Raw genomic sequence first — 60,948 nt, forward strand, 5'->3', positions numbered from 1 at the left:
ATGTGGGTGTCCATGCAGGCGAGTTTCAACAATGGAAACAAATCACATATAAAATGGTCAATTATATTCGGACCACAGAAGAGTATTTGATCTATGATAAAAAGCTGTATTGTGGCATGCATGAATCCCCCCATCCAAGCTTCTACCAACAGCAGCACTCCCGTGGACTCATGACGGTTGCATAGTGCAGGGGCTTACAGTCACAGACTATCACAGTGAGAAGGATGATCCCTACACCACCAAAGAAATACTCTGCAAAGAGCTGGGTCATGCAGCCTTCGAGAGAAATGGTAATGTTCTCAGATAAAGAATCCACAATCATCTTAGGGGCAATGACAGAAGAGTAGGTGGCATCCATGAGAGACAAGGAAGGAAAAAGTACATAGATGACCTCAGACTCCGACTTGCAGCCAGAGTCACCACAATGAATAGATTTCCCAACACTGTGGTCACACACATGGTGAGAAACAAAGCAGAGAATATTTTCCTTAGTTCTGGATTTTTTGTAATGCCCAAAAGAATGAATTGTCTCATTATTTGAAGTCCCCATTTAAGACGGGCTGATGAAAGCATATTGTTCTGAGCTGAAAAATCTTCAAAATCAGTATTACTTTTAATTACTAATCAACAGGTATGTTGGGCATTTTTGATACTCTGTCTCACACCCTCTTAACCTACTTTTTTTCTTTAGTTGTTGCTACAGAAAACAGCTGCTAGGAATTAAAACCTTGCAGCAGCTTCGTCCTACTGATCCCCACAATGACGCCTCCTTTCACTGGTGCAGCTCTCTTGCGTTCTGTTGTGCTGCTTGCTGCTGTGACACATAGGAGACACTGCCTCATCATTCTGGTGCACACATCTGAAAATATGAAGGAAATAACACATTTGACCATCAGTAACTAGGAGCCAATTGATAAATGGTAATCACCTTAACACCATCTTGGGTTAACTTCTTTCCTTCCCTGTTCACTCTCCCCAATACCTTCATTCTGTTTTCTGAAATAAACTACTTATATACAAGATGTTCTCTTAGCCTTTGCTTTTGGGTAACTCCAAGCTAGGATGCTGACATTCATTTCATTAACACACCCAAGAAAATGTCATATAAATTTTCACTTATTTATTCCATACCTTTATTGAGCACCTAGAACATGCTAGCTGAGAGCTGGTTAAGAGTCTTGTAGGCTCTTGATGACATTGATACCGTGTCATCAAATTCACAGCACAGTTCACATGCCAAAGATTATTCACTTATTAACAACTATACTTTTTTATCTACATGTCTTTTTTTCCAAATTTGATTATCATTATTATTACATATTTCTGATATTCAGTTAGTCCCTACTATGTCTCAGTCAGTGGAATATCCTATGAGACACTCTTAGATATTCGATACTGAGGCTTAGAGAGGTGAAAAAAAGTGATGCAATTTCCCACAACTAGTAAACACTGAAGTAAACCTCAAATCCAGCTTTTCCTTACTCTAAAATTCATACTAACAACAATCTGTATTGCTTATTTTATAATATTGAATGCTGAAAATGGGACGAGATATTGTCCTTCATAATATAATTTCATTTTCATAACAATCCAGTAAGATAGATTTATGCTTCCTGGGATTATTTTATTCAACACTTCTGTAATAAAATCCAATGACGATCCCATAATTAAGAGCATATTCTCATTATATATATGTATATTGGAATATGTATGTTCCAATCCTGAAAGTAGAAGGTACGGTGATTAACTGAGTTTTCAAGTATTCTAATCATTGTCCAGATATGCTTATTAAAGCAAATTTAATCTGAAGCCTCTTTCTGTGCTCCAAGAAGATTCAGATCTACAACTTAACTGACACCATCCCTGCACATGAGTCTAAATCAGTCTAAATCATTCTGTGAATAATGTACATCCATATCACTCCTCCTTCATTACTCACTTTCTCACTTCCAATTTTCCTTATGAAAGGCTGCTACCAGATAAAGGATTCTAAAGAATAATCAAAATATCAATTCAAAACTTGTATTTTGTACTCACCATGTATCATCAATGAACTGCATCTGTTACATGCATAATTGCATTTATTTTTTGTATCCTACAAGATGTGTACTATAAAAGATCACATCTTCAGGATGAGGAAACTGAGGCTTGGAGATATTAAACATCTCATCTAAGATAAGTGGGAATTATGAATTTAGGTAATCTCATCTTGAAGCATAAGTTCTGTATCTTTATGCTGTATCTCTGAAGAAGTGAACAGCAGCCTCAGCTGGCTAAATGCAATTGCTAGCACAGCCAAATGACATGGTAAGGGAACTGATTCAGTAAGTAGCAAATTGATCTTTGTTAAAGACACTTAAATAGAGGTTGTGTGCCACTTGGTTTGAATGTATCAGAGACCATTGCTTTAAATGGAGATGTAAACTCTGTTTCCTAAGACTTTTCTAAACACCTAGAGGCCTATTCTTAGTATTCTACACTTTACTAAATAGACAGCTACCAAAAGGTTTTTTTGTAGATCAATAATAGGTACTAACCCCAGCCTCTCCCACCTGCAGCCCAAGAACTTCTAAAGTTCTTGAATAGTTCTAATGAAGTGGAGAGAACACAATCCTGGAAATCAGTGCAAATGGATTTCATTCTTTTGTTGTCCGTCTAACTCCTAGAACATGTTGTTACATTACTCACTTCTCTGGGTCTCAGTTTATATCCTCATCTGCAGTGTGGGCTGGGTGTAGTGGATGAGTGGAATGCTAGGAATTCAAAGAAGCTGTCTCAGGGACTTTGTCCTTTCCAAACTCAGCAGCTTACCTCTTATCTGTATTAAGCATTTACACTTTCAAGTAAGATTTTCTTTGAGCAATCTCAAGACCTAAAATATTTTTAAATGGTGTACACTATTCAATAATAATAATAATGCCCTTTTGCCTTAAAATCTATGAATCTATCATATTTTATTTGACTACTAATATATATCTCCACTTCTCAGCCTGACATCCAAGCCTCTTTCCCACAGTAATCAACCTCTTTTTTGTGGTCTTCCTCCACTGCAGTCAAACGCAACTCTTACTGCCAGAGCCTCAGCCAGTCTTGCACAGTGGAAAAGTTCGTAGATCCAGAGGGATCAGACTTAGCTCTCTGGCCCAATCTGCCACTTAGTGACAACAAAAACTTCAAACCTTGTGAAAATAAAACAATGCAATCATAATTAAAGTCAATGTACAAAGCACTCACTATTTCAGGGTACTGTGCGAAGATTTTCATGATTTTTTCTTTTAGTATCACAAAAGCCATATGAGATAGACACTATTGCTATCCTTACTTTCTGCTGCAGTGGATAGTTTTGGGTACCTAGTGAAACTGATTAAGCCTGTGGGTGAGTATGTCATCAAGTTCACAGCACAGGCCACTAACCTCTGTGCTCTACAATCTATCCAAGAATTTTGTGTCTGCCTCACAGCACTTTCACCGGAATTACAGGAAGTTACAAGCATAAGAATGTTTGGAGAGCACTTTTCAGATAGTCATCATTATTATTTTCCATTCACATAAGCTCACGACCTCCTCCTGCCTCTGCCCTCTGTTAACAGAGGGCCCTCTATTACCCCTTCTCCTTAATGCCTCACTTCCTCCCCAATGTCTGCCATCATCCTGGATATGTGTTACATGCACCTGTAGAGGTTGCATATTGACAATAATTAAATTGTCTTTTTTGTTAATATTTTTAATGTCATGTTGACTTTATCTTCTTCTGGGCGTGCTTAAGGGTGTCTAATTTATTCTCTTTCCACCACATTTCTAATGCTGTGCTGTGTACGTACTTAACGTTTAATTAAATTAGTTAAATCTATGCAATTGATTTCATCCAAGGAAAACCGCACTGAACCGTGGGGCCCAGGCAATGGCAGTGCCAGTCTCTGCCTCCAGGAGCGAAAGTGCTGTTGTCAGGGGTTAATTTTGATAGCTTGCCAAAAAGATTAAAGCAAAGCAAGCTACAAATTGTTGACAAAGTCTCTCCATTCTGAGATCTATATTTGCATATACAAATAAAACAAGCAAATTAATAGACATCTTAAGCATAATATAATAGTGCATCTAATTAAGTGATTCAATTATTTTAACAGTTTCAAAATAGTAGGTCAAATTAATAGGAATATGTTTAATGCTCAAATAAAAATTTAAGGCCATCACCAAGGTTCATTTGGTGTCTGGTGTCATCTCTGTGACTCCCAAAAGCCAGTTACCTGATGATCCCGCTAAGTAGAAGGCAGAGATTATGCAAGAAAACTTTCTTAAGATCATGTCAGAGAGACAGAAAGTCTGGCCCCATCCAGGACGTACTCATGTGAACTTTCTTGTACAGAAGAGCTAGGACCCATGACACAGTAGAGTGTCAAAGTAAGTCAGGACCCGGCCAAAAAATAAATCATCTCATCATTTAATGGAAAGTTGACAGGGCTAGAGTTTCTGGAGATTTTAAAGAAACATGTAAAATAGTTGCTCTAAGTGTCCAAGAACTTAAATGAAAAACAACTCTTGTGCTGGTTGGCGAAGAAGCTTAAATTTTATCTAAATAGGAAAAGTTACCAACAAAGGTAGCCAGCTAAGCTGTCTACAAAATCATTCATGGGACTACACTTGCCATTTCGCTGCACTTTGAGCTCAATTTGTAAAGAGCTTCCAATCCACATTTCAGAAGAAATATCATTAATAAGATGTCCATCTTTCGGTCCTAGGCCTGGGCTATAAGAGGGCAGAGTGCCACTCTGAAATAGCACAGAATTCCACAATGTGCAGACTTGCCTCATTCCAACCGCCTCCCTTTGAGGCTGTGTCTCTGTTGACTGAGAAGCTAATCACAGTACATCACCCCTGCAGTGACTGGGTTTTTCCAAGGGGCAGAGCTTCACTGGAGCCAAGCCAAGCTGATGCTTCACAAGCACAAAACTAGATCATGGTATTCCCCATTCAATGATTTTCTCCTCAGCTACCCTCTGTCCTTCAGTAACAGAATGGCCACACAATTATCCTGCCTGACAGCATAGATGAAGAAACGCGAGTACTACTTCTCTGGGCCACCTAGCAAGTATCAGGACATAATTTTTTAATACCTAGTCTGATGCTCTCTTCATGTTTTCAGACTATTCTTGAAATTGTGTCACATCTAACTGCAGGATAGCTGCCATTCTTAAGAATTTAAAAATGAACCTCAGCCAGAAAAACAATATGGGCTAAATTCCTTCTCACTCCATAACAGTTAGTATTCTTAAATAATATGGCTTTAATTTTCAAAATATTTGGAGTTATAGCCTTCATTCTTTTTTCTTTTCTGAGGCAGCATCCCACTCTGTACCCAGGCTGAAGTACAGTGGCAGGATCATGGCTCACTGCAGCCTCGACCTCCTGAAGCTCAAGCGATCCTCCTGCCTCAGCCTTCCGAGATGCTGGGACTACAGGCGGGCACCACCATGCCTGGCTAATTTTTCTGTTTTTAGCAGAGACAGGGTTTTGCCGTGTTGCCCAGGCTGGTCTCAAACTCTTGGGTTCAAGTGGTCTTCCCACCTTGGCCTCCCAAAGTGCTGGAATTACAGGTGTAAGCCCCACCGTGTCTGGCCTATAGCCTTCATTCTTTTTCTACCTTCAATAGTAGTAAAATTATTATTCTACATTTGCAATATATTTCACAGGTTACAACCGGTTCACTAACATATTTGACTGAATACCCTAGAAGTATCCTGCGAAGGGAGAGTCCCTCAATTTAACTGGATCTGAGCTCACAGGTGATGGGTCAACCTCTGCACTTGAATTATCTTTTCCATGAACCAAAGGTACTCTGTGTTCTTACCTAACCATGTAGACACGGATGAAAGTAATGATCTTCAACTTTTTTTCTTCCTTATTTTCCTTCTGAGGAGGCTTTTTAGATGTTTTGTTCTCCTAATGACCCTGCCTCTGAAATTGAACACCACAGATATACTATCCACCAATTTACGTGTTTTATTTTATCTGTATTAGTCCATTCTCACACCACTATAAAGAAATACCTGAGACTGGGTAATTTATAAAGAAAAAGAGACGTACTTGGCTCACGGTTCTGTAGGCTGTACAGGAAGCACAGCAGCTTCTGCCTGTGGTGGTGGGGACGGGGGTGGTCTCAGGAAGCTTCCAATCATGGCAGAAGGCAAAGTGTGTAAAAAACCTAACAATACGTATGCTTCATAGTCGGCCTTAACAATAATAAGCTCACTCCCCTTATCTAAATAATGCCTAGCATTTTACTGAATTGAATGTTTAGATTAAACCATAGCATCCTTATACATCAGATCCAAATATTATTTTTCTGCTTAATTTATAGGGGGAAATGTACATACTTACTTTTAGATCATTTTATTTTTAAGCACCAGAAATAATCAGATTGAAGTTGGTCCTCATGAGAGACTCTTGATGATGGGTACAAAGGGATATCTAACACTCTTTAAAATTCTTTATAAACCGGCAGGACTTCATCCACTGAGAATGCCAGGTTTACTTACATTTCTTCTTTTGGTTTTACACCTTCCAAGTTTGTTGTGAACAATTTATAATTTGTGTCTCACTAATCTTCTCACCCCACCACTGAGCACTTGGTGTAGCTCCTAAGACACAATCATTGACTTCAGTTTCCATCCTCAAACCTTTCTTTTTTTTTTTTTTTTTTTTTTTTTTTGAGACGGAGTCTCGCTCTGTCGCCCAGGCTGGAGTGCAGTGGCCAGATCTCAGCTCACTGCAAGCTCCGCCTCCCGGGTTCACGCCATTCTCCTGCCTCAGCCTCCCGAGTAGCTGGGACCACAGGCGCCGCCACCTCGCCCAGCTAATTTTTTGTGTTTTTAGTAGAGACGGGGTTTCGCCGTGTTAGCCAGGATGGTCTCGATCTCCTGACCTTGTGATCCACCCGTCTCGGCCTCCCAAAGTGCTGGGATTACAGGCTTGAGCCACCGCGCCCGGCCAAACCTTTCTTTTTGAGTTAGAATAGAAATAACATTTTCTCAACACTTTTCTCAACACTTTTCTTAACGCTTTCTCAACTATCCCTATCCCTGGCTCACACTCAACCATGCCCTCACAATCATGATACAAAGTGAACCACAAATTATTTCATCTAGATTCTGTTGAAATATTTAAATCTCACCAGTAATTGCAAATTTAATTATTTTTATTAGATTAAGTGCTTATTATATCATCTTTTGGGCCTAGGTTTTGTGAGAAAAAATCTATTTCTTATGAATTTGAAACTTTCATGCATAAGCTGAAACACACAGTCATTCCCCCACCCAAAATAACGGAAATTCCATGTTCTGGCATTACTGTATGCTCAAATCATGGAAGAAATAGGTCAAGATGACCAGTGAGCTTGAGAAAGATAATATTTGTGAAAAGAAACTGTGTTACAGTCAGAGAAACTTTGATTCATGAAATGTTTTATAGTAACATAGAATGGTCTGGTATTTTCCATTTGTATATAGGAACATTACTGCTGAAATATATTTCAGTAGTAATATATATTACATGTTATAAAAGGCTACAACAAATTTGGCATCATCTTTCTTGAAGGACAAAGTGAATCACTAAGATTACATATAAATTTCTTATCTATGGATATAAACGTACCATAAACAACTGTTTTATTTGAAGTAGGACTGAGATTTGGAAGACCTAGAGTCAAATTTTGTTGCTGAAACTCAGATGTGTGATCTGAGACAAGCAAATTTGTGTACCTATCCTAACTTTCATTTGTTTCTCTATAAAATGGGGGCAGTAATCTTGAAACTGGCAATTTAGTGTATGGTTTCAGTCACCTAACTGAAGTGAACGCGTCTGATAAATAATAAGACACTCATTTAATATAAATATATGTAGCATATCTGATGAGCAATAACTTTGGAAACTTAGCATATGCCTTTTTGAGATTAAATACAAGAATGTTTAATCTTGCTGCTTCAAATGGCTTCTCAAATCTTAGTGAAGAAAACAAAACAAAGTCCTTTATATTCAAGAAAAACTGTGAGCTATGAGGAGATTTAAGAAAATCAGAACAAACTAAGTGTAATCTCAGAATTTCCAGCTTATTTTTCATGACAAGGAAAAAATTTTTAAGATAGGTTATTAAGTATGGCTTTCTTTTTTGTGGGTATCTCTCTTTGCTTTCAGTAGATTCATGATGAGAGAGAGAGAAGAAAGGAGGAGGAAGGAAGGGAAGGGAAGAGAAGGGAAGGGAAGGGAAGGAAAAGGAAGGGGAGAGGAGGGGAGGGGAGAGGAGGGGAGAGGAGAGGAGGGGAGGAGGGAGGGAGGAAAGAAAGAGAAGAAGGAAGGAAGGAAGGAAGGAAAGAAAGAGAAAGAAAGAAAGAAAGAAAGAAAGAAAGAAAGAAAAGAAGAAAAGAGAGAAAGAAAGAGAAGGAAGGAAGGAAGGAAAAGAAAAAGAAAGAAGAAAGAAGCAAAGAGAAAGAAGAAAGAAAGAAAGAAAGAAAGAAAGAAAGAAAGAAAGAAAGAAAGAAAGAAAGAAAGAAAGAAAGAAAGAAAGAAAAGAAAAGAAAGAAAGAAGGAAAGGAGAGAGAAGGAAAGAGAGAGAGAGAGAAAGGGAGGGAAGGAACAAATTAGCAATGGAAGAAAATCACCAGTGGTTCTTTTGCTCCTCAATTGTCACCCTCCATCTACTCATGTCTAAGGATTTCTAGCTTCTTTATTTTGCTTTACCAAGAGCCAACCAAAATTTTTAAAAGTTCTGAGATCAAGATTCTATGCAAAAGCCAATTTCACATACGTAACATATGTATGAAGCAAACATATGTTAGCAAAGTACAGTGAGACTCTAGAAAAAAAACATACTCCAAAATTATAAAGCTAGGAATTTACAGTTGTTCTTTCCATTGCATATCCAGAATCAATGCACAGGAACATAAAATGTTGGTAAAGTATGTTAAAGGCTATCAAAATAGCTAGCAAAAAGACCTAGCCAATATTAAGTGCTCAATAAATGTTAGTTTCTGGGGTTCTTTTTAAATTGTTTGCTTCTTTGTTTTGTTTTTGTCAATGATCTGTACATTTGTGAATAGTCTCGCACAATTTACCACATATTTACCTCCCTATTTACACATATCATCACCTTCTTGCCATTATGCACAGATTAAGTTACTCTCTTCAACAAGCTCCTCATGGCATTTTTTACCTCTGTGTTTCTCACGGTGTAAATTACAGGATTTAACATGGGAGTGAGGATTGCAAAGAATACAGTCACCAACTTGTCCACAGAGTAGGTGACCACAGGACGCATGTAGGTGAATATGCAAGGCGCAAAAAAGAGTACAACCACAGCAAAGTGGGAACCACAGGTGGAGAGGGCTTTGCGCCGTCCTTCAGAGCTATGGGATTTCAGGGAGCTCAGGATAACTATGTAGGAGATGAGGAGCATGGAAAAGATGAGCAAGCACATGGCTCCACTGTTGGCTGCCACCATCATCCCAAGTCTGTAGGTGTCTCTGCAGGCAAGTTTCAACAATGGGAAGAGGTCACACATAAAGTGGTCAATGACATTGGGACCACAGAAGGGCAAGTTAGTCATGAAAAGAATCTGCACAGTGGCATGCAGGATGCCTCCAATCCAGGCTATCACCACCAGAAGGTGGCAGATCCCTTGTCGCATAATGGTTGTGTAGTGCAGGGGCTTGCAGATGGCCACATAGCGGTCATAGGCCATGACAATAAGGAGGATGATCTCTGAGCCTCCCAGCAAGTGCTCCACAAAGAGCTGAGTCAGGCAGCCAGCCAAGGAAATAGTTGTCCTCTGGTAGAGCAGGTCGGTGATCATTTTGGGGGTGGTGACAGAGGTGTAGGAGGCATCTATAAAGGATAAGTAAGTGAGAAAGAAGTACATGGGTGATGAAAGTGTGGGGCTGGAGGAGATGGTAATGACAATGAACAGGTTGGCAAGCACAGTAAATAGGAAAATAAATAAAAAGACAATAAAGAGTATTTTCTGCAAGTGTGGATTCTGTGTGAGCCCCAAGAGAGTGAATTCAGTCACGTTGTTGGGAGACTTGAGGTCATCCATTCAGAGAGTAATACTTTCCAGGGGTCTGAATTACCTACAAGAGATAAAGAAAGATTATCTATTAATCATTAAAGGATTACAGTCTGAATTTCACAGTATAGAGATAGGATAGTTAACTGTGGAGCATGTCATTGGCTTCCCTCACCCCACTAATTATTTAAATTATTCATTTTTACTTCCTCCATAATGCTTTCAGTCTCTTCAGATCCCTAGTCTTATCACCTGCAAAACATCTATAAGGCAACAGTTCCCATGTAGTTTGCTGAGAACATACTTGACTACACACATGAGATCTGGATTCTTCCTCTTGTTCCAACTCCATGTGACTTTGCTAAGTTGTTCCCATGTCCCATGCTTCTGAGCCATCCTCTACATCTGTGAGTTTACAAACTGTAGCTGTGAGATTGATTTTGTAAGCTATAAAGTGTTGCACACAGGTAAGGATTACTCTCTCTTCCCGTAAATTTACATTTGAACCCACAGCTCTAACTGGGAGAAAGATGTGGTCAAGAAATATCCATCATAAGTAGGCAGATTAGGGAAACGTAAGTTGTCAGAGACACACTCTCCCTAGCACCCGCCATAACAAATATGCTATTCATGTTGCTTTCTTCACTGCACCTATGCGGTGGTTGACAAAGTATCTTCAGTGCCTGGCAACTACCAGGCAATGAATACATGCTTGGTGAATTCCCCTACATTTTCCCTTCCTACATCTCCATGTGTAAAAATGCATGTGTTTCCCCAGCCCATAAACCTAGGAATTTAAGTACTCTTATCCTCCCACTCTGTTTATTCATGCTCTCTACCTCAAGAGAACATAAACAAACTTTTGAAAGGAAGATGCATTCCAGTTTAATAGCTTCTATCATATAATATAGGGTGAGGATGGAAGTATCAATTGCCTGCAGGAAAGACTATGTACTGGGTAATTTGACTTTCAAGATAATTACGATTTTTTTTTTTTTTTGACAAAGTCTCGCTCTGTTGCCCAGGCTGGAGTGCAGTGGTACAATCTCGGCTCACTGCAACCTTCACTTCCCCAGTTCAAGCAATTCTCCTGCCTCAGACTCCCGAGTATCTGGGATTACAGGTGCATACCACAACTCCCAGCTAATTTTTTGTATTTTTAGTAGAGACGGGGTTTCATCATCTTGTCAAGACTGGTCTTCAACTCCCGACCTCAGGTGATCCACTCGCCTTGGCCTCCCAAAGTGTTGGGATTATAGGTGTGAGCCACCATTCCCGGTCATGTTCTTTAATTAATATTTTTTATTCCTCAAAATTATGTTCCACATACAATTTAACACAGTCCCAACTCAGTAAATTTAAAACTTCAATAGACTGGTATGTATATATAAAGAAACTCTTGGAGACATTTTTCAGTCCATAATCTGTCAAAGCCAAAGAACCCGTTATTTTCAGTTATAAAATAGAAACTCAATGCAGAGAACAGAAATAGACTGCTAGATAAGATAAAGTACTATACAGATATATACACACACATACACAAACACAAACATAAAATCTACTAGTTACTATAAGTAAGTATCTATGACTTACATATTCACTCATTCAGCAAATACTTATTGGACACTACATATTCTTGTACTTTTGCCCGTATAAAATCATAAATATGTTCCTGACAAAACCCTTTTGTCAGCTCTCCCTTGACAGTTTATTACCACATAACAACAATTCACCTACTCACAAGATGAATAATCCCTTCTACTACTTTATTTCTGCTGTTTACATTCTCATGCCTTTTCCTCCCACTCTTCCCTAGTATCCATCGTACATCACTCTTGGTTTGAGAAAACTGCATCATTAATACAATAGGAAAAATTATCCCAGTTTGGAGACATGCACTTCCCAAAAATATGAAAACAAGGCTGAACATGGTGGCTCACGCCTGTAATCCCAACACTTTGAGAGGCTGAGGTGGGTGGTTCACAAGGTCAGGAGTTCAAGACCAGCCTGGCCAACATGGTGAAACCCCGTGTCTACCAAAAATACAAAAATTAGCTGGGATAGTGGCAGATGCCTGTAATCCCAGCTCCTTGGGAGACTGAGGCAGGAGAATCGCTTGAACCTGGGAGGCAGAGGTTGCAGTGAGCCAAGATTGTTCCATTGCACTCTAGCCTGGGCAAGAGTGCGAGACTCCATCTCAAAAAAAGAAAGAAAGAAAAGAAAAAAGAAAACATAAATATAACAAAATGTATTCTGTGAACTATATTTTTCTTTTGAAAAAATAAGTGGATAAAGGGGTTTATTTTTTAATTGTTCAGGACAAAACTCTTGTACATATGTGAAAGCAAAGTGCAGCCGCTTCATCTTTTTCTCTTATTCTGAGGTCAAGTCCCAAGCAGATCTGAAAGAGTATGGTGTGTGTAAAGTAAGAGAAGACATAATAAACCTGATCTAAATATAATATGAATAAATTAAAGTCACCTTGTCTTTTTCCTTGGACTTCACCATATTTTTTCTAAGAATAAATCCTGAAACAAAATATTTTAAAAAGAGAAAAATCATTCAGTACTAATATGTTCAACAAAATTATTAAAAGCTGCAAAACACTTAGGAACTCCATGGAATGTCTCCCATTAGAGAAGTGGAGGAGTAAGATATAGTGAGCCTCTCAGAATCATGTGTAGCTTTTAACAATGTTCTTAAAATTTGTGTAATATCAAATGAAAATTTTTACGTTGTAACATTAAGTGGGGAAAATGTGGACACAAATTTGAAAACATAATATGATTCTAATTAATTTAAACATATATCAATAGAAAAAAAAGACCTTAAAATATTTTTACTTCTAAAGTGGTGGGATTACAGTTGATTCTATCTTTCTTGATACTTTACATGCAGAAGAAGAGACTTAAACCTTAAATTGATGGGGAAGAAGGGTGATTTTTAAGGTCCATTGAATCCTGAGATTCTATATTTATACTAGTTCTTAAAAAACAAATCTCACCTATTAACTTGTCTGGCATAGCTCCATGGCCAGAGCCCCAGGCAGCTGTTAGGTCATCAAGAAGTGAAGTTATAAGATAAAAAATGCCAACTAGCTCAGCTCCAGTAGGTCTTTGTGGATTTATAAATGGCATCTTCGGATAGTACCTTCCTCTTGAGTCTCAGAAGTGCTACCACACATCCTCTTTGCAGGCAAATTCTGCAAAGTTTCTTAGCTCTGGTTAATTAGACCTCACGGGTGTTTCACTATTATTAGCAGACCTTGCCTACAGCCTAATTAGTTCACATTGCTTAACAGAACACGAGAGGAGAATGTTTGCAGCATTTATCTTTAATTGTAACTCCTTGCTTAGGTCTGCATGAATATTAATCACATTGTGTCAAAAAAAAAAAAAAAGTTGACCGCTTATAAGTTTGGACATTTGATAATGTATCAAATAAACTTAGTAGGGAGTCTGGATATTTGGTATTGTATAAATTAAACATTTGGATGGGTAACTGACTTAAATTTTTCATTATGATATTTCCTTATTAACCTTTCATGGTTATCATAATTTTAATCTGTTTTCAGATGTAAATTAAGTGACAGTAATGACTGCTAATAGCGGCACTTCACATCAGTCATAGCTGACAGTACTTCAAAGTACTTGTTTCTCATGCTAATTCTGGAATCAGATTAACATGACAATGATGAAAATAATTACATTCTTAAATTATATTCAGAGCAGTAAAATTCATTTATTTCAGTCATTTAAATTTAATCTAACAATATACCTACGGCATGGGAAAGATATGGGCATCAGTATTCCTTCTTTACAACATGGAAAACTAAATCAAGGAATTAGAACCTCATCTGCCAAGGCAAAATTAGAAGCCAAGCCTCCTAAATTCTGGGCCAGGATCCTTATTCTTAAATTATTGTTTTACAACCAATGTGTCATGAAATTTTTATGTTGTTGCCAATTGTGAAGCATGTTAGAATTATCTACTAGTAGAAATATTTACCTAGTGTAGTGCCATGATAATAATATTCATGAGGGTAGGTGGCAAAGAAAGTTTGAATGAGGGTTTGAAACTATCTAAAGAACTATAATAAATATGGATTTTGCTAAGGTGTCATCTGTGAAAATGTCTTGAACTGTCTCAAGTCTGGAGTGAAAGCACACAGCCAGATCAGAGAATTTGCATGTACTTACAAGGTCATCATGCCCAACCTAATAAAATGTTAAACTCTCTTCATCATGGCCCATTAAGTGGCCAGCCAGTCTCTAAACAGCTAAGAATAGTGATAGATAAGAGTTCTCTGGAATCCCTACACCTGAGTCAAGCACCCAAGATCCCGGAGTAGCACGGAGTGAAGAAAGGACAGTCTACAGAGTTAGGTCCCAGTCAAAGAGTGTTGAACATAAAGGTAACTTTTCAAAAGAGGAGTTCCTGGAGCTATAAGAAAAAGTCTGTTTCCAGAATACAAGTCCAAAAAGTGAGCGGGAAAAAAACTGAAGACACAGCAACACAGATTTTTCCAACTAAAACGGTAAGCCGAAATAAGCAAAAAAATTAAATATGGATCAGATCACAATTGGTAAGAAACCAGTTGAGTGTAAATTTAACATTTGACAGATCCAAGTCAGGAGCTAATTAAACAAAAAGAAGGTGTCTGACCGTGTTCTTATGGGCAGTTTAATGCACTTCAATAGACTCAAGAACACATTCTCAAAGTAACAAAACACTCAAGAGCAGAGCTCACATTTTCTTAGTCCAATCTAAAGTCCCTTTTATCCCAGGAGGACATCTCGTAAGTTGCTTATTAAAAATTGAAAAGTTCAGAGTTGTATTCAGCGGCTGGCCTATAGACACACAATCACTCAAAACCCTTCCAGTTTTCCCTCTTCTAGTTGTAGAAGAAAATACAGCAATATTTGTGATACTAAATATCTTAGTATGGACATAATCACAGAACTTATAAACACCTTCTAAATGTTCTAAGTAAACTACTTGTAGAAACAGGGAGAGCTATTTAAGGTCATGGAATGAATACAGTGGAACAGAAAGAAATAAACCCATGTCTTCTGATCCTGAAGCTGGTGTTTCCATCATGTTTCCACAATCATGATATACTTGCTAAATATTGTCACATCACGGAGTCTACAGATTTTTTAAATAAAACATATGGTAACCATGAGTTAGGAGGCTGGATTTTTCTGTCAAAAGAGGTAGCTATAAACGTATCTATGAGATATATATTTGTATTTTGGTAACAGGCTACATTTTTTAAAGGATCCAAAAGTTATTCATAACAAAATCTTGTAAGTAAGGTAAGTTGTTTAACTGAGAAATATTTTTGTTGGTCAACCACAAATAACTCCTGTTTTCTTTCTGTATATTTCATGAACCATCTCCTAAAGCAGTTTTCAAAAAGGATTTCATATTCAGGGAGGTAAGCTGAAAGCCAGCTTTTTAATAGTGAAATTGTTTTATGATTATATTTTACTATGTACTGCTGAAAAAAATTATTGACACTAATAATTTTTAATCTAATACATTTTCACTTTTTATGATACATATCAAAAATAGTTTTATATACCATACCATACCATAATAAAATAGTAGTCCCAAGGAATTCTGCCTTATGAAAACATCACAGGATGCAGAGTAAGAATATTTGGGCTCAAAGACAATGTGCATGTTCTATAATTTAGTTATTTAATCTTGCGGATCCTCTATTTCTTCTGTAAAAATAAGAAAATTAGATTTCAATTTTACATGGCTATTGTGACTAAGTAAGGACACTAAAAATTTTGCGTAGCTTTAAATGCAGTTCAGTTTTTGTTGATTTTTATTTAGTTTCTAGAATTAGATAGCCAACCATGTCCTCTTTGCTCCATTAAGGTGACTACAGCGTGTGGCACCCGAACTATTAACTTCTGACCTAGGGCTAGCTTGTTGGCATCTTCTGTAAGGATTGTGGTAGCTGCCAATGCCCTGAGGCAGTGGGGGCAACCTAAGGCCATCAAGTCCAGTCTTTTGGATAAGTATGCTACCGGCTGATGCCAACAGGCCAACAACTGAGTTAAGACTCCGACTGCCATTTTGTTTATCCACATACAAAAAGAAGGGCTTTTTTACATCTGGCAACCCGAGTGCCAGGGCCTAGATAAGAGCTTCCTTTATATGCTTGAAGGCATTTTCCTGTTCCTTTTCGCATAGGACGGGGTCTCTTTTCCTACCTTTGTTAACCTCATGTAAGGACCTTGCTACAGGGGAAAAGTTTGGAATCCAGATTCAGCAGAATCCCACTGCTCCTAGAAATTCCCTGACCTGCTTCCTTTAACTGGGGTGGGCAATGCACATACAGCCTCCTAGCGTGCACTTTCAAGCCTGCATTGGCCTTGGGATACCATGAATCCTAGATATCTAACTTCCCAAAAACGGACTTTTGCCTTGTCCTTGGACACTTTATACCCAGCTTCACACAGCAGGTGAAGAAGCCTCTCTGTTCCTTGGAGGCATTCCTCCCTCCTGAGGGCAGCGAATAACAAATCATCAAGGTATTGCAATAGCACACAGTTGTCACCAGGTGGCACAAAAGCCTCAAGATCTGTAGCCAAAGCGTACTCAAAGACGGTAGGAGAATTCTTAAAGCCTTGAGACAGCCTTGTCCAGATACATTGTGATTGTCTTCCCCACTGGAAGGCAAATATAGGCTGACTGGGGAGAAAGCCTCAAACAAAAGAAGGCATTCTTTAAGTCCAGACATGTGAACCAAGCGGCATCAGCAGGACTCTGTCCCAGCATTGCATATGGGTTGGGTACTATGGCATGGATAGTGACAGTGGCCTTGTTTACTGCCCGGAGGTCCTGCACTGGCCTGTATTCCCCATTTGGTTTGCACACGAGCAGCAGAGGAGTATTCCATGAGGACTTGCATTTTACTATAATCGCATGCATATAAAGCTGATTTAGGTGCTTTGTTATTCCATCCATTGCCTCTCTGGGTAGTGGGTATTGACGGACTCACACTAGGGCAGCATGAGGGTTAAGGTCTACTACCACCAGGAGTCTGTTTGCAGCAAGTTCAGGGCAGTCGTCCTCGGCCCATACACCCAGTACCTTGAAAAGCATCCCCCACATATCGCGTAGGTCTGGCTCCGGTGGCCATCTGGCACACAGTTCATAGAGCTGCCATTCCTCAACTCTTGGGACAGTCAGGGTCAATACCATCGCCTTAGATTTTTCAAACTCCAGAGTCTTATTTTCTTTAGGTGTAAAGGAAATTTATGACTGAAGTTTCTGGACTCAGTCTCTCCCCAACAAGGGCACTGAACAATTTGGCATATATAGAAACTCATGCTGCACTTCTTGTCCCCCAAAAACACATCTCCCAGATTTGCAAAAAGGTCTCTTTTCTTTGGCCCCAGGAGCCCCTATGATAGTAGCACAGTTCTTGTAGAGGGGGGAATTGAGTGAGTTACCACAGAGAAATCAGCACCAATATTGACCAAAAAATCCGTTAATCGGCCTCCTACTTCCATAGAGACCATAGGCTCCCCGGGCCTAAAAAGATGGAGCCCGGTCAGTCTCAGTCCTCAAAATTCTCAGCCCCTACTAAGACGATCAAATCAGGATCTACCTTTGAGGCGCCATGACTAGCAACCAAATGCCACACTCGAGTGTTAGACCATTGACCATTATTTTCATCCTTTTCCTTTTCGGGGCACTCATCTTTCCAGTAGCCCATTTGCCTGGACCTTGCACATTGGTTCCTGTCCAATCGGGACCAGCTTTCCTCTCCCAGTCTTGTCTGCCCTCTTCCTCAGCCTCTGCCTTGGCCACGCCTTCTAGCAAATCCAGGATTACTTTCTGCTAGTGCAGCAGCTATAAATTGAGCCATCTCTTTGTTCCTATTTCTGTTTTTTCTTTCTTCCTTTGGTTGGACTGCCTGAGCCACTAATGCTTTGTAGTATCCCTCTAGGCAGGGCTGTAGCCACTTGGGGCAAGTTTTGCCACATTGAGCCAAGAGTCTACATAGGAAAATTCGTCGAGGTATCCTGGTTGTCCTCCAGCTCCAGTGACCATATTAAACACATGGCCAGTTATTTCCTTGTCTATTGTGCCTTCGGAGGGCCAACCCACATTGAAAGCAGGCCAATGTATCTCACAGTATGTCCTTAACTTTTGAGTGTTCAGTTTCATCCCATAATCACCTCTAAATCCTTTTTAAAAATTCTTTATCATGCACTCCAGAGGAGTTGGTTTCGAGGCTTTCCCTCCCATTTCCTCCCTTGCAGTGCACTTTCACTCTCATTTTCACTCTTGGATCCACCAGACCGGGTCCTATTAGAGGAGTTTCGGACACTTTTTAGCCAGGAATATGCCTTCCCCATCACAGCCTGCTGCAGCTGCGAAGCTGGTCCTAAGGCCAGCCGTATGCAGTCTCCTAGGTCTGATTTCCGCCACACTCACCTCAGAGCACACAGCCCCTGCTAAGGGATCTGTGCCTCCCCATGTCACTGTCCACATTGGCCTCTCCTGAGACCATCTCTTTCACACACTTTCATACACCTCCCCTGCCCCAAGACTCCTCCTCAGATGAAACCAGCCTCTCTCATGTCCCAGGTAAGCCTAGTTAGGCTCCCACATTCACACACATACACACACCACTCCTATCCCAGGACATCTCATTGGAATAAATAAGCCTCTCTCGTGTCCCGGGCAGGTTCACACACACCCGCACACTCCCAGTTCCTGTCTCCAGATCGGGCGAACCACTTTCCCTTTGTTAGTGGGTATATGAGGTTCATCCAAATTGGCAAGCCACTGCTGCCACCCCCAGCCGCTCTGGGTTGGATTAGTGGTTGTTCCCCGGGAGGTGATCAAGTTCTCCTTCATCCTTATGGAACGGGCTTCCCTGCCTTGGGCCCTTGCTCCTTACCCTGGTTCCTGAAGTACTGGTATCATCCTGCAACCCCATCCACAGTTCCGTTGTGCTGCTGGGCAGGCCACTGGGACACAGGGAGAGCTGGTATCCTTCCAGGTGAAGCTCCCCTGTGGTGACCTTGGATGCCGAGTCTGCCCCAGTCCCGGGGCTCTAGTCCCGCAGGCAAAGGAGACGGTAAATCGGTGTCTCCTATCCCAGGCAAGCCCCTAGAAATGTTGCGGGATTTTTAAGGAATCAGAGAGACCAATGGGGTTCAGGAGGATATTTATTATTTAGGTGGACTAGCCCAGTTGGATTAACATCCAAAGGACTGAGTCCTGAACAAAGAGTTAAGTTACCTTTTAAGCATTTTGTGGGGCAGGGGGAGATCTGTGCAGGGGGAAGCATATTACAGAAGCGAGAAACAAAGGCAGTTTTCAATCGATTGAGCCACGCATTACATCATTTCTTACTTTTCAAGGAAAAACATGTTTTGTGACTTGAGTTTATCTATCTAGTGACCTTGCAGCTGCATATCTAGGGAAACGGGGTCTTCACAATCCCTGGGAAGGGAGGAGAGATAAGACTTACTAGCCACAGAAAAACAGGCAGTTAATTTTTAAAGGACTCCAGCTCTTTCTCTTTCTCAGGGGGAATTGGGTTTTCTTACATACAACTGAGTTTCTGCTTACACGCTCTTTAATTTCTTTTAATTCCTGTTGCAATAAGAAAGGAAATAAATCATTGTATCAAAGAGACATCTACATCCTCATTTTTTATTGCAGCACTATTCCCAATAGTCAAGACATGGAATCAACCTAATTGTCCAACAACAGATGGATGGATAAAGGAAATGTGGTCTATATACAACACGGAATACTATGCAGCCATAAAAAAACAACAAAATTTTGTCATTCATTACAATATAGATGGAACTGGAGGAAATTAAGTGAAATAAGCCAGGAACAGAAAGTTAAACTCCACATGTTCTCACTCATATGTGGAAGCTAAAAGGAGCTGATCTCATAGGTGTCAAAAGTAGAACAGAGAATACTAGAGGCTGGGAAGGGTAGTGGGAAGGGAGGGATAGCAAGAGATTCACTAAAGGCTACAAAATTACAGATGGATAGGAAGAATAAATTCTAGTGTTCCATGCTACTGTCGGATGACTATAGTTAACAACAGTACATTATAGTTAACAACAGTATATATATTATATATTAATATATATTATATAGTACAACATATGTTATATTATGTAGTTCAAAATAGCTAGAAGGAGAATATTGACTATTCCCAATACATAGAAATGATAATGTTTGAGATGATGGACATGTTAATTACCCTGATCTAATCACCATACATTATACGTATGGAAACGGTACTTTGTACCCCATGAATATGTACAATTATTATTTGACAATTAAAAAACAATTTTAAAAAAAATTAGTTTCCTGAGTTCCAATCTGTTAGAATAATTCAAACCAAAGGTATTGTTCTGTTTGCTTAATTGATCTATATAATTGCTTGAATTAGCCCCATTGTTTTTCAAGTGAGATATGCCTTTTGGGAAATGAAGATGCTGAGGGATTATAACCAAATACATCCTTTGACTCTGTCCTCTAGAGTCTTAATATATACAGTAGTCCTCTCTTATCTGAGGTTTTTGTTTTGGTTTCTTTGATTTGGTTTAGTTTTTTAGTTTAGGTTTTTGCTTTTTGATTTTTTGTTGTGTTGAGACAGTGTCTCACTCTGTCTCCTGAGCTGGAGTGCAATGGCATGATCTCAGCTCACTGCAACCACTACCACCCAGGCTCAGGTGATCCTCCCATCTCAACTTCCCAAGTAGCTGAGACTACAGGCACGCACCACCATGCCTGGCTAATTTTTGTATTTTTTGTATAGATGAGATTTCGCCATGTTGCCCAGGCTGATCTTCTGGGCTCAAGCAATATGCCTGCCTTAGCCTCCCAAAGTGCCACAATTACAGGCATGAGCCACTGTGCCCAGCCTTATCTGAGGTTTTGCTTTCCACAGTTTATCTGTGGTCAACAATGGTCCAAAAATATAAAATATTCCAGAAATTAACATTTCATAAGTTTTTAATTGCAGGCCAATCTGAGTATTATGTTAAGATCATAAGCCACCCTACTCCCTCCTGCCCAGGAAGTGAATCATCCTTTTGTCCAGCATATCCATGCTGTAGATGCCCCCTGCAGATTAGTCCCTTAGTAGCCATCTGAGTTATTAGATTGACAGTTGCAGAATCACAGTGTTTGTGTTCAAGTAACTCTTATTTTACTTAATAATGGCCACAAATAGTGCAAGAGTAGTGATGCTGCCAATTTGGATATGCCAAAGGGAAGCCATAAAGTGCTTCCTTTAAATGAAAAGAAGTTCCCAACTCAATAATAAAAGGAAAAAAAAAAAACTCTGCTGAAGTTGCTAAGATCTACAGTTAAAAAAAAAAAAAACTTATATTTGTGAAATTGTGATGAAGGAAAACGAAATTTATGCTAGCTTTGCTGTCACACATCAAATTACAAAAGTAATGGCCATAGTGTGTGATAATGAGATGGGATAGTTCCCTTGACCTCCTTCACAGGCAGGAACTGGAGTGGCTCGTTTCACTCAGTTCACCACTGGCCACTTGTGGGAGGGAACATGCAAGTGAGCAAGTGTGGGAACCAGAGGGAACAAACACTGGAACTGGCTGGTCACTCCTCTCTGGCGGGAGCAGGCTCTATGTAGGCCCCACAGCAGCATCCAAGTGTGTTACAATCAATGCTTTTTCAGCTCTGCCACCCAGGGATGGCCAAGTGCCAACCAGCTCAGTGGAAGGTCAGGGTGGTAGCCCCTGCCATCTCAGCACCCAGGTCCCTGTACAGTCCACAAAGAATCAGGTCACAAGAACTGTTTGAAAGGTGATGCATGAGGAAGACTTTATTGAGTGGTGGGTGGCTTACAGCAGAAAGAGAGGCTGGAAAGGGGACGGGAAGGTGATCTTTCTCTGAAGCCATACTGTCTGAAGTTAGCCACGTCTATTCATAGTCTCTGATACTCAATAGCTTCTCTGCTCTCCATTCAGCCTCTTGTATCTTCAACATTCAGCTGCCTGTGTTGCCCTGCCAGCTGAAGTCTTTTATGTGCACAGGGTAGGGGTGGGGCAATCAAAAAAGGCAATGTTTGGGTAGAAAAACAGGGTCAGCTGTTTTTACTTAGGGCTGCAGTTCCAGGTTTAAAAGTGGGGTTTAGTCAGGAGCCCAGGCCTTCTGTATGTATAAGTGCTTAGTTAAGATGGAAAAGACATTAAGTTTGTAGGTAAAACCCATGAACATTATCATATTCTGATTTATGGCAATCAAGTTCATTACTATCCGTTTCAGGCATCCACTGGGGGTCTTGGAATGTATCCCCTGCTTATAGCAGGGGACTACTATAAAGGAAAATCACAAAAATTGAAGATTAATGATACAAGGTTTTTCAATTTCCACTTCCACACAGATTAAGCCTGTCTCTCCATCTTATTTCTAAGATAAACAATTAAATGAAAATGTGGTAAGAATCACTATCTGCATCTATCAAATTTCTTATCAGCACCAATTTTTCCAAGTAGCCCAAGGATATGGTGCTGCTTTGTGCTTACTCTTTGGGGAAAAAAAGGTTCATTCCAAATACTTCTACTTGGTCCCTTATACCAAAGTAACTTTACTTCAGAGATCAGGTACCCTATATAGGTACTCTATATAGACATTTATGCATCCATCAAGAATTAAGTTTTGAAAAGCTCCACCTAGATTTCAGAGGATGTCCAAGCAGAAGTTTGCTGCAGGGGTGGAACCCTCATGGAAACCTCTGCTAGGGCAGTGTGGAAGGGAAATGTGAGGTGGGAGCCCCCATACAGACTCCCCACTGGGGCAGGGCCAAGTGGAGCTGTGAGAAGAGTGCCACCATCCTCCAGAACCTAGAATGGTAGATCCACCAACAGCTTGCACTATGCACCTGGAAAAGACACAGACACTCAATGCCAGCCATGAAAGCAGCTTGGAGGGGGCTGTACCCTTCAAAGCCATAGGGGAAGATCTGCTCAAGGCTGTGGTATCAGAGGTATGCACACCTCTTGCATCAGTGTGACCTGGATGTGAGACGTGGAGTCAAATGAGGATATTTTGGAACTTTAAGCTTTAATGACTGCCCTATTGGATTATGGAGTTACATGTAGCCCCTTTGTTTTGGCCAGTTTCCCCCATTGAAGGGTGTATTTATCCAATGCCTGTACTCCCATTGTATCTAGGAAGTAACCAACTATGCTTTTGATTTTACAGGCTAATAGATGGAAGGGACTTACATTGTTTTAGATGAGACTTTGGACTTGGACATTTGAGTTAATGTTGGAATGAGTTAAGGCTTTAGGGAATGTTGGGAAGGCATGATTGTGTTTTGAAATGTGAGGACATGAGATTTTGGAGGAGCCAGGGGAGGAATGATATGATTTGGCTGTGTTCTTACCCAAATCTCATCTTGAATTGTAATTCCCGTCATCCCCAGGTGTTGTAGAAGAAGTTTGGTGGGAGGTAATTGAATCATGGAGACAGTTACACCCATGCTGCTGTCCTCATGACAGTGAGTGAGTTCCACAGGATCTGATGGTTTTATAAGGGGCTTTTCCCCTTTTGGCTCCTGCCACCATGTGAAGAAGGATATGCTTACTTTCTCTTCTGCCATGATTGAAAGTTTCCTGAGGCCTCCCCAACCATGTTGAATGGTGAGTCAATTAAATCTCTTTCTTTTATAAATTACCCTGTCTCAGGTATATCTTTATTAGCAGTGTGAGAATGTATTAATACACCAGATATATACCCAAAGGAGAATAATTTGTTCTGCCAATTTAAAAGACACCTCGACTTGTATGTTTATCACAGCTGTATTCACGATAAGAAACACTGGAGTCAACCCAGATGCCCATCAATGATGGAGTAGGTAAAGAAAATGTACATATTCACCATGGACTACTAAAGAGCCATAGAAAAGAATGATATCATGTTCTTTGAAGCAACATGAATGCAGGTGGAATCCATTATTCCAAGTGAATTAACGCAGAAACAGAAAATCAAATAATGCATGTCCTCACTTACAAGTGGGAGCTAAACGTTGGGTACACATGGACATAAAGATCAAAATAGTACACACTGGGGTCTCCAAAAGTGGAAAGGAAGAGTGGAGGCAAAGGTTCAAATTGGATACCATGTTCGTTATTTGAGTGACAGGTTCAATAGAAGTACATACCTCAGTATTACACAATGTATCTATGTAACTAACTTGCACATGTACCATCAAAACACGTTAAAAAAAGAAATACCAACCTCAGGGTTTTAAATTTATGGTTCAAGCCAAGGACAGGGTTTAGGGAGCTTACTTACGTATCTTAAAAGAATGTCTTACTTCTTGTATCACAGGACTGACATAGTTGGAAACACATGGGTTAGTGAATTAGAATATAAGTTAGATTCACAGCCTCACTACTTTGCTTATTCGAAACAGAGTGCACAGATTAGGAAAGAGAAAGATCCCTAGTATTGGAATGGGAGCACCGAGGGAGTTTGAATTTCCAAACTCTACTTGAGTTAGTTTTAACAACAGAAGCAGTTCTTCCTCCCTTTATGATAAACCTGGCCTTCCATTGCTTGAAAAAAACTGTTACGTTGGAGATGATTTTGTTCACTTAGTTGGTTGGACTGAAAACTCAATTCAACAGTAGTCTATGTTAAATGAAGTTGAGATTCCAAAAATGTTCACATAAAAAAAAAACTTTTTGGATATAGTATTGTGCACAGCTTGCTCATCTATTTTGTAGCTATAGCCACTCTGAAGGCCCAAAGGGCACTTCCTTGACTCAGAAATTAAGAAATACATTAGTGAGCAGACTACTAGTATCACTGAAAACTAATTTGGTGCTAAGTTTTTATAGGTAAGCAATGAACATGTGTGACCTTCCATTGAAGGTCCCTGATTTTACTAGGAATGACAGGATCTTGGAGTGTTTATAGGCAAGGATGTAGAATTTAACCACTGAAGATAAGGCATGCATGCCATCATGATAGTCATAGAATTTAATCGGAATTGTTAAACTCAAAGGGACCATTGGTGTTAAAAGCTGGTCATGGAATCCCTTATGTTCCAACATATCTGGATGATGATGCTCATTGTTATGGGCTGAATTGCTTCCTCCCTCAAATTCATTTGCTGAAGCTTTAAATTCCAATGTGAATGCTTGGGAGATGGGGCTTTAAAAAGGTATTTATATTAAATAGGGTCAGAAGGGTGGGGGGGCCTAATCCATTAGAACTCATATCCTTATAAAAAGAAGAGATTCTCCCCTCCCATGGCCACAGAAAAAAAGCCATGTGAGAACACAGTAAGAAGGTGGCCACCTGCAGACCCAGAAGAGACCCCTAGAGCCCTCACCAGTAACCAATCATGCCAGCACATTTATTTTGAGCTTCCAGATTCCAGGACTATGAGAAAATAAATTTCTGTTGTTTAAGCCACCCAGCCTGGGATATTTTGTTATGATAGCCCCAGTAGACTAATACAATGATGATGATAATGGTGGCGGTAATAATATGAAATCTAGATTTGGTGAATAGATGTTTGAAGTGAATCACCATGATGGAAAGTCATGGCTTCTCATCCAATCTCAGATGTGCACAGTTTTCAAATCCAGAGCTTTTTAAATGAAGGTTCAAAAAGCTTAAATAAGAACCTTATGAAAAAGAAAAAATAAATGAAACAAATAAAAAAGAATCTGTAATACCATCACAAAAATGTGGTGTAAGTATTTATCCTAAGCTTCCTCTGAGGAATCTGAGACTATTTACAAGAGTAATTGTGCTCCTGGAAAATAAAAATATTCAAATCTTTCTAGAGTTGAATGTAAAAATGATTTGAGCTAAAGCTCATTCCTAGGTGGAAAATATGCCACTGTGACCCCCTAGCCAGAAAGCAGACTTGAAGGTGGAAGAATATGGGCCCAAAGCTCTCACACTGTTGAACGGTTCCTGAATTCACAGGCTTCATGTATTCTGCAGGATGCATAAATGTCTATATAGGGTACCTGATCTCTGAAGTAAAGTTACTTTGGTATGAGGGACCAAGTAGAAGTATTTGGAATGAACCTTTTTTTCCCCAAAGAGTAAGCACAAAGCAGCACCATATCCTTGGGCTACTTGGAAAAATTGGTGCTGACAAGAAATTTGATAGATGCAGAAAGTGATTCTTGCATTTCCAACAAGTTCCCAACAAGTTGTTTATCTCCATCTGAGACTACCTCAGCTTGACTTCATTGTCCACATCACTGTCAGCATTTTGATCAAAACCATCCAACAAGTCTCTAGGAAGTTCCAAACTTTCCCATATTTTTCTGTTTTCTTCTGAACCCTCCAGACTGATCAACCTCTTGCCTGTTACCCAATTCCAAAGTTGCTTCCATATTTTTGGGTATCTTTACAGCAGCACCCCAATACTCCTGGTACCAATTTACTGTATTAGTCCATTTTCACACTGCTACTAAAGACATACCTGGGACTGGGTAATTTATAAAGGAAAAAGGTTTAATTGGCTCACAGTTCAGCTTTGCTGGGGAGGCCTCAGGAAACCTCCAATAATGATGGACGGGGAAGCAAACAGGTCCTTCTTCATATGGTGGCAGGAAAGAGAACTGCCAAGCAAAAGGGGTAAAAGCGCCTTATAAAACCATCAAACCTTGTGAGAACTTACTATCACAAGAACAGCATCATGGGAACCGCCACCATGATTGAATTACCTCCCACCATGTCTCTTCCATGACACATGGGGATTCTGGGGATTACAATTCAAGATGAGATTTGGGTAAGAACACAGCCACACTATATCACCCAGTAAAGGGATTGATGCTTCAAATGGTAGTTCTATTTTTAGTTCCTTGAGAAATATCCAAACTGCTTTCCATGGGGGCTAAACTAATTTACATTCCCACCAACAGTGTATATGCATTCCCTTTTTTCTGCAATCTAGTACCTTTTTTCTGCAATCTAGTCAACATGTTTTTTTTTAATGATAGCCATTCTGACTGATGTGTGATGGTATCTCACTGTAGTTTTGTTTTGTTTTGTTTTGCATTTCTCTGCTGATTGATGATGTTGAGCATTTTTCATATGTTTGTTCACTGCTTGTGTGTCTTCTTTTGAGAAGTGTCTGTTTATGTCCTTTGCCCACTTTCCTGGAGTAAGCCACACATGTGCTGTCTTGCATTCTTTAATGACCAACTCATTGCCAGCAATAGACAATTCATTCCTGTTAATGGTACAGTTCATAGTTCTACAATAGACTAAAAAAAAAAAAATCTTAACCAGATCATCTTCATCTTACAATGTAAAAATATTTTCAATATTTTTAACTCAAAGTCTATGCATGCCACTGCACTTGATGTCAATTACGGAATTAGTGATGAATTGAAGAAGACACTCTAGGGAGGATAAGAAGAGGATTTACTGAAGGTTATTATATGACATACTGAATCTTGGGTAAGCTGAATAAGCAAAGTGAAAGTTGTCTTTGAGGAATAACTCATAAAGATGCACCAAAGAAGTTGCTGTTTCTTCTATGATGAGGAAGCCGCCTACATGACTGGGAAGCTGCATCTACTTTTGCTAGTTCCAGAAACAGACAATACCTACATGGAATAGCACCAAAAAAGTGAATGTTCTTCACTTACTTCTCAATATCTACAAAGCTAGTCATCAAATACTAAGGTCTCTGAGGAATATTTTTAAAAATCAGACATCTTCACATCCACACTTACAGCAAAAACAGAAGTAACGGATTGCAGCCACCATCACACATCTGTTCCAGACTTCATACAAATGGACCTTATTGTTGAAACTTAAATCCCATTACTAACCCCATGTATAAAGAGATATCATTTTAGTTTTAAGTCACTAAAATCCAAGAAGTAAAACTAGAAGGAGTTTGGCACAAATATTGAGCATCATATCCTCATAACTAAAATGAATAAGAACCTTCTTAACTTGACAAGGGTATCTATATTTTTAAAGTATATGTTATTTGTAATTGTACACTTTAAATCATTTCAGATAATGTTGGGATCAAGACCACTATGCCCCCATCATTATTTTCCATTGTATTGAAGATCCTCATCTGAGAAAAGAAATGGAAATAAAACAGAAGGTTTGAGGAACAAGTTAGAAAAATAATCCTACTTGCAAATTCTTTTTTATATAGCAGGTATTACCAGAACAATATCCAGTAAGAAACCACCCAAGATTCAGTAGCCTAAAGCTTATATTTCTAGTTATAGTTGGCTACAATATGGCTAAGCCAGTGAGAGTTCAAAAGAAAGGGAGGAAAAGGCTATTGGAGGATGGAGGAAAGAGCATCCTACAGATGTGATGCTTAAAAGCTTTGCAATGTTGTTGCCCGTGAAAACACAGAAAATAGGAAATATACCTGATGAATTACATGACGTAAGCAGGTTCTACATAGAAGCTTTAAAGTGTTTCTAGCTTCCTCTCACTGCATCCAGTAGAATACAGGAGACATGTTGGAGAAGGAATTACTAAATATTAAGGAATCAGAACTTGTATTTAAAAAATAAAAATACTTCTCATTTATAACCTCTACAGATAACAAACTGTGCTGCTACTAAGAAACATATGGATTCCTGGATGCATCAAATTCAGAGCACCGTAGGGAAAATATGCTGTAAGACAAAAACAAAGTTGTAATTGTCAAACACTTTGTGAAAATCACGGAGATATTTGAGATGATGCTTTCTAAACTCTTAATAGATACAAGGCCTTTAAGAATATTATGGGGACCAGGTGTAGTGGCTCATGTCTATAAGCCCAACATTTTTGGGAGGCTTAGGTGGGACGATTGCTTGAGCCCTAGAGTTTGAGACCAGCCTATGCAACATAGTGAGACCCCCATCTCTACAAAAAATAAAAATTTACCCAAGCATGGTGGCACTGGCCTATACTCGTGAGGCTGAGGTGGGAGGATTGCTTGAGCCCAACAGGTCAAGGATGCCATGAGCCATGACTACACCACTGCATTCCAGCCTGGAAGACAAACTGAGACCCTGTTTCTCAAAAAACAAGAAAGGAAAAGGAAAAAAAAAAAAAGAATAGGAACATGCTGACAGATTCTCACTCTAAATAATAAGGCTTGGAAGAACCTTAAAGGTTCTGTTTCACAACATCTGCACAGGGCATCCATGGAAATGAAAGGCAAATCTCAATGATAATTGTGGTTGTGGCTTTTGTCTGATGGAATAAACCCCCATAACGTTCGTAGAAAAATTAGGAATTATATCAGTTTGGACAAAGTGGGACAGTTTAAAATGAAATGATAAAATAACTTTAGACCTCCGAACTTCTATAGATAAGAAGCAGGCTGAAAAAACTACTAATCTACAAACACAGATTTTTATGGAACAAGATTTTTATTATAGATAAACTTGTGTTCCATAAAAGAACAGATAGCTGAGAAGATAGAATTCAAAGCCCAAGAGAAGAAATAAGGGTCATGTAAAGTCACTGCCATAAATAGGCTGAACAATAATCAAAGAACTGAAAAGACATGTAACTAGATGACTTTCCGAATTGCTATGGAACAGTCACTGTGTTTTTTTTTTTTAATCTCCTTTCTGAATGTATCTATAGGAGTTATGTCTTACCTGTCACACCATTATACATTAGCAGGGTGGGTACAGAAGGGGCAGATAATCTGTCTCTTTAGTTCAAAGGTCTTCCAATTGAAAATTTCAATGGAAAGAATAATACTCAAGGGACCGCACCACAGGAGGAACACCACCACAGGAGCCTCCTCAGCCACAGCTGGACATGATTTAGATGATGAGGCCCTGTATCTCCAACTGAGCCTGATGCTGTAAGTGAATGGGACTTGGGAAAGGGGCCTGGAGAAAAGGAAGGGGAGTTACAATGTTTATTGGAGGATATGTGCTTTGAAAGCAGGGGCAGACTGCGGCAGATTGTATTTCTACAACTGTATGTCTTGCTGCATATGGTCTTCCAGAGCATTGCCATTTCCCCATCAAGACGTGGAGTCTATCCTGTCTGCTTGCATGTGGGAGAGACTTTACAGTGTCTTGACTAAAGGAATATGGCAGAATCATTCATGTGACTTTTAAGATTAGGTCAAAGAAACACCACCTCTTCCACCTGGCTCATTCTCTTGGGACACATGCTTTTTACAGCTCTGAAATAGGATGTGAAATGCCTCCATGACCCTCAATCCAGCATGCTGGAGAGGCCGTATGGGAAAATTACATCCAGAAAGGGGAAGATGCCCAAGAAGCACCAACTATTTTAGCCCTCACTGTTCAAGACTTTCAAGCCTACATACCAGACATGTGACGGAAGAAATGTTTTATATGATTTAAGCACCAGCCAATTTCTGACTGCAACCTCGAGATACCCTGAGCTAGAAGTATCCAGCTGAGCTGCTGCTTGCAAGTTCCTGACCCACAGAACTATCTGATATAATTAAGTGATGGTTAGTGTTTTAAACTACTAAATGTTGGGGTGATTCATTATACAGCAATAGTATCTGAAACGCTCAGTAAATTACACACCGTAGTATTGGCTCTTGAACAGAGGATTAGACTAATTGAACAAAGTCGAAAAGTAGGAAATAGAACAATTTTTATATTTGCAATTTATATGTAAAAGTACTTGTCTTGCCAGGTAGTAGACAATTAAATGATTATTCAATAATGCGATGGGAAAATTATTTTCATGATAAGAAAGCAAAGTGCATTTCCACCTCGCACCATACCTGAAAACTCAAACCTTATGTGGAATGAAGAGAACAGACAAGTTAGTGTGAAAAGCAAAACTTTAAACTTTTAGAGAAAATTATCTTTATATAAAACTCAGGGCAGGAGAGGACTTTGAGAAGCATGTACAGAGGACAAGAGGACTTTGTTCCTGAGTTTAGCTTCCTCATCTCTGCATCACGGCTTGGACGGCGAATCCCTGATCCCACTGTGCTCACTCCAGTATCCAGATGCCAGATTTCCAGTTCCAATGATTATGAAGTTCTAATTCCTGCTATTAGATTCCTTTCTTACTAAAAAATCTACAGCACTTTTTATTTCCTTCACCAAAGAATAAATACAATTTCATGGCTTATTTTTTGCTCAATATGTGTTGAATAACTGGAAGCATTAATATTGCTCAGTGCATTAAGTAAATCTATTATAAACTGAGGAAAGGCAAAAGAAAAATAATATCAACTTTTTACCTTAATATAGATGCTGTAGGTTGACTTCATCCACGCAATATATAATGCCAGAGCCTTTAAAAATTATCTTTGTAATACAGTATTAGTTCTCTAAACGTACTCTAGAGCAACTCTAAACAGAGAAGACACCTTTGATGTATCACTTCAGTCAGTGAGAACATGTAGTTCACACAGATTCTGAAAGCCATTTATTGTGTAAAACAGAAGAATCCATTCCAAAAATCTTTAACATTCACTGTGTTTTTTTTTTAAGTCCACCTAGAGAGTTTAATGTAGGTAGATTCTGTGGGCTCTACTGTTACATGAGTGACTTAACACATATTTCAACTATTGGAGGAGGCCAGTTGATCTAGATATACAGAACAATTTTCCTGTTCAAAAGTTAATCAAAACATACAAAAACAACTATATGCTATCTGGACATCTTAACTCCATCACAGTATAAAATTAACAAAATTTGTTTCTTTATAACAAAGTAGATTTGGCATCAACTATCAACATATCTATGAAACTTTGAATTCATTAATTTGACATTTATTTTTACTGTTAGATTAATATTCTTTTAACAGTCTGAATTTACAAGTTTAAAATGTCATTCCCTCTGACTAAAGGTAACTAATTTTTTAGGTTACATTTATATGTGCCAGGAAGGTATCATAGCCCATAAATAAGAATAGATTTTTGATGTTGTCACCACAAAAAAAAATAATTAAAAAAACTATGTTGGGGAGGTGATAGATATATTCATTAGACTGAATAAATCTTTCTATAATATATACATAGATCAGAACATCACATTGTACTCCATAAATATACCCAATTATTGTCAATTTAAAAGAAAAAAGAAAAATAAATGATTTTTAAAATTAAAAAGATCTTTAAATACAACTAAATATTGTTATCTACCAAAGAATCTTAACACAGTATGATTGAAAAAACAGTATACACTGTTAAATCTATGCAATTACCTTGGTCTGTAATGGGCATAACATATTGTACGTAGATAAATATTAATTTATATGACTGCTTCAGAATAAGTAAGCTAAGTAACTAAAGGGGAATGATTACAGAAATTGTAATCAGATAGGATAGTGAAATTATTCCTTGCTTCTGCGAAAGAATGAATATCATATTTTCATAAGGGATACAGCCCTTTTTCAGCTAAGCTTACTTTTTCACTCCAAAGTTTCCTCATGGCACTTTTCATTTCTGCATTCCTCAGGGTATAGATTAGTGGGTTCAACATGGGAGTTATAAAAGTTAAAACCACAGTCATGGATTTATCAATGGGAAAGGTGGAATTGGGCCTTGCAAACAGGAAGATGCAGGGGACAAAGAATAAAATGACCACAGTGATGTGGGACGCACAGGTGTAGAAAGCTTTGCGTTTCCCTTCCAAACTCTGAGTCTTAAGAGAGTGTAATATGACTCCATAGGAAAGTAGGAGAGTAAAGAAGGTGACAGTACAAATCGCTCCTCCATTAGCTACCATAGAAAGTCCAATGACATGGGTATTGGTGCAAGCAAGTTTCAATAAGGGATACAAATCACACAGGAAGTTGTCAATGACATTGGGGCCACAGAAAGGGAGCTGATAAATAAAGAGAAATTGAACCAATGAGTGAAGAAAGCCTCCAATCCAGGCCACCAACAGCATGAGAACACAGACTCGACGATTCATGATGCTCAAATAATGAAGAGGCTTACAGATGGCCACGTATCGGTCATAGGCCATCACCACCAGAAGAATGACTTCAGCACCAGCAAATAAATGATCCATAAAAAGTTGAGCCATACAGCCCTGAAAGGAAATGGTCTTTCTTTCAGAGAGCAAGTCAACAATCATTTTGGGAGCAATGGCTGTGGAATAGACGGTATCTATAAATGATAAAGAAGCCAGAAAAAAGTACATGGGGGAACCCAGGGACTGGCTGGCCATGATGGTCACCATGATAATCAGGTTGCCCATTATCGTCACAATGTAGATGAGTAAGAATGTGACAAATAAAACTTTTTGGCCCTCAGGGTTCTGTGTGAGTCCCAAGAGGATGAATTCAGTCACATTGTTCCTATTGTTCCTATTTTCCATGTGTTCTTCTGAAGGTATTGGACTCAGGTGTCAGAGCCTATAAACAAAAGGGTCAATGATAAATTTGAGATTATTTGTCAGAAGCTCCATGTCAAAAATGTGATGCCTTACTCAACCATGTTTTCCCTGACCAGGACCTCACACAGCTCAGCTCATTAGAAAAGGAGTGTTTAGAATATTCTCCCACAATTATCCTTTTCATTTTTATAAATGGGTCATGGATGAAGCTGGAAACCATCATTCTCAGCAAATTATCACAAGAACAGAAAACAAAACACTACATGTTCTCACTCATAAGTGGGAGTTGAACAAGGAGAACACATGGACACAGGGAGGGGAACATCACACACCGGGGCCTGTTGGGGAGTGGGGAGCTAGGGGAGGGATAGCATTAGGAGAATTACCTTATGTAGGCAATGGGTTGATTGGTGCAGCAAACCAATGTGGCACATGTGTACCTATGTAACAAAACTGCACGTCCTGCACATGTACTCCAGAACTTAAAGTATAATTTTAAAAAAAGAATTAAAAAAATACAAATGTATTGTCTTAACCACAATGATGAGGCTTCATGGTTTTAACTGGAAGGTATATGTGAGTGAATATATAGTGATGCTCATTTGTGATGGTCAGGAGATTTTTCTATCCTTTATGCATCAAAGCAAGCCAAGACATATTTAAGGGTCAGAGGGAGAGTAAAAGCATAGACATAAATAAAATAAGAGATAACTTAGTAAAGGCATATGGAAATAAGTAAAGGCCATAAGCTGAATGAAATATTGGTAAGCATTTTGGTTGAGAGTCCTGAATGAGTTGTGAATAGAAGATTATCAGATCCCCAGAGCTGTCAATCAGGAGGTGGCCTGGAAGCTAACTCAGCATCAGTGTCAGCACTTACTTCTAGGAATCTTTATACATTTGGGCCAAAGAAAAATTTAAAAAATCAGATTTTAAACTTTAGGATAGGTCAGTAGATAAGATTAGCTTTCTTGGAAGTTCCATCTTTGAGGCTTCTGATATTTTGTTGCATATATACATAATTAAATACCTTTACTGACATTTATAAAACTATTCTGCATTTATAATGGAAAAATAAGTACTCACAATTTACAGGAGCTATCTGAGCATTCAGGAGATAACTTCCAGTAGGACAGTCTCTCCTGTTGACAGTTTGTACTTATAACACTTATTTATTTCAAGTACTCAATAGACATTTCACTTATTAAAATGTTCTTTGGAGCATTACTATTATTCTAAACTATTGAAAATTATCACTTTGGATGATTCAAAATTCTGTATTTTATCAGTATTATATTTTATGAAAACATATATATCTGATTCAAACATTTGTAAGATTCTTCAAATTTCTTAACATATTCAATAAGAATGAGTAAATCATTAAGAAATACTCAGAAAATGTGAATCCATGATAGGCATTCCACAGTAGCAATTTTTACAAAATATAAAAACTTGTATTCTGAAAAATCTAGCTACTAGGTAAATTTATGCACCTACACATACGCCTTAATAGAAAGGGTAATTTCGTGTCCATGGAAAAAGAGGTTATAAATTTCTTAGGTACAAGATCTATAGAAACTTAGGGAAAATGCCAACATCAATTTCTGGCTGAGTTAATTACGTGAATATGTCCCTATTTTTAGGGTTTTAAAATCGTAGTGAGTAAAACTGGACACATCCTGTTTTGTACCCAATTGATCCCCTAATCTACAAAAAGGTACTTCAGAATAAATTAATTTTAATGATACATGTCAAAGAGCTATGGAGAAAGACAGATGGTGAATTTTCACATGGTAATGTCAATGTTATCTGGGGCATATGCACAAAAGAATATAAATCACAGACTGAAAAAAATATTTGGACACTGATGTTCGTAGCAGAATTATTTACAATAGCCAAAAATGGAAACAACTTAAATGCCCATCAATTAATGAATGAATAAACGAACTGTAGTATATACATACAAGGGGATATCATTCAACCTTAAAAAAAAAGCAATGGAACTGTGATAATGCTATAACATGGGTGAACCTTGAAGACATACTAAGCCAGACACAAAACGACAAATACGTTATGATCTCACGTTTACAAGACACCTAGAATCGTCATATTCATAGACACGGAATGTACAACAGTGGATACCAGGAGCTAAGGGGAGGGGGTAAGAAAAAATTATTGTTTCATGGGTATGGAGTTTCAGTTTAGGATGATGAAAAGGTTTTGGAGATGGGCAGTGATGATAGTTGCACAACAATGTGTTATGTATATTTTACCACAATAAAAAATAACAACACAAATAAAACATCAGCACAGAACCAGGACATTTAAAAATACTATATACAAGGTAAAAAAAATATAAAGAACTATAGTAATCCTTACTACTATTATCAATGTATTAAGATATAAGATAAATAATGGTTGCATTCTCTAAATTACATAAAGCAATCTAAATGAAGCCATTATAAATAATAAATATAGTCACGTTATATTGTTTTGTTGTGCTATGCATTTTCTGTATTTCAATATGTCATTAAACAATTCTAATTAAAAATTTAGGGAAAATTATTGCCATTGTATTTATTCTATTATTATACTATAAAATGAAGAAAATGTGTAAGTTGTCTTATTCTTGGAGGTTCTGGCATAAAACGCTTGAGATTAAGTGATAAAACCTACTTCTTACAAAAGATGTATAACTCATTCAAACAAAATCTATTTTATCCCTATCATAATAGCAGTGAAAAATTTTTTGTAAATTTGTTACCTTGGTTTTCTATTTCCTCCTTGGTCACTTGTTCCAAATCCAGGCTTCTACAGTTTTTTCTTTGGTCCTAGAAGATGACTGCCTAGTTTGATGAAAATAAGTCAGGATTGAAACCCTATGAATCCAGGCGTGACTGCAAAGAAAAGAAGAGGGCAAACGGTCACTAAAGTTGCAAATGCTTTGTCACACAGGGATGTATCTCCTTTTGCCTGAACAAAGCATGATCATCTTCTCCAACTTTTGTAAACATTTTCATTTGGACTATGGGATTATCCAGAGGTGGTTTCAGGAATAAACAGTTGATATGACTGATGAATCACCAAATTGAAAAGATGTCATTGAGAAATGTATATATCAAAGTTAAAGAAATTTAAAAGCTCCTTATTATGTTTACTGACCTCATTGATTGAACGAACCTTTTATAACTTCCATAGTCAATAGTGCACAAAGATAATCTAGAAACTTGGCTCGGTTTTGAATATTTTGAAAGCACTCATACGTTCATATGACTGCTTTAGTATGGTTCATGTCCAGTAAGGTAATGGCTTTTATTTTATATTTTGACAGTAACATTAATATCTGAGGAGAAACCTTCTCCCAGGTAAGAGAAGATATGACTTAACAATAAACAAAAAATATTTCACTGAGTTGTTCAAACTGTTTGTCCCCACGGCTGCTCATTCAGTATTAATTCACTGAGGAATCACGCCCCAGAGAAAAGAGCCCTTCCACATGATCTTTCCAGGGTATGCTATATTTTTAGAAGTTTCTCCTGGACAATTACTTTTAAGTGCGAAAAAAGTAGCATTGTAGTATCAAAGAGCAAGTCCCTTATTAAAACACAAAGACATAAAGTTGCATGAGCAAGATTAACTTGCTTCTGATTTATGAGTATACAGTTGAAATTCTCAACTCTAAGAAAGCACCAGAGTAAAATGGAAAGCTTAAGGCTTTGTGTGTGGCAAACATACTTAATGAGAATAGCAAAGAGCATTGATAATCAACTTACTAAAAGTTTCAATCCAACTCAGATGAGATAACATCCACATATCAAACCCAACTCAGAAATTTTGCCCAGAGAGGGGAAAATTTATGCATCTCTTAAAAAGAAATATAGAAACAAGTAATTAGGACCTATAATTTTAAAATGATTATTATGAAGATAAGAAAGAAGAAAATTAAATATGGAAATATTTGACACTTGATATTCAGATGTCTTTTATATAACAATGGCAGCTCCTGAAATCAAAATCTCTCTATACATCCTCCAAAACAATTCAATGCATACAGCACAGCAAGTACATAATATCACACATAACTAGGACATTCAGCATAACTGACACTGAGAATACTATGAATCCCAAATTACCTCTAAATAGAGAAATAAACATCAAATCCCAGCAGAGAGATCTCTGCAGCTCCAAACAGAGAGAAAGGTAAGGGAACCCTGAAAAGACTGTAGAGAACAGGAGAGGGAACTAGAAAGCCTAAGGGAGACGGAGCACAGCCAGAATCACCCACAAAACTGTAAGTCACACCCATTTCAAAATCATTAATGAAAGAGGTTTGATGTCTGATGAAGCAGGATGTTGAGCAGAGGGAAAGAATGAAAATATGCAGGACCTACGATGGTATTCTCCTATTCTCCAAAAGGCATCACTTTTGGAAGAGATGAGAATAAGTAGCAAGGAAATGTACTCTTGGGAGACCTCATGGTAAAGAAAAGTAAAGAAGTGAAAAGAGGAAATTAAAGTCCTGAGGAAACAAAGAAGCATGACAAAATCTAAAGGTATTTTAATTCTTCCTTCCTCACTTAAATTTCACTATGCTGAAAAAAATATAAAAAAGGCACCTATGAACTAGAAATCTTTGAAGACACCCCAAAACCTTAACTCTTACTCATCTATACAGAGGCCTGGTAAGAAGAAACCACAAAAAGAGAACCTTAACATTTCAATTCATTACCCCCTCTGAGAGAACCAAGAGCAAAGAACATTTACAAAAATGTGTAGGTTGGGTTTCCAAAAAAAAAAAAAAAATCATTTCTGCTAGATTTGTGTGCAGGATTTGTTGGTGAGTGCTCAAGGGAATAACACCTGTAACAAAACACTGGACAGAGAGAGACATTAACACGAACGTAATTGCATCAAAGGCCAGTATTATAGGAAACTTTAAGGTAGGGGTGGCCTCAAAGATATCCTAATCAAGGTAAACAGGTTGAACCTTTGTACCCTTAATTCCATTTGTAATTTGATGCAGGCAAAGATAAGCTAGGATGTAGCATGCCTGACATGTATGGATAAGTTTAGTCTCAAAATAAGGAAATTATCAGACTCAGGTTGAAAGATATTCTGCAAAGCAAGTGGGAGATGTTCCTCAAAATGTTAATGTAAGAAAAAGTTAAAGAAGTACTAAAAAGCTGTTCAGGTTAAAATAAAGTGAAATAGCAACTAAATTTAATGTATGACCCCAGATTTGATGCTGAACTCCCCAAAAAATTTCTGTAGAAAACAGTGGGCCCAGAGCGGAGTCACACACCTGTAGTCCCAGCTACTCTGGAGGTTAAGGCAGGAAGATTGTGCGTTCAAGCTCAGCCTTGGCAAAATAGTGATACCCTGTCTCCAAAGGAAAAAAAATAGTAAAAAGAAAACATTATTGTAGAGATCTTCCACCTCTCTGGTTAGCTGTATTCCTAGGTATTTTATTCTGTTTGTGGCAATTATGATGAGATTGCATTCCTGATTTGGTTCTTGGCTTGATTGTTGCTGGTGTACAGGAATGCTAGTGATTTTTGTACATTAATTTTGTATCCTGAGACTTTGCTGAAGTTGTTTATCAGATCAAGGCGCTTTTGGGCCAAGACTATGGGGCTTTCTAAATACAGAATTACGCTGTCTGCAAACATAGTTTAAGTTCCTCTCTTCCTATTTTCTTTTACTTAATCTAACTATATTTAAGTTTTTACACCAGAGTTTTTTTACAGCAATTCTCATCTCCAAATTTCTCAGTGTGTATATGAACAGATTCAACATGAGTGTGTGTTAACTGTATAAAACACAGTCATGAATTTATAATAGGAAAGTTTAAAACAGGTCTAACATATATGAAAATACAGGGAACAAAAAAGAGGACAACCACGGCAATGTGGGAGATGCAGGCAGACAGGGCTTTACACCTCCCTTCCTAACTGTAAGTTTTAAGGGAGTTTAGGATGACTCCATAGGAGATTAGTAGAAGGGTGAAGATGACCATACAGGTTGCTCCACCACTGGAAACCACAGTGAGGCCTATAAAGTAGGTATCAGTGCACGTCAGCTCCAGTCATGTCTAAATGTCACAGACAAAGTGGTCAATGACACTGGGGCCACAGAATGGGAGACTATACACAACTGCAATTTGAAACACGGAATGTACAAAACCTCCAGTCACAGCCACCACCAAGAGAAGGATGCAAACCTGTCGATTCATGATGGTCAAATAGTGCAGTGACTTACAGATGGCCACATAGCGATCACAGGCCATCAACACCTGAAGGAAGATGTCAGTACCACCAAACGAGTGGTCTATAAATAACTGGCCCGTGCAAACTGGGAAGGAAATAGTCTTTTTATCACAGAGTAAGTCCACAATCAATATGGGAGAAATGGTGGTGGAATACACAGCATCTATAAATGACAGGCAGGCAAGGAAGAAGTACACTGGGGAGCCCAAGGAGGGGCTGGCAATAATAGTCACAATAAGCAGGTTTCCCACCATAGTCACAGTGTATATGAGTAAAAACATCACAAATAATGCATTTTGCACATCAGGATCCTGAGTTGGGCCAAGGAGGACAAATCCTGTAACATTGTTACTCAGTCCTATTTAGTATTCTTTAAAGCTTGCGTCGCAGTTGAGAACTCAGGAGAACAGGACGTGTAATGAAATAGTGAAGAGGAATATGATTACATCCATGAGCATATCTTCATTGTTGTATCCTCAATAGTGATTTACACAGATGATAAATATTTTGTAAGTCTCTACTGAGTTCATCTCAAAGATTTTATTTTGAGCCTACAGGCAGAGTTTCTGCTTCTAACTTTTAGTGAATATTCTGTATAGAAGATGAGTGAAAGGCCCAACAGCCATTCATATATTTTATAACTCCTGATTTAAAACATATTTCTTAGCACAGAAGTCAGCTATGATTACAGGCAACAGACTATTGGTCTCAGGAAAGTTACTTTCTCATGATGGTAATAAACTCTAAATAAATTAACGAAGACTCAGTGCTTTGAGTTTGTAGTTGTTGTGATGTCTTTACTGTATGTTCTGTGTAGCATAGAAAATAACATCTTCTAAGATATCTCACTCAGTACTATGGCATTCCACAGTTACACGTTCAGTCCTTCATGCCTCGAAAGATGTTCAGTCTTTATAAATATCTCATTAAATGTCAAGAGACTGGACATTAACCTGTAAAAATAGTAAAGTCCTATTTATCACATTATTCGCTGTAGCAATTACTTGGTCTGACCCTCTGCCTTATAAGAAGCTGTACATCTCTGCATCTTATCCTTACCTATTCTACAATTTTTTAATCATATAAACATACAGTATCCTGATTTTCAGCAAATAATTTTGAACTCAAGAAAACTAACTGATGGCTATCACCAACTGCCACATTAGCTGTATTTTTTTCCAGATTCTTCAGGTGAACTAGATAATGAGACAGGAGAAAATAGACAGTGTAGAAAGAGTTACAGAACAGTGGTAAATGGTTTTATTTATAACACTATTTAGATACTGAGAGTACTCAAAAATAGAACCTTAGTGTCCAGATTCAAAAAAAAAAAGCATACTCAAAGAGAAATTCTAAGTTCACTGGAAGATGACATCAATTTGATTCATTTTCTGAATGCATTTACATGTCTGTCTCAGTTTGCTCACTGGAAAACAATGTGATTAAATTAAGTGAACTGAGAATCCTTTCTAGTCAACCATCTACAAAACTATTAGTGCACCTGTCCCTTATTCTATTCTGCTTTTGTTCATTTTTCATGTATTTATAATTAAATGGCAATTTCCAAGCTCATGACTGTTGCATGAATAATGGCGGTCAGTGGTAAATGTTTCATGAGTAGTGTGAGTAACTTATGACTACAGATTTCCCACTCAATATGTGCCTATTTCAGATCCAAGAAATCCTTGGAGAGAAAGCGTAGCATGTGGTGAATAATATGGACAGAGGAGCCACACTGCCTCAGTTGTAACTCCAACTTTACCACTTACCATGTGACTTTGAGTCATTTACTGAACTTCTCTAAGTCTCACTTACATTTAAAAACTCTAGCATATCCATAAGACCACTTCTTTCCTAAGTAAAAGCATGTCTCTATATCTCCCCAATTTCATTCCAGGAAATTGAGACCTTTCGCTCATTTTTACAAGCAATGGTAGATATTACAAAAAACATTACACTTAGAAGACCAGATACCAACTGAAGACATACTCTACCTTGGGCAGAAAGTTAACTTTTTTGATATCTCCTGGGTTGTTCTATCAGAAAAATAATTCTTCCATTTTTGTGTGTAGACACAATCTATGAATTTTACATCAACAATATTTTAGAAAGAGACAGTAAGATCATTAAAGACTAGTTAATTAGAATATTTGGAACAAATTCAAATGAAGCAACTACTCTGTATACTTTTTTCTTACAAAATTGCTAGAGATAAAAAAACTGATTATTGCTAGGAAGAATAACTAAATGACAAGTAATATGAAATGCCTGCATTATGAAAAAAATAATTTTAAAGTAAATTGAATAATAAATTATGGGTTTCATGTTATGAAATATTTAGGTAAGGCAAATAATATTTCAGCCAGAATAAAAGACAACCAGCCCCAGGTTCTCTTCTCTAAAAGTGTTCCCAGTAAGGAGGGCCTTACCCTTCCTATTAGAAAGTCCATGTCCAAGAAGCCCTGAGGCTCAGAGGCAGAGAGCCTAAGAAGGGAAGTTGACTTTCTGATTCTTGCAAAAATAGGTAATCATAGTGCTGCAGTTTTAGGTTAGAGTACTGGCTTTTGATCAAGACCTGCATCTATGTCAGATATAACAATAATGATCTATAGCCCACTGATATGGTTTAGCTGTGTCCCCACCCAAATATCAACTTGAATTGTATCTTCCTCATTTTTCTCTTGCCACTGCCATATAAGAAGTGCCTTTCACCTCCCACCATGATTCTGAGGCCTCCCTAGCCCTGTGGAACTGTAAGTCTAATTAAACCTCTTTTTCTTCCCAGTCTTGGGTATGTCATTACCAGCAGTGTGAAAACAGATTAATACGTTCATTAACTCAATTTTTAAATTTTATTCCCATATCAATTTAATAACTGTTTCTACAATAAAGAAATTTGTATTTGCCAACAAGGGAGCAGTATTCAAGGACTTCCATTGTTATTTCCATGACTTGGCTTACCACTGGGTCCATTGAATCCCTACATCTCATTATACATTTAGTTAAATATTGGATCTCTATGTCATAAAAGTCTTAGATAAAGAGTCCCATAAATACCTATCTGAACCAGCTAAAATATTTCTAACATAAATACTTTATGTAGACACTTATCACATAAGAGGGTACACTAAAAGTTAGTCATTTTCAACTTACCTAATACATGGATTAAATTATTCCACCCCAAATGTAATCTGTGTTACTGCTAAAATTCAAAGAGCATGTCTATAAGTGCTATGCTGTGTTACTGGCAAGTGCTAAAACTGCACAAACATGTTTAATTCTGAAGAACTATCAGATATGGTCAAAGATATCATGGTTTAAATTATGATTCCAAGATGAAGAACTAATGTAAAAATAGGACCTACATCTCAATATCAGTGTGGAAGTAAATCCTTCCTCAGCCAAGTTTTATATGAGATGGTAACCCCAACCAGCACCTTGAATACAGTTTTGTGAGAGACCTTGAAGCATGGGAACCTTCTAAACTAGCCTTACTTTCCTGACCTACAAAAATTGACAATGAGTACATATTGTTTGAATCACTAAGTTTTGAAATAATTTGCCATGAATAAATAAATAACTTATAAATATATCTAGAATATGCTTCAAATATTGGGAAGCATGCTAATAAATATTTAGTGAATCTATGAATCAAAGAAAAAAGTATAATGGAAATAAGTAAATATTTAGAAATCAGCAATAAGTAAAACATATCCAAATGTGTAAGGTGTAATCAGAACAGTACTTAAAGAAACATATACTATGAACTCTTACATTTTAAATAAATGTTCAAAAGCAGCCATCTGAACCTTCACCTTAAGAAGCTAGAATAAGAAGAGTATATAAAAGCCAAGGTTTTTTCCAATTCTGTGAAGAAACTCATTGGTAGCTTGATGGGGATGGCATTGAATCTATAAATTACCTTGGGCAGTATGGCCATTTTCACGATATTGATTCTTCCTATCCATGAGCATGGTATGTTCTTCCATTTGTTTGTGTCCTCTTTTATTTCACTGAGCAGTGGTTTGTAGTTCTCCTTGAAGAGGTCCTTTACATCCCTTGTAAGTTGGATTCCTAGGTATTTGATTCTCTTTGAAGCAATTGTGAATGGAAGTTCATTCCTGATTTGGCTCTCTGTTTGTCTGTTACTGGTGTATAAGAATGCTTGTGATTTTTGCACATTAATTTTGTATCCTGAGACTTTGCTGAAGTTGCTTATCAGCTTAAGGAGATTTTGGGCTGAGACAATGGGGTTTTCTAAATATACAATCATGTCATCTGCAAACAGGGACAGTTTGACTTCTTCTTTTCCTAACTGAATACCCTTGATTTCTTTCTCTTGCCTAATTGCCCTAGCCAGAACTTCCAACACTATGTTGAATAGGAGTGGTGAGAGAGGGCATCCCTGTCTTGTGCCAGTTTTCAAAGGGAATTTTTCCAGTTTTTGCCCATTCAGTATGATATTGGCTGTGGGTTTGTCATAAATAGCTGTTATTATTTTGAGGTACGTTCCATCAATACTGAATTTATTGAGCGTTTTTAACATGAAGGGCTGTTGAATTTTGTCAAAAGCCTTTTCTGCATCTATTCAGATAATCATGTGGTTCTTGTCTTTGGTTCTGTTTATATGCTGGATTATATTTATTGATTTGCAAATGTTGAACCAGCCTTGCATCCCAGGGATGAAGCCCACTTGATCATGGTGGATAAGCTTTTTGATGTGTTGCTGAATCCGGTTTGCCAGTATTTTATTGAGGATTTTTGCATCGATGTTCATCAGGGATATTGGTCTAAAATTCTCTTTTTTTGTTGTGTCTCTGCCAGGCTTTGGTATCAGGATGATGTTGGCCTCATAAAATGAGTTAGGGAGGATTCCCTCTTTTTCTATTGATTGGAATAGTTTCAGAAGGAATGGTACCAACTCCTCCTTGTACCTCTGGTAGAATTCAGCTGTGAATCCATCTGGTCCTGGACTTTTTTTGGTTGGTAGGCTATTAATTATTGCCTCAATTTCAGAGCCTGCTATTGGTCTATTCAGGGATTCAACTTCTTCCTGGTTTAGCCTTGGAAGAGTGTAAGTGTCCAGGAAATTATCCATTTCTTCTAGATTTTCCAGTTTATTTGCGTAGAGGTGTTTATAGTATTCTCTGATGGTAGTTTGTATTTCTGTGGGGTCGGTGGTGATATCCCCTTTATCATTTTTAATTGCGTCGATTTGATTCTTCTCTCGTTTCTTCTTTATTAGTCTTGCTAGTGGTCTGTCAATTTTGTTGATCTTTTCAAAAAACCAACTCCTGGATTCATTGATTTTTTGGAGAGTTTTTTGTGTCTCTATCTCCTTCAGTTCTGCTCTGATCTTAGTTATTTCTAGCCTTCTGCTAGCTTTCGAATGTGTTTGCTCTTGCTTCTCTAGTTCTTTTAATTGTGATGTTAGAGTGTCAATTTTAGATCTTTCCTGCTTTCTCTTGTGGGCATTTAGTGCTATAAATTTCCCTCTACACACTGCTTTAAATGTGTCCCAGAGATTCTGGTATGTTGTATCTTTGTTCTCATTGGTTTCAAAGAACATCTTTATTTCTGCCTTCATTTCGTTATGTACCCAGTAGTCATTCAGGAGCGGGTTGTTCAGTTTCAAAAAAGAGCCCGCATCTCCAAGACAATCCTAAGTCAAAAGAACAAAGCTGGAGGCATCACGCTACCTGACTTCAAACTATACTACAAGGCTACAGTAACCAAAACAGCATGGTACTGGTACCAAAACAGAGATATAGAACAATGGAACAGAACAGAGTCCTCAGAAATAATACCACACATCTACAGCCATCTGATCTTTGACAAACCTGAGAGAAACAAGAAATGGGGAAAGGATTCCCTATTTAATAAATGGTGCTGGGAAAATTGGCTAGCCATAAGTAGAAAGCTGAAACTGGATCCTTTCCTTACTCCTTATACAAAAATTAATTCAAGATGGATTAGAGACTTAAATGTTAGACCTAATACCATAAAAATCCTAGAGGAAAACCTAGGTAGTACCATTCAGCACATAGGCATGGGCAAAGACTTCATGTCTAAAACAACAAAAGCAACGGCAGCAAAAGCCAAAATTGACAAATGGGATCTCATTAAATTAAAGAGCTTCTGCACAGCAAAAGAAACTACCATCAGAGTGAACAGGCAACCTACAGAATGGGAGAAAATTTTTGCAATCTACTCATCTGACAAAGGGCTAATATCCAGAACCTACAAAGAACTCAAACAAATTTACAAGAAAAAAACAAACAACCCCATCAAAAAGTGGGCAAAGGATATGAACAGACATTTCTCAAAGAAGACATTCATACAGCCAACAGAGACATGAAAAAATGCTCATCATCACTGGCCATCAGAGAAATGCAAATCAAAACCACAATGAGATACCATCTCACACCAGTTAGAATGGCGATCATTAAAAAGTCAGGAAACAACAGGTGCTGGAGAGGATGTGGAGAAATAGGAACACTTTTACACTGTTGGTGGGATTGTAAACTAGTTCAACCATTATGAAAAACATAATGGTTTTATGGAAAACCATTATGGCGATTCCTCAAGGATCTAGAACTAGATGTACCATATGACCCAGCCATCCCATTACTGGGTATATACCCAAAGGATTATAAATTATGCTGCTATAAAGACACATGCACACGTATGTTTATTGCAGCACTATTCACAATAGCAAAGACTTGGAATCAACCCAAAGGTCCATCAGTGACAGATTGGATTAAGAAAATGTGGCACATATACACCATGGAATACTATGCAGCCATCAAAAAGGATGAGTGTGCGTCCTTTGTAGGGACATGGATGCAGCTGGAAACCATCATTCTTAGCAAACTATCACAAGAACAGAAAACCAAACACCGCATGTTCTCACTCATAGGTGGGAACTGAACAATGAGATCACTTGGACTCAGGAAGGGGAACATCACACACAGGGGCCTATCATGGGGAGGGGGGAGGGGGGAAGGATTGCATTGGGAGTTATACCTGATGTAAATGATGAGTTGATGGGTGCAGCACACCAACATGGCACAAGTATACATATGTAACAAACCTGCACGTTATGCACATGTACCCTACAACTTAAAGTATAATAATAATAAATTAATTAAAAAAAAAGCCAAGATAAGTAAACGAAAGGACATAAATATCAAAACCAATAAAATAGAAAACATAAAATAGAGTAAATGAAAATAGCCAAAAGTTGGAATTTTATAATGAAATGATAAATTGCCAGCAGGAGTGATCAAAAGAAAAGAAAGAGAAAATGAAATTACCAACATCAGAAATCATAAAACAAATAATGACCCATAGATCCTTTAGACTTAAAAGGTTAGAAAAGGATTGTTATGAAATACATCATTTCAATTAATTTGACAGATTAGATGAATTAGGTAAAATGTAGGGAAAGGGCAACCTTCTAAAAATGACACGCACAAAAAAACTGAAACACCTCATATCTCTTTCCAAGTAATGTGCTTTTGTTACGTGTACCTAACGTGATAGTGCTTCAGAAAACCCTAAAGAATAACTTTGTAGGAATAAGAAGTAAATTTAGCAAGTTTATAGGACTCAAGTGTCAAATAAAAAATTCCATTTCCTTTACATATACTTACAACAATGACAATTGGAATTTTTTTTAAATTAAAAATCTGTGATGAAATCTGAAAACATAAATACTGAAGAATAGATAAGGAAGATCCTTACATGAATATAAACTACAAAACTCTTCAAAACTAAACATTCGAAATACCTAACAGATATACTGTATTCAGGAATTAGAAAACCCAACATTGCTAAGATGTTGTCAGTACAGGATGATTTATGGATCCAACTTAAAATGAATACAACTCCAATATGCTCTTTTTGAGATGTAGACAATTGTTCTGCACGCTGCTCTGCAAAGTGACTTTGCCACTTCCCCATCAAAGATTATCTTTTATATCTGTAAAATCTCAAATCTGGGTGGTCATGTGATCCCTGTGACAAATAGAATATGATGCAAGTGACATTGTGTCAGTTCTGGACATAGCCCTTAACTGGCTGGACCCAACTACTTTCTACCAATGGGATATCTGACCACCATGTAAAACGCTGGACTATTCTCTGGAGTGATCTTGTGTTCCTTCATTTAAAGAGAAAGGAAGAGGGATCCAGCGCATCTCTTACTGTGATCCCTTCCAATAGGCTACAAATATGAATTGAGTTATCCTGCGTTTACATAAATCTCAGTTATCAGTTGAATAAGACAGTGACTTCAGCCCTTGCCACACAAAACAGAAGAAATACCCAGCCAACTACTATCTGAAATCCTGATTCACAAAATTTTGAGATAAAATAAAATGATGGTTGTATGAAATCACAAAATGTGGAGTCCTGCACCATACACGAAGAAAGAACCAGAATAAAAAGTGGCAAGTCAAGGTGTAATGCTTCCATAACAACAATTGAAAGTGTATGGCACTGGCTTTAGTATATGAAAATAGGGGCCTCCAGGATATTGTAAGTAAAGGCTGAAAATACAGATGTAACTGTTCTGCAGGCTATAAAAAAAGTCAGTCACTATCCAGTGCTGAAAAAATTTAGTAATTCTGTCACCTATAATAAGGCAGAAAATAAAAAATGTACTTAATAGGTGGATTTGGCTAAAATTTCCAAATAGAATATTGAAAGTTACAGCTGTTTCTTATAGCATTACTGTACCTTATAAGTCATAGATTTTTAAAATATATATGTATTACTTAAAAGATTAACTGTTACATTTTCAGACAGAATTCACAAGAAACATAAAAGAGCCAGAACTTAATGGTTTCAGAGATAAAAATCATTTCCCTTTCCAGTCTCTGCAAAGAGCTAAGCACTCTAAAAGTAAGAAAGGTCATCAAAATAAAAGTCATTTCAAAGTTGTGGATGTTAAGACACGTTGAAAAGACTTCAGAAAAATTTAATGGCGTGTCTCAAAAGTACTTTAAACTGTACGAACATAATTCTAAGATTCTTAAGAGTATTTTCTGATGGCAAATAGAGTTTCAGCTCAAACCTGAGAAGGGCCAGTTTCAAAGACATTTGTGAATATGGTGCTTGTATATTCCCCAGGCCTTTAAATAAATTACTCAGAGGGAATCACCGTAGCCTTCCCTTTTGAACAGGAGCATCTATTTTAATTACCTGTGCCTCCCTTTCTCCATTATGACTATATGACTCAATCGATATATCCTGACTCAATAGATGTATAATAGAGAAAAACCATAATTTAAAATGTGCACAATAGGACCTGAACCCTAGCAGCTCCATCCACTCTCAGTCTGGATATAGAGGCTGAGATCTTGAACTTCAAACAGATGCCATGATGCGATGACTTCTTAATTGAGCTGGGAGCATCTCAGTCCTGCCTTCCCACTTTGGGATCCTTGAATTATCCTTAGAAGTCTGAACATTTCACTGGGAAGACCTTGTCTACATACCTCCTTATCTACAAGAGAATGGACACTTTTATTCTAAATATTGTTAACTTTTACACAAGAGTTTTTCTATAGCATTTCTCATCTCTGAATTTTTCAACGTGTATATAAAAGGGTTCAAAATGGGTGCAATAACTGTAAAAAATATAGTCATGAATTTATCAATAGAAAAGTTTGAAACAGGTCTCACATATATGAAAATACAGGGAATAAAAAACAGGACAACCACGGTAATGTGGGAGCTGCAGGTAGACAGGGCTTTACGCCTCCCTTCCTGACTGTAGGTTTTAAGGGAGTTTAGGATGACCCCATAGGAGATTAGTAGAAGGATGAAGACGACCATACAGATTGCTCCACCATTGAAAACCACTGTGAGGCCTATAAAGTAGGTGTCAGTGCACGCCAGTTCCAATAACGGGTAAACGTCACAGTAAAAGTGGTCAATGACATTGGGGCCACAGAAGGGGAGAGTGTACACAACAACAGTTTGAAACACAGAATGCACAAAACCTCCAGTCACAGCCAACACCAAGAGAAGGATGCAAACCTGTCGATTCATGATGGTCAAATAGTGCAGTGGCTTACAGATGGCCACATAGCGATCATAGTCCATCACTACCAGAAGGAAGATCTCAGCACCACCACACAAGTGGCCTATAAATAGCTGGCCCATGCAAGCTGGGAAGGAAATAGTCTTTTTATCACAGAGTAAGTCTACAATCAATACGGGAGAAACGGTGGTGGAATACACAGCATCTACAAATGACAGGCAGGCAAGGAAGAAGTACATTGGGGAGTCCAAAGAAGGGCTGGCAATAATAGTCACCACAATTAGTAGGTTCCCCACCATGGTCACAATATATGTGAGTAAAAACATGACAAATAATGCATTTTGCACATCAGGATCCTGAGAAAAGCCCAGGAGGACAAATTCTGTAATATTGTTATTCTGTCTCATTTACTCTTTTTCAGAAGATGTATCAGAGGTTAGAGCTCAGGAGAACAGGACCTGTAATGGAATAATGAACAGGAATATGATCATATCCACTGTGTCGCAGAGCACATCTTCACTGTTGTGTCCTGAATAGTGATTAAAACACAATAAACATTGAGTAAGTCTCTACTGAGTTTCTCATTCAAAGAGCCTATCTTCCCTTGATGACTCTATTTCTCCTCAAAGATTTTATTTTCAGCCACAGGTAAAGGCTTCTACCTCTATGTTTTAGTGAATATTCCATACAGAAGGAGTGTTAAAGCTCCAATAGCCATTCATATATTACATAACTTCTTACTTAAAGCATTTTTCTTGGCATAGAAGTCAGCTATGATGAATAGGCAATGGGTTCTTGGTCTCAAAAACCTTACTCTTTGGTAGCGGTAATAAACTCTAAATAAATTGATTGGTAGTGGTAATAAACTCTATATAAATAAATTGACATAGCTTTAGCCCTTGGTGTTTGTATTTCTGGTATCTTTATAGTATGATCTGGGTCGCACCAAGAATAACATTTTCTGAAATATCTCACTCAGTACTCTGGCCTTCTACTATTAGACTCCATTTTTCATGCCTCGAAGGATGCTCAGTATTCATTAGTCTTTCATTACATGCCAAAAGACAGGACTCTGAACTGTATAAATAACGATTATATTTTTATTACATTGTTCCCTTTAGCAATTACTTAGTCTGACTTTCTGTCCACCTTATAAGGAGCTGTGATTCTCTCCATTTTATCCTTGCTTATATTCCAATTTTTACCATATTTACATACAACATTCAAATTTTCAGCAGTTAATTTGAACTCAAGTGAACTAACTCATGGCTATCACCAACTACCAAATATGCCATGAGTTTTTTTCTTCTGAATTCTTGAGATTAACTAGGTAGAGAGAGAGGAGAAAATAGACACTGTAGAAAAAGGTACAGAACAGCGGGATGCGGTTTTATTCATAACACTACTTAGATACCAAGAGTAGGCAAAAAGAAGAATCTTAGTTACCAGATTCCAAAATGAAGCATGTTCTAGTAGAAATTCCATGTTCAGTGTAAAAAGGCATGGATTTGGGTCATTTTCTGAACGCATTTACAAGTCTTATCTCAGTTTGCTCACTGGAAAACAATAGGATTACATTTGAGAAATTCAGACTCCTTTCTAGTCAACTATCTGCAGAACTATGAGTGTACTTCTCCTTTATGGTATTCTGCTAACATTTTTTTTCATTTTTTATAAATTTATAATTAAATAAAAATTTCCAAGCTCATGACTCTTACTGAAAAATGGTAGTCAGTGGGAAATGGGATTTCATGATTACAGTAAATAGTGACTATAAGTCTATCACCGAGTATGTACCTATAAGATCTGAGACATTCTTAGAGAGAAAATGTAGCATATGGTGAATAATGTGGACACTGGAGCCACACTGCTTCAGCTACAACTGCAACTTCACTATTTTTTTTTTTCCAAATAGAGATTTTGGGTCATTTACTAAAGCTCTCTGTTCCTTACTTTCATCATTTTATAAGGGGGACCCCAATAGTCCTTACCTCTTACAGTTGTTGTTTTATTAAAACTAAGTAAAGTTCCTAAAATACTGGCAGGCACCTGGGAAGGGCTCAAAAATGATAGCTTCACTGTGAACATAAAATCAAAACAAATCATGCAGATCTTTGTCAACTTGAAAAGATTTATAGAGATAGTCCAGGAAAAAAAAAAAAAAGGATAAGATACCTATAATTCAAGAAAGCCTTTTGGGTGCACAGGATAAAATTGTATGCCTTAGAAAATAATGATTTAATAACATGCATAGTAATTTTACCTGTGATGAAATATATCTTGATGAGAAGCACAGAATTATAGTGAAAAAGTTGAACCCACCATCGGGGAGAGTTCAGGAAATGAAAAGAAGGCTAAAATCAGAAATCAGAGAAATTTTAGTTACTAAATGAGTATTCACAAGCTATAAGAAGATTAATGAGATAATTGAGTGAGGCTAGTATTCTTTAAAATCTGCTTCAGAAAGATTCCTTTTAGTGAGGAAATACTGGAAGTGCACCTCCTGTGGCTTGCTGGGGTGACTCAGGAGGCTTTTGGGGGTAGCCATAACAAACACAGACAGGATCCTAGTTAAAAAAAACGAAAACAAAATTCAAAAGAAAAAAAAAACATTGTTCTTCAAAGTCTCTAGATCTGACAGTTAAAGACAAACTTATATTACAGAGAACAATGAGACAAGTACAGATACAAACCCAAACTTTCTGAGTACTCACTGCTGAGCAAAATGGCAAGATTACTAAACCTCAAATGTAGACAGGATTATTCCATTTACATAGATCTGACAGTGGCAGAGGACATGTACAGAGAGAGTTTGAGCTGCCTCTAGAATCCAACTGTGATGAAAAATCCACCTCTCATTCACATTACTAATTCCAGCTGGTTCCAGAGTTCTGTCACTCTTGAAGCTATAGACTTATAGAGAGACATCTGCTGAAGAACGCAAGGGAATAAAGTAGTCTATAGAGAATTCTGTTATTTATTCACACATTATTTGCTGGAAGGTTTAGTGCCTTTTCCTCCTTTCATCATCAAAACTATTTCAACAGATAGTTGGAATTCAACAGGATAATTCTTTTGGCAATTTAAATATTTACTTGTAAAAAATAGGTATATAAACTGTCTTCTATAATTTAAGTATTTAAAATATAATACCTTGAAACTGAAAGATAGCATTACTAGGCTTTCAATGTAAACTGCTAAGTTAACATTTTTCTAGAAAAAAACGATTTAACCATTTCCTAAAGACACAACATTTTCAAATGATAAAATATCATAAAAACATAAAAATCTCCATAATATTATATTTCACAGTCACAGTTTTATAAATCTATTTAAATAACAGTAGACCATATACTTTCCTGAGCCTATATACCTACTAGTATGTTTGCTGAGATTATTTTTAGATACATAAACAAAAACCTATAATATGCTCCAGAATATAAGAGTCATTGGTTCCTTAACACTCTAATACATCTGACATGATCTGCAATTTTAAACTCTCTAATCAAATATACCTGAAGGCAATTGTACACCTTTACTAATGTATCATATAAAATATAATATCCCATAAACAAATATTATGATTATAAAACAATTGGTTTATATACATGTATATGAAACCTGTTTTTCTTCTTATTTGGCAAATAGAAAAGGAAAACAAATTAGGCTATATATTAAAACCAAATATATATTGCATATTCTGAGAATTTTTTATGTTTGCTAACTTAACTTTTCCAATTAGAATTTCTTCAGCAAAATCGTGTGGTATTTAAGACATTAGCTACATTCAACATATCACATTAATTTTCAATAAATGTCTTTTGTCAGTGGTTTCAAATACTCACTTCGTGGTCCAGAAAACCAATGCTTCTTTCACTAAACGTTAATGTAGATGCCTCAGACATGTATGTGTGATCATAAAACACATTGATACAAACAGCTGATCCATGGACACAGAAATACTTCCTAGAGGCTACAGTTTCCACAGTCCCACACAGGCTTCTCATTATTACTCATTAGAGAAGTATGGCACTATCCAAAGCAGATGACCAAAATATAAAGAAGCTTAAACATATTGTAGAAAGGTTGTTAAATATTCTTACCCGCTGGAAAATTTCTTCATAGGAAAACAAAACACTATCTTTGTATGACTATATAAAAATTGACATAATGAGAGGAAATTAACCTGGACAAGACCCTTATTTGTGAGACAAGTAAACAAAAATGTACCGATAACTCCTGGCCTCTAGTGAACCACCTGCCTTGGCCTCCCAATATGCTGGGATTACAGGCATGAGGCGCCATGCTTGGCCTTATTATTATTTTCTTGAATGCAATATGTTCTTAAAATTTTTGTCTTTATGTTGCTGTTATTCTGCTGTCGCTTTTCTGTTTATCCTTTTAAAACGAACTATTCTTTTTAAAATTCATTTTTCATGAAATTTTTAACATCTAATAAATTCATAACTTTTTTCTTTCAGTAATTTTAGAGAATTTTCAGTTATATCTCTTCAAATATTTTGCCTACCTGATTTTTTTCTTTTTCTGGAGTTTTAATTAAATTAAAAGTGTCTCAGAGTTTTGTGTTGTGTTTTTATATCTCTTTTATACTATTTTCTTCATTTGCTTTTTCTTCTGCTTTGTTCTGCGTATTTTCTTCTAATATTTCTTGCAATTTGCAAATTCTCTAATTTTTCATCTAATTTGGCATTAAATCCAATCACTGAGTTTTTAATTTGTTATTGTATATTTTAGGTTTTCAATTTTTTGGTTAATTTTGTTATCTATCTTGTGTTTTAATATTTGTACATACTAAGCTTAATTTTCCCAATTAGAATTTATCCAACAAAATCATATGGTATTTAAGACATTAGCTACCTTTCAACTTATCAAATAAATTTTTAATGAATATCTCTTGTCAACAGTTTCAAATACTCATATTTTGGTCCAGAAAAGCAATGCTTCTTTCATTGATGGTTACTGTAGATACCTCATGCATCTATGTGTGATCATAAAACACATGAATACAGATGGCTGATCAATGGATTTTGAATTAGCTCCTAGTGGCCACCATTTCCATAGTTCCACACAGGCTTCTCATTATCTCAGTCTTCAAAGAAGTATGGCACTGCCCAAAGCAGATGACCGAAATATAAAGATGTTTAAACATAATGTTAATTTTTATTCTACAAAGGTAGTTGAATGTTCTCACCTGCTGAAAATTTTCTTCATAAAAAACAAAGATCCTAAGTTTGCATGACTATATAAAAATTGACATACTAGAAATTAACCAAGATGAGCCCATTATTTATTGGCACAAGTATCAACACTAAAATTTGTTACTTGAAAGTTTTCTCAATTATGGTGAAGAAACCAGAAGTACTTTACTATGATTGAGGATTTAGAATAACGTTCAGGGGTCCAGCTACTAAGCTTTGTACCTATCAAGAAAAATGGTGAGATTTAACTTCATGGAAAAACCAATGACAGTACTTTCCCACAGGCAGAAGCCAAACTCTTCAGTCTTTCAGTCATTCAACTAACATATGCCTAAGACCACTTCTCTCCTAAGTGAAAGCATGTCTCTATATCTCCCCAATATCATCCCAGGATATTTAGACCTTTCCCACATTTTTACAAGCAATGGTGGATATGATGAGAAAACATTACACCTAGAGGACTAGATACCAACCAAAGACATACTCTATCTTGGGCAAATAATAATCACTTTCTCAATATCTTCTGGGCTATTCCATCAGGAAAATAATTCATCCATTTATGTTTGTAGGCAGAGTCTAGGACTTTTACATCAACAATATTTTAAATAAACAAGACAGTAAGGTCATTATAGATTTGTTAATTAGAATATTGGAAACAAATTCAAATGAACTAATCTCTCTGAGAACTTTTATTCTTAGAAAATCCCTAGAGGAAAAACACTTGGCTCTTGCTAAGCAAAAGTAGCTAAGTGCCAAATAATGTCAAAAGCCTGTAATATGAGAAGAAAAACTCAAAAGTAAATTAAATACTAAAATATGATTTCACATTATGAAATATTTAGGTGAGGCAAGTAATATTTCAGCCAGAATGAAAGGAGAACCAGCCCCATGTTCTCTTCTCTTAAAACATTCCTGGTGAGGAGGGCCTTACCCTTCCTGTTACAAAGTCCATACCAAAGAAGCCCTGAGGCTGAGAGGCAGAGAGCCTAAGAATGGAAGTTGACATTCTGATTCTTGGAAAGACAGGCAATCATAGTGCTGCAGTTTTAGAGTACAGGCTTTTGATCAAGGCCTGAAACTGTGTCAGATAAAATCATAATGATCTGCATTCCATTCATTCAATTTTTAAATTTTATTCCAATATAAATTTAATAACTGATTCTACAATAAAGAAATTTTTATTTGCCAACAAGGGAGCAGTGCTTAAGGGCTTCCATTTTATTTCCATGACTTGGCTTACCATTGGCTCCATGGAACACCTTCATCTCATCATAAGTTAATGAAATATTGGATATTTCTGCTATAAGATCCTTAGATAAAGAGTCCCATAAACACCTATCTGAACCAGCTCAAGTCTTTATCACATAATGGGCTCCACTGAAAATTGGTCATTTTCAACTTACCTAACATGTTTTCAATTCGTCCACCCTCAATGTAATATATATTATTGCTAACACTTGAAGAGCATGTCTAAAGGCGCTGTGATCTCTTACTGGTAAGTGGTAAAACATGCACAAACCTATGTTTATTTCTAGAGAACTATCAGATATGATCAAAGATACTGTGGTTCAAATTATGACTCCAAGATGAAGAACTAATATATGAAAATAATACCTAATTTTCTATGTCCCTTCCAGTTATGTGAATTCTCTATAAATTCCAATAACTACTAATACCAACGCTCAGTGTGGAAGTGGATCCTTCCTCAGCCAAGCCTTCGTATGAGATGGTAGCCCCAAAAGCACCTTGATTACAGCTTTGTGAGAGACTTTGAAGCATGGAAACCTGCCAAACCATTCTTAGTTTCCTGACCTACAGAAATTGAGAAGGAGTACATACTGTTTGAATCACTAAGTTTTGAAATAATTTGCTATGAATAAATACATAACTCATAAATATATCTAGAATAGACTTCAAATACTGGGAAACATGCCAATAAATATTTAGTAAACCTATGAATCAAGCAAAAGGTATAATGGAAATTTGCAATTATTTAGAACTAAGCGATAACAGAAACATATCAAAATGTGTGAGGTGTAATCAAAACACTACTTAAAGAAAAATGGATAGCTATAAATGCTTACATTTAAAATAAATGTTTAAAAGCAGCCATCTTATCCTTCACCTTACGAAACTAGAAGAAGAGTAAATACAAGCCAAGGTAAGAAAACAAAAGAATATAAGTACAAAATCAAAAACCAATAAAATGGAAAACATCAAATAGAGAAAAAGAAAATAGCCAAAAATTGGTACTTTAATAATGAAATTAATAAACTTCTGGCAAGAGAGAACAAAGGGAAATTCAAATAACCAATATCAGAAATAATAAAACAAATAATCATCCCATAGATCCTTTAGACTTTAAAAGGTTAGAAAAGCATTGTTATGAAATACATTATTTCAATTAACTGGACAGCTTAGATGAATTAGGTAGAATGTAGGGAAAGGACTACCTTCTAAAAATGACACAAAGGGAACTGAAACACTCCAATATCTTTCCAAGTAATGAGCTATCCTTACTTGTAGAAAACATGATAGTGTTTCAGAAAACCCTAAAGAATCTACAGACGTAACTTTGTAGGAATGAGAAATAATTTAGCAAATTTATAGGACTCAAGTGTCAAATAAAAAATTCAATTCCTTTATATAAACTATCAACTTTTTTAAAAATTAAAAACCTGTGATGAAATCTGAAAACACAAACACTTAGGAATAGATAAGGAAGATCCCTACATTAATAAAAAATACAAAACTCTTCAAAAATAAACTTTAAAAATACCTAACAGATATATTGTATTCAGCAGCTAGAACACACAATATTGTTAATGTTAGTACAAGTTGATTCATAGATCCAACTTAAAATGAATAAAACTCCAATATGCTCTTTTGAGATATAGACAATTGTTCTACATGCTGCTCTGCAAAGTGACTTTGCCAGTTCCCAACCAAGAGTTATCTTCTATTTCTGTAAAACCTCAAATCTGGTGTGGTCATGTGACCACTCGGTTGACTAGAATGTGATGCAAGTGACATTGTGCCAGTTCTGGACATAGCACTTAACCTGCCAGACCCATCTACTTTCTACCGCTAGGATCTCTGAGCAACATGTAAAAAGCCTCACTATTCAATGGAGTGATCTTGATGTCCTTCATCTAAAAGGACAGGAAGAGGGACCCAGAACATCTCTTAAGGGTTATCCCTTCCAACATACTATAAATGTGAATTAAGTTATCCTGCATTTTACAGAATCCTCAGTTATCAGGTGAATAAGAGAGTGACTCCAGTCCTTGCCACACAAAACAGAAGAAATACCCTGCCAACAACTGCCTGAATTCCTGGCTCACAAAATTTTGAGATAAAAGAATATGGTGGTTGTTATAACTCATAATAACTGTGGGGCTCTGAACCTTACATGAAGACAGGACCTCAAAGTGTGGTATTTCCACCACAACAATTTAAAGTGTATGACACTGGTTTTAGTGCCCCAAAATAGCAGCCACCAGGATATTATAAGTGAATGCTTAAAAGACAGAAGTAACTATTCTAGAAGCTGTGACAAAAGTGAGTTGCCATCCAGGACTGAAAAAATTTAGTAATTCTGTCACCTATAGGAAGGTAGAAAATGAAAAATGTACTTAAGTGAATAGGTGGATTTCGCTAAAATTTCCAAGGAGAATATTGAAAATTGCAGCTGTTTCTTACAGCAGTGTGTTACATAAAAAGGCACAGATTTTTAAAAAACACATTGCTTAAAAGATTAACTGTTACATTTTCAGACAGAAATTACAAGAAACATAAAAGAACCAGAAATTACTAGCTTCACACATAAAACTCATTCCCCTTTCCAGTCTCTGCAAAGAGCTAAGTACTCTAAAAGTAGAAAGGTCATCAAAATAAATGTCATTTCAAAGGTGTGGAAGTTAAGACACTTGGAAAGACCATGGGAAAATTTAACAGTATATCTCATGAATACATTAAACTAGACAAACATAATTCTAAGATTCCTAAGAGTATTATCTGACTGCATGTAGAGTTTCAGCTGAAGTCTGAGCAAGGCCTGTTTCACAGATATTTGTGAATATAGTGCTTGTATATTCCACAAAGACTTTAAATAAATTACACTGAAGGAAGCACCATAGCCTTCCCTTCTCAACAGGAGCCTCCATTTTATTACCTATTCCTACATTTCTCCATTGTGTGCTGAGTATGTGGAAGAAATACCGGGTCTCAAAGATTTGTAAATAGGAAAATTATCATTTGAATCGTGCACAATAGGACGTGCAAAGAAGCAGCTCCATCCACACTCAGCCTGGATATAGACGTTGAGATATTGAACTTCAAACAAATGCCACGATGGGATGATTTCCTAATTGAGCTGTGAGCATCTAAATCCTGTCTTTCCACTTTGAGATGCTTGACATGCCCTTAGAAATCTGAAAACTTGACTGGGAAGACCTTGACTACATACCTCCTTATCTACACGAGGAGGGACACTCTTATTCTAAATATAGTTAACTTTTTACCCAAGAGTTTTTCTATAGCATTTCTCATCTCTGAATTTCTCAACGTGTATATTAAAGGATTCAACATGGGTGTGATAACTGTATAAAAAACAGTCATGAATTTATCAATAGGAAAGGTTGAAACAGGTCTAACATACATGAAAATACAGGGAACAAAAAAGAGGACAACCACGGTGATGTGGGAGCTGCAGGTAGACAGGGCTTTACGCCTCCCTTCCTGACTGTAAGTTTTAAGAGAGTTTAGGATGATTCCATAGGATATTAATAGAATGATGAAGATGACCATACACATTGCTCCACCATTGACAACAACAGTGAGGCCTATAAAGTAGGTGTCAGTGCACGCCAGTTCCAATAATGGGTACATATCACAGACAAAGTGGTCAATGACATTGGGGCTACAGAAAGGGAGACTGTACACAACAACAATTTGAAACACAGAATGCACAAAACCTCCAGTCACAGCCGCCATCAACAGAAGGATGCAAACCTGTCGATTCATGATGGTCAAATAGTGCAGTGGCTTACAGATGGCCACATAGCGATCATAGGCCATCACCACCAGAAGGAAGATCTCAGCACCACCAAACAAGTGGTCTATAAATAGCTGACCCATGCAAGCTGGGAAGGAAATAGTCTTTTTGTCACAGAATAAGTCCACAATCAACTTAGGAGAAATGGTAGTGGAATATACAGCATCTATAAGTGACAGGCAGGCAAGGAGGAAGTACATTGGGGAGCCCAAGGAAGGGCTGGAAATAATAGTCACCACAATGAGTAGGTTCCCCACCATTGTCATAAAGTATGTGAGTAAAAATGTGACAAATAATGCTTTTTGCACACCAGGATCCTGAGACAAGCCAAGTAGGACAAATTCTGTAATATTGTTATTCTGTCTCATTTACTCTTCTTCCAGGCTTATATCAGAGGTGAGAGCTCAGGAAAACAGGACCTGTAATGAAACAGTGAGCAGGAATATGATCACATCCTTTGTTTCACAGAGCACATCTTCGTTGTTGTATCCTCAATATTGATTTACACACAATAAACATTTGGTAAGTCTCTGTTGAGTTCCTCACACAAAGAGCCCATCTTCCCTTAAGGATTCTATTTCTCCTCAAATATTTTAATTTAAGCCAAAAGTTCAACGCTTCTACCTCTTAGAGTTAGTGAATAGTCTACGCAGAAGAATAGTTAAAGTCCCAACAGCCATTCATACATTTCATAACTTCTTATTTAAAACATTTTTCTTGGCACAGAAGTCAGCTGTGATGAATAGGCAATGGGTTCTTGGTCTCAAGAAACTTACTCTCTGATGGTAGTAATAAACACTAAATAAATAAGTTGAAATAGATTGAAGTCCTTTGTGTTTGTACTTGTGGTATTTATGATATGATCTATGTAGCACCAAGAATAACATCTTATAAAATATGTCACTCAGTGCTCTCACCTTCTACTGTTAGACCTTCATTCCCTCATGCCTC

At 37.4% G+C, this 60,948-nt stretch overlaps 5 protein-coding genes, 1 long non-coding RNA gene and 1 pseudogene across 12 annotated transcripts in view; all 7 read right to left on the minus strand.

Moving 5' to 3' along the window:
• LOC112423978 (olfactory receptor 4C6-like) overlaps positions 1–573 on the minus strand; it is a 928-nt gene extending 355 nt beyond the window's left edge. Inside the window, 3 exon segments of the mRNA XM_024788087.2 lie at positions 1–154; positions 157–372; positions 375–573. The exon segment at positions 1–154 is cut by the window's left edge and continues 355 nt beyond it. Coding sequence (XP_024643855.2) covers positions 1–154; positions 157–372; positions 375–573 — 569 coding nt within the window.
• LOC139357315 (uncharacterized) overlaps positions 1–1,069 on the minus strand; it is an 8,676-nt gene extending 7,607 nt beyond the window's left edge. Inside the window, exon 1 of the long non-coding RNA XR_011610285.1 lies at positions 679–1,069. This is a non-coding gene — a long non-coding RNA (uncharacterized lncRNA). The remainder of the gene's footprint in view (positions 1–678) is intronic.
• A 7,340-nt stretch (positions 1,070–8,409) lies between these two features.
• On the minus strand, positions 8,410–38,113 carry LOC105466455 (olfactory receptor 4C3D-like). Of its 2 annotated transcripts, none has more exons than XM_071074624.1 (4): positions 37,179–38,113; positions 36,170–36,302; positions 12,536–12,582; positions 8,410–9,873 (listed from the first exon to the last, which is right to left on the minus strand). In XM_071074624.1, the coding sequence occupies exon 4, from the start codon at positions 9,839–9,841 to the stop codon at positions 9,161–9,163; it is 681 nt and encodes a 226-aa protein (XP_070930725.1). In that variant the 5' UTR covers positions 9,842–9,873; positions 12,536–12,582; positions 36,170–36,302; positions 37,179–38,113; the 3' UTR covers positions 8,410–9,160. The 2 variants fall into 2 exon arrangements, with proteins under 2 accessions (XP_070930725.1, XP_070930724.1); XM_071074623.1 differs by lacking the exons at positions 36,170–36,302; positions 37,179–38,113 and adding exons at positions 15,652–15,786; positions 18,990–19,197.
• Positions 31,114–34,821, minus strand: LOC112423980 (olfactory receptor 4A15). The gene has a single exon (XM_024788091.2). The coding sequence runs from the start codon at positions 33,385–33,387 to the stop codon at positions 32,434–32,436; it is 954 nt and encodes a 317-aa protein (XP_024643859.2). The 5' UTR covers positions 33,388–34,821; the 3' UTR covers positions 31,114–32,433.
• Positions 38,114–38,795: 682 nt separating the features above from the next.
• On the minus strand, positions 38,796–40,297 carry LOC105466456 (olfactory receptor 4A8-like; annotated as a pseudogene).
• An 8,641-nt stretch (positions 40,298–48,938) lies between these two features.
• On the minus strand, positions 48,939–60,416 carry LOC105466435 (olfactory receptor 4A8-like). 6 transcript variants are annotated; one of them, XM_071074619.1, is made up of 6 exons: positions 60,308–60,416; positions 52,437–56,753; positions 51,986–52,076; positions 51,714–51,800; positions 51,169–51,278; positions 48,939–50,251 (listed from the first exon to the last, which is right to left on the minus strand). In XM_071074619.1, exon 6 carries the CDS (start codon positions 50,127–50,129, stop codon positions 49,218–49,220), a length of 912 nt encoding a protein of 303 aa, XP_070930720.1. In that variant the 5' UTR covers positions 50,130–50,251; positions 51,169–51,278; positions 51,714–51,800; positions 51,986–52,076; positions 52,437–56,753; positions 60,308–60,416; the 3' UTR covers positions 48,939–49,217. The 6 variants fall into 6 exon arrangements, with proteins under 6 accessions (XP_070930720.1, XP_070930719.1, XP_070930722.1 ...); XM_071074618.1 differs by adding an exon at positions 57,026–57,075 and having other exon boundaries at positions 51,169–51,800; positions 60,308–60,410; XM_071074621.1 differs by lacking the exon at positions 51,714–51,800 and having other exon boundaries at positions 56,622–56,753.
• Positions 57,096–60,365, minus strand: LOC105466434 (olfactory receptor 4A5-like). The gene has a single exon (XM_011715412.3). The coding sequence runs from the start codon at positions 60,363–60,365 to the stop codon at positions 59,418–59,420; it is 948 nt and encodes a 315-aa protein (XP_011713714.1). The 3' UTR covers positions 57,096–59,417.
• Positions 60,417–60,948: the final 532 nt, after the last annotated feature.

The sequence above is a fragment of the Macaca nemestrina genome, chromosome 12 (assembly GCF_043159975.1).
Source record: "Macaca nemestrina isolate mMacNem1 chromosome 12, mMacNem.hap1, whole genome shotgun sequence".
NCBI lineage: Eukaryota > Metazoa > Chordata > Mammalia > Primates > Cercopithecidae > Macaca > Macaca nemestrina.

What these genes read in the sequence shown, in the direction of transcription:
- LOC105466455 (XM_071074624.1), bottom strand. Translation starts at nt 9,841, where the DNA reads ATGATCACCGACCTGCTCTACCAGAGGACAACTATTTCCTTGGCTGGC.
- LOC112423980 (XM_024788091.2), bottom strand. Translation starts at nt 33,387, where the DNA reads ATGGAAAATAGGAACAATAGGAACAATGTGACTGAATTCATCCTCTTG.
- LOC105466434 (XM_011715412.3), bottom strand. Translation starts at nt 60,365, where the DNA reads ATGAGACAGAATAACAATATTACAGAATTTGTCCTACTTGGCTTGTCT.
- LOC105466435 (XM_071074621.1), bottom strand. Translation starts at nt 50,129, where the DNA reads ATGAGACAGAATAACAATATTACAGAATTTGTCCTCCTGGGCTTTTCT.